The 60,948-nt window shown below is 41.6% G+C and overlaps 4 protein-coding genes and 1 long non-coding RNA gene across 11 annotated transcripts; 2 read left to right on the top strand and 3 right to left on the bottom strand.

Annotated features, from left to right (window-relative positions):
• Window positions 1–3,355: 3,355 nt before the first annotated feature.
• Window positions 3,356–17,678, bottom strand: rad51 (RAD51 recombinase). Of its 2 annotated transcripts, XM_052052207.1 has the most exons (11): window positions 17,501–17,678; window positions 16,110–16,195; window positions 15,670–15,755; window positions 14,991–15,128; window positions 13,590–13,707; window positions 10,817–10,908; window positions 8,235–8,329; window positions 6,815–6,928; window positions 5,842–5,971; window positions 5,351–5,472; window positions 3,356–4,200 (listed from the first exon to the last, which is right to left on the bottom strand). In XM_052052207.1, exons 3-11 carry the CDS (start codon window positions 15,751–15,753, stop codon window positions 4,077–4,079), a joined length of 1,017 nt encoding a protein of 338 aa, XP_051908167.1. In that variant the 5' UTR covers window positions 15,754–15,755; window positions 16,110–16,195; window positions 17,501–17,678; the 3' UTR covers window positions 3,356–4,076. The 2 variants fall into 2 exon arrangements, with proteins under 2 accessions (XP_051908167.1, XP_051908166.1); XM_052052206.1 differs by lacking the exon at window positions 16,110–16,195 and having other exon boundaries at window positions 17,501–17,677.
• An 868-nt stretch (window positions 17,679–18,546) lies between these two features.
• Window positions 18,547–20,207, top strand: smim8 (small integral membrane protein 8). The gene is made up of 2 exons (XM_052052225.1): window positions 18,547–18,979; window positions 19,893–20,207. Exons 1-2 carry the CDS (start codon window positions 18,854–18,856, stop codon window positions 20,049–20,051), a joined length of 285 nt encoding a protein of 94 aa, XP_051908185.1. The 5' UTR covers window positions 18,547–18,853; the 3' UTR covers window positions 20,052–20,207.
• Window positions 20,208–22,198: 1,991 nt separating this feature from the next.
• ube2j1 (ubiquitin-conjugating enzyme E2, J1) lies at window positions 22,199–34,455 on the bottom strand. 4 transcript variants are annotated; one of them, XR_007960016.1, is made up of 9 exons: window positions 34,085–34,455; window positions 30,912–30,985; window positions 30,085–30,216; window positions 29,496–29,580; window positions 28,807–28,912; window positions 26,985–27,114; window positions 24,817–24,951; window positions 22,778–23,688; window positions 22,199–22,747 (listed from the first exon to the last, which is right to left on the bottom strand). XR_007960016.1 is itself a non-coding variant. In XM_052052208.1 (8 exons), the coding sequence occupies exons 1-8, from the start codon at window positions 34,113–34,115 to the stop codon at window positions 23,410–23,412; spliced, it is 972 nt and encodes a 323-aa protein (XP_051908168.1). In that variant the 5' UTR covers window positions 34,116–34,455; the 3' UTR covers window positions 22,199–23,409. The 4 variants fall into 4 exon arrangements, 3 of the variants coding, with proteins under 3 accessions (XP_051908168.1, XP_051908170.1, XP_051908169.1); XM_052052208.1 differs by having other exon boundaries at window positions 22,199–23,688; XM_052052210.1 differs by having other exon boundaries at window positions 22,199–23,688; window positions 24,823–24,951; window positions 34,085–34,454.
• LOC127591930 (uncharacterized) lies at window positions 23,556–25,031 on the top strand. The gene is made up of 2 exons (XR_007960024.1): window positions 23,556–23,704; window positions 24,836–25,031. It is a non-coding gene; the product is annotated as an uncharacterized LOC127591930 (long non-coding RNA).
• Window positions 34,456–35,117: 662 nt separating the features above from the next.
• Window positions 35,118–50,642, bottom strand: cfap206 (cilia and flagella associated protein 206). 3 transcript variants are annotated; one of them, XM_052052157.1, is made up of 11 exons: window positions 49,857–50,639; window positions 48,887–48,977; window positions 47,635–47,823; window positions 44,465–44,629; window positions 44,183–44,391; window positions 41,594–41,713; window positions 40,507–40,705; window positions 40,277–40,417; window positions 38,495–38,670; window positions 38,215–38,349; window positions 35,118–35,379 (listed from the first exon to the last, which is right to left on the bottom strand). In XM_052052157.1, the coding sequence occupies exons 1-11, from the start codon at window positions 49,953–49,955 to the stop codon at window positions 35,158–35,160; spliced, it is 1,746 nt and encodes a 581-aa protein (XP_051908117.1). In that variant the 5' UTR covers window positions 49,956–50,639; the 3' UTR covers window positions 35,118–35,157. The 3 variants fall into 3 exon arrangements, with proteins under 3 accessions (XP_051908117.1, XP_051908116.1, XP_051908118.1); XM_052052156.1 differs by lacking the exon at window positions 49,857–50,639 and adding an exon at window positions 49,253–49,406; XM_052052158.1 differs by lacking the exon at window positions 48,887–48,977 and having other exon boundaries at window positions 49,857–50,642.
• Window positions 50,643–60,948: the final 10,306 nt, after the last annotated feature.

The raw sequence follows: 60,948 nt of genomic DNA, 5'->3' as shown, positions 1-60,948 counted from the left end.
CCCAACCAGGCACGGGAAGAACATGCAAACTCCACACAGGAAGACCGGGATTGAACCCATGACCTCTGCACTGTGAGGCGTGCGTGCTAACGGATACGCTAACCAGTCGCCCACCGTGCCACATGTAAGCAGACTCCTCACATTGTGAAGAATTCCCCGGATCCATATTTTCCACAGGAGGACATTCCCAGCGGGTGGACCAAGTGCACCTCTCGGCATGGAAAGTACCATGCGGTGACACTGGAATTAAGATTTTAAAAATCTAAATGAAATGACACCCTGAGGAGTTTCATTTCATCTTTTAAAAATAACAAACAAACAAAAACATCAGTCAAATAAAACATGAATTTATAAAAACCTCATGGACGTCCGTCCCGGAACTACACCCATTTTTGGGAAGGAAGACGAGAAGTATAAAAAAAAGAAAAAAGGACGGATTAAGATAGGACGGAAGTTCCCGTCTGCCCTTTAAACGTCCTTAACCTGAAAAAGAATGTGGTGTAGGGGACGGGGGGCTAAAATAACAAGGCCAGAGTGTAGCTGGAGCTCTATTTTACTCTCAACAGAATTTATTTAGCAACACTTCCATCTAGTGTACAGTCACAGAACACATAACAGCGGACACCCATTTCACTTACGATCAACGGTGAAGAAAGTAGTGATGGGAATTCCGGCTCCTTTTAGAGAGCCGGCTCTTTTGGATCGGCTCCCTAAAAAGAGCCGGCTCTTGGGCTCCCAAATGGCTCCTCAGTTTTTTTTGTTGACTAAATTAATTTAATACCAAAAATAACGTAAAGTTATGTGTAAAACGAAGTACTAATGCAAAAAAAGACATTATATCAAATATGTATTATTTATATTACTTTATTTATATTCTTCTGAACATACTCGCCATGGAGTGCTACAAAAATAAAAACAAAGTACAAAGACCCATCTCAAAACAAGGTCGTCAAAAAGTTCCAATCTCTGAATGTGTATATTTATAAGCTTTTAACTATTTACAGTAAAATATAAGTAAGCTTTGAATACCACACAACAAATTATAAATTAAAATTTGTAAAACAAAAAGAAAAAAAGCAGCATCCAGGTAAAGGTTTTAGCTTGTTGTTAGCGAAGATTGGCATGAAGAAAAACCAAGTGCCTCAGCTTTGAGGGGCTGATCCTGTTTCTCCTCTCTGTTAATATTTGCCCTGTTTTGGAGAAGATTCTCTCTGAGGGGACAGATGTTGCGACAACACACAGCCAACACAAAATGGATGAAAATCCCTTGCAATCATTTTACCCAGTTCCTCGTCAATTGTGTTCTGTTTTGCTGGTTTTATAGCTTTTTGCATAAAGTGGCTCATAGAGCTCTGGGTTGTACATCTCGGCAGTTGTGACATTGCAGCAGCAGCAACAGTTGCAGACACACTAGCACCTTCATTAATAGCTGGTTCCCTTGCTTGTCTTTTCTCTTCAAATTGTACTGATGGGTGGACATTTCTGATGTGCCTGTGCAGGTTATTTGTGGAGCCTGATCTATGGGATATTTTAACCTTGCGCAGTCTACACGCTGCCTTTGAACTATCAATTAAATTGAAATGAGTCCATATTTCACTGCGTTTCCTATCCATTTTCTCACCTTTCCACTTTCCACCGTGTTGTTGTTTTTTTTCACTAACTAGCTCTCTCGTCCCCTCGTCTGTCTTGTTCGCGTGCTGCTCAGTGTGCTGCTGTGTGTGTCTCTTCTCTAACCCCTGCCCCTTCTCTAAACTGCAGCTCGCGCGCGCGTGTGTGTGTAAGCCTCCCCTTCCGGCTCCCAATGAGGTGGGAGCCGACTCGTTCGCGAACGACACATCACTAGATGAAAGCTGTTGTATGATCCTCGGTACCCGCCCACCGTGCGGATGGCTAGGATTTATAAAAGTAAAGTTTTAATCATTGTTTTATTTTGTCATAGTAACTATTCTTGTGTTGCGAAACTGTCATGTTTCTTATCACAAAGACATTAAAAATATAAAGAAACAGTCATGCTATTGTAAATTGAGGGGTTCGTGGTTTCTAGTGGATAGCTCTTCTTCACGAACGACAAAAGGAGAGATGGAATCCTTCAATGCAGTTTATTAAAAAGGGGGGGGGGGGGATAGACGCACGTTCGAGAACACAACTCACGTAACTAAAATCACTTCCTGCTTCTCTTCCTTTAACAGCCAATCAGAACCTATCAACATAAAAACATGTCTAAGCAATTGTTAAACAACAGAAGATAATTTAGGTATGCTTAACATGAAATAATATGATGCTCAAACATAAAATGATAATAATATAACAAGCTTACACTATTTTTGTTTCATTGCATGTCGATGTGAGCATTAAGGGAAGATAAACCACATCAATTTGGGTGAGTACAATTGCGGTTTTGGCGCATTTGGCAAGGTTTAGATTCCTGCGGCACTGGTTTAGACTGTGATGTCGCAACACTACAGCAAGTGAGAAAGGACATATTACCCTTTCGGGTCATGAGAAACTGCTCAACTGCTCTGTCATGTCTGTGTTCCGACTCCATGGTATCCCAATGGACATTCTGTCAGGCTGGGGGCCTCAAGTGTGGAAAATGTTTTGCGGAGCCATAGCCAGCCTCCCTTCATGATGAGACCCGCAATAAATGGTCAAAGTGAGAGGGTTCAACCAAGACCTGGAGACGACACTCCGTTGCGTCTCTCTCCATCAACCAGCATCATGGCCCTGTCAGCTTCTATGGATTGAATACGCCCACAACTCCTTTGTCTCGTCCTCCACAGGTCGGTCACGGTTCAAGCTGTGTGCGGTTACCAATCCACTATGCTTTCCTCTGAAGAAAACCAAGTGGACATTCCATGCATACAACTACAGCTGAAGAAGGCCCATCGTGTCTGGAGGGAGATCTGTACAGCATTGTCACACACCGCAGAACGAAATCAACAAATCACTGCTCGCCGATGACATCCTACACCCGATTACCGTCCTGGGCATCAGGTATGGCTCTCCATGTGGGATCTGCATCTGGCGAGCAGCTCACGCAAGTTAGGGCATTCATCGGGCTGTTTGAGGTGGGGGCGATTGTGAACCCGGTTGATGTCAAACTCCGCCTCCCACCTACTCTCAAGGTCCATACATGTGTCGCTGCGCAAGCCCATGGAGTTCAGTTCCCTGTGTGTCAATGTATGCTTCAAACTATTGTAGAACTACTGGGTGTCCACCCTCGGTTGCACGACTGGAACTGTAGGAAGTGGGAATGGTGTGGTGTCCTGTGTGTAGAGGTTGTGGAAATGAGGCTTGGATCTTGTGTTGTAACATTAGCCAACCATGCTTCTTATAAGAAGGGAAGCACAAAAGATTTGGGAGGTGGTGACTTTGACAACAGCACTTGACAAGAATAAAATCTTTATTCAAAAAAAGAAAAAAATAGCTGTGTCAAACGGAATTCTTCAACCAAACCCAGCAATGGCTCAGCAGACTCCGGAGCAGACCCCGCGTCTCCAAAAAACAAAACAAAACAAAAAAAAAAACACCACACAAACACCTATCAATATTTAGTAATATGAACTGATCACTACTTGGACCGTATTTTAACATATGAACACATGGGTTACAAATCTCACTCTGACGCACTCACAGACAAATATGCATGAGATTTACTGTCATCCACATAAGTTGACAAAAGTCTGCATTTCTGCAAAAATCATAATGAGATCACTTTTTAGAACCGTGCTTTGAAAAAATGTTGAGTCATCCAAAGCAACATTTACCACAGTGGACATCACACAACAGATACTTCCCAAACACAGAAAGAAAATCCCACTTTTTATTGTTTATTTGTATTTATACTTACTGCAACTTAAATTAATTCTCTCTCTCTATGTGTAATATTATATATCGATATGCTCTTCCATATTCCAATTACCTTGCTGCTTAACAAACCTCGCTGGCTGCCCACCGACAGCACCTTCACTCTGACTTTCGCAGATTCTAGATTTCCTGGCAGTCCAGTTCACAGACGTTTTTCGGGTTTTGATCAGACTAGTTAGAAACCTCTTTCTGTTTGCTGCACCGCCGCCTCAGTCTTTAGCATCTCCCACCCCGTCGGCATTAATGGCAAATATGGCTTCCGCCTCTGGCAGGCAAGGTGAGTCGTAGATTTTACAGATTCTTGTTTCTCCTCGGCCTTTTCTCAGATAAAGTCTGCAAGGAAAATACATTTGGAGCTTGGGGGACAATCGGATGCATGATGGAACTGTGAAAACGGGGACGTTTCTGTAACCTTTCAAGTTTCCTAATAGCTTGTCTTTTTCAAGTCATAAGAAGCCACATACAGGGATACCTGTACTTATGAATGTCTCTAAATACAACATTTTCAAGTAAAAAAACCCTTCCAACAGGAAAATATTGCCTCTTGTTTTGAAAGAAATTTATAAATCCGAAAGGTAAAAATACAGTATGGGCTGCGACTTGGAGCGCCGACTTTCCCGTTGGCTAAGAGTGTGTGTCTATGTGTGTAGATAGATGTATGTCTGCACCGTCCTCGTCATTCGGGCCATGAGGCATTCCGAAAGTTTTAGGTACATGTGAAACCCAGAAAAAAAAAAAGTGTTCACCAGTCGGGCGATCGCTCACTATGTTGATGTTTGCCTTAGACATTTTTGAAGGACTGTTAAAAGCCGACTTTAGCTTTAAAAAATGAAATAAAAGTGCTCTGTATATTTTTTACAAGTGCATGGATAGTTCACCACACTCAATACAAGACAAAAAAAAAATTTCCATTTGGAAGTTTGACGTAAAACAGAAACTCGACTCCCGCGAGGAAAATGATGGACATGGGCCGCCGCCAATCGCAAAAACCCATAAATAAATGACGGTCATTATAATATCATATATATTACCTGAAAAAAAAAACCGATTATAATTTATTTAGTAATAGCCTCAAAGTCTTGAATAAGGTCGTTTTCCAAAAATGGTTGCTGGCTGCCAAATGAAATAATAAAAAATACTAGTAATATCCAACATTTCAACGGAGACATGAGCTTCTTTTTTTTTTCACGGAATTAAGATTAGCAACAAATGATGGATTTAGTTTTGACAGAATTGTCGCTGCATGTACATGTGTACATCAGGTGCATTTTTTCCAAAATCAAATCTGTAAGCCATTTATTTGGAACGGAACTGTTGAAAGGACACGTTTAAAATAACAAGAAAACTGTTTTGGGATTATAGTTTGTGGTATAATTACGGCTCAAACGAATAATAATAATGACCATTCCAAACCATGGCAAGTGTAACTGAACGGCAGTACGTGCAAAGAATCACTAAAGATGAAATGAACACTGCCACCTACCGCGTAGTGGACGCATGAGCCAAAATGTTGCCGCCAATTGGCTTCTTTGGATCAGCAGAGAACATGGCAGCCCCATCGACCTGTGCAACCACCTGGTTGGTTATTACCACTGCCACGCCAAACTGTTGTGGGCACATGTTGAGGAAAAGATGACCAAGGGAATACGCCATGATTCTATTTTGACAATATAGCTTCTTTAAGGGTGGCAGGGATGGGTAATTGACGGCCCGATCAACCCCAAAAACCCGATCGCATAAAGCCCAATACAGCCTAGCTTGCATTTGAAAGAAATCGTAATTGCACTATTCCAACTGCATTAAAAAAAATAAAATAAAATATGTGTTTCATGTGGGCAAAAACATCAGAATTGAGCTGCAATGTGAACATAGCCCAAAACTGCATCTTAAAAAACAAAAACAAAAAACGAGGAGAGGAAATTCACAATTTTCAAGGCACCGTAAACAAAGGCTATCAACAACCACCCACCATACCTCGTCAGCAAGCCTGAGCAGCATGCGTAGAAAGCGTCCCAAGTGCGCTTGTCTGGCTGACAGTTCACCTCGGCCTGAGTAGTCTGTTCGATACAGAGCTGTGGCACTGTCGACTATTAACAGAGCATACCTATGAACACACACGCACGCATGCAACCAGATAAATGCAAGACCTCGCATTCCATATACACTGCAAGGAGCACCAAAAGGCCAATATTTGTTTGTTGTTGTTTTTTTCTAATTTTCGGTATGGAGATGGAATAAAGTAAATGGCCCAAAGAAATTTACAGTACAACAGCTGACTCTGATATTATATACTTTGGACACCAGCTCAAATATCAATACCGAATTTTCGCCAGGTTGGATGAGTGTGTAAAGCTTTGTGAGTTTTCGTGAATGGTCTTGGAAAGATGCAATTCATTGTGCAAAAAAATTGTGCAAAAAAAGTAACAGCAGTAATAATAATAATAAGTTCTACAGCACAGGCGTCAAAGTCAAGGCCCGGGGGCCAGATCTGGCCCACCACATCATTTTATGTGGCCCGCGAAAGCAAATCAAGCATGTCAAGTTTGATGAAGCCTGCGCAAGTCTGAACCAAAATTTCAAATTGTCATGTGTAATCCACAATAACAGTCATTATTCTTGACTTCTTATTTTTAAACTAGCTATTCATCAATTTGTTGTGTGCTGTGCATGTAATATGTGAAGGTGATTAAACATTTATATGGTTTCCAAAATTCATAACGGCCCTCCAAGGCAAACCGTAACTACAATGTGGCCCACGACCAAAATGAGTTTGACATCCGTGTTCTACAGAAACGTTAGGAACCTTGTGATGGTCATTGCTCGGGCGCTAATAAAAGGTCCAAAATCTATTTTGAACAATGACTTGAAATGTTGTACAGGCGGGCAAAAAAAAAAAAGTCAAAGGAAAAAGTAAATTAAATCACAATTGTTTTTAATTCAAACTGACCTGGATTCAGCCATCATGGCAGATGCCTGATACAGCAGCTGAGTCTGATGATCCGTGTTAAAAGCTCGAGCGTAGGCCACATTGTCCAGAACATCACTGCCCACTAGCCCATATCTAGTGACACAAAAAAAAAAACATAACTTGGCAAATGCATCCTTTTGATTTGATGAGGGTTTTTTTAACATATTCGGTTGTGAATTATTCATTTTTTTTTGTGAGTTCTTGCTCCATGGCTTGCTGCGCCATTGATTTCAAGTCATGAAAACAAAGGGAACACATGCCGTATTTTTCGCCCTCTAAGGCGCTTCGGAGTACAGTGGTACCTCTACTTACAAACGCCTCTTTATATGAAATTTTCAAGTTTGAAATGCGTCAACAGGAAAATATTGCCCCTCGTTCCGAAAGAAATTTCAAGATACGAAAGGTAAAAATACAGTCTGGTCTGCTACTCGCAGCTCCGAAAATCCTGAACGTAACTTACTTATAGCTGCTCTGCCACTGGCTATTACCGAGCATCTTCCTGGCATCCCATTGGCTAAGAGGGACCTCTACCTGTATGTGTGTAGATAAATAGATAGATATTTGTCTATGGAGCATCCTCATCATTCGCCCCTCGGGCCATGAGGCGTTCCGATGTTTTTACGATTAAATGTGAATCACCCAGAAAATGTGTTCACCAGTCGCACGATCACTATGCTGATGTTTGCCTTCGACATTTTCAAAGGATTGTTAAAAGCACACAAAGGAAAATGTCCTTGGATCAATTCTTTACAAAACGTTAGGCAGAAACCACTTCTGAGGGAGAACATGAACTAAAGAGGGCAAAAAACAATGACGCAGTTAGAAGTTAAATGACCATAATTTTTATTCTTTACTCTTTTGCTTTTGACATTATGCACAAGTGTCATTTATTGTGCAATAATCTAATTCTAACATATATTTTTTTACATAATTTGATGCATTTTTATGCTTTAGAAAACATTTGTCTAAATTTTGAGGAGGCTTGGAACGGATTACGGCATTTACATGGAAAACGCGCCTCTACTTACAAAATTTTCAAGTTAAGAAATTTCTTCCAGAACCAATTCATTTCGTAAGTAGCGGTACCACTCATTGTATAAGGCGCACCTTCAATGAATGGCCTATATTAAAACTGTCGTGGCCGTTGGCTTGACTTTGTCTTCACGACAGTCAGACAAAATAAATGGTTACCCGAGGTAGAAAAAAATTTATCAAGTCAAGTCAAATTTATTTACACAGCCCTTAACCACAAAAAAAAGTTTCAAAATGTCCACAATTTACAAATAATGGCATACTCTGATTATTTAATGACTTATTTCCCTTTGAATAAACACACTCAAATAACTGAAGGGCTTGTTTCACCCCGAGTTGCCATTGTGGAAAACATTTCCCAACTCACCTTTCGGCGACAGCCAAGAGCCTCTCTGGTCTGAAGGTTCCCTCTGTGTCGATGTACATGGCTTTCCCTTCCCCACCCCCTTGATCCATGGGCAGCTGTGGGATGGACAAAGGAAACGACTTTTTGTACATGTTTCGTTGACTTGTTCCTAGATTGCTTTATTTTAATTTATTTTGAAATGTTGAGGGCCCACATGGCAACGCTTATTGCTCCAGAAATTAATGAAAAAAATTTTTGGGGCTGCCCTTTAGGAACAGTTTCAGTTCATAACCCGAATGGACAAAATTTCTAGGCATATCCTAGGCGTTGAGAGGGTACGGTTTGGTGGCCTCAGTAATTCATCTCCCGTGTGTGCAATGACGGTGAGGCCACTTTTATCCTGTCTCAATGAAATCAAGACCTGGATGGCACTACATTTCTTGAATTTCAATGAGAAGAACACAGAAGTATTTAGTCCCAGTGGCCCTTGTACATCCCATCCTGCGGATTTGGGCCCCCTGGCTCCTCATCTTACGGCAACAGGAACAAACTTTGCTCTTAAACTGGACAGTGATTTGAAATTGAACTGGCAAATTGGTTCCATTGATAAATGCAGCTTCTTTAATCTTAGGCAACTGGCTAAAAATCAAGCCTCTCCTTTCTCAAGAGCATTTTGAAATAATCTCATGCCGATGTCACATCCTGGCTGGATTACTGTAATACACTTTTTGCTTTGGAGTCGGCCAATCCTCCATTAAGCATCTCCAGTTGGTCCAGAACGCTGCTCTAGCATCCCTTCACTGGCTCCCTATACATTTTAGAGTTATTTTGAAGATCTTATTTGTTTTCAAATCTTTAAATGGCCTCGCCCCAGTTTACATATCTGAGCTCCTCCGCACTTGCCCGTTGCCCCGGATCTGCGGACCAGACACTATCTGAGATACCAAGAACTAAGCGGAGGCTGAGAAGGTATCCAGACTCTTCCGTTGCTAGTCCCTCTCTTTGGAATGACCTCCCACTGAACATTCGGCAAGCCCCTTCGCTGCCCATCTTGAAAACTCGTCTTAAAACTCATTTTTATTCTTTGGCTTTTGGCTCAGCATGAGACTTGATTTTTCGTTTTACAGATTTTGTGCTTTCTCCCGTCCTTGGTATTCTTTATTGTTTGAATTGTTTTTGCTTCCATGTACAGCACTTTGTATACAGCGGTGGTTGTGCTCTATAAATGCAGTTGAGTTGAATACATTCACATCTTGGGAGTAGTTTTACCACCGTGAACCCAGTTTAAGATATCTCAAAAGGGGTGTTCACACGGCAATATTTGCTCCGGTGCTATGCCGGTGCTGCGCCAGTGGAGCGGTCACATGTGCAAATTTGCTCCGTGGTAGCCCCGGAAAACAGCTTATTCCAGAGCAAATTTGACCCACCTCAGGGAGGTGGTTTAAAAAATTGCTCCAGAACAAATGCTCGTTTGTGGAGCAACACCGATGTAAATTTGCACGTGTGAACTCCCCAATTTGCTCCGGAGCAAATGCTCGTTTGCGGGAGGGAGTAGCCTCACTACGCAAGGGAAGAGTTGATTACGTACGGCGAGAATGCGTTGCTTTCATGCTCTGTTGGACTTCCGTCATGTGTTTGTTTATTAACGACACAAGGCATGGATGGTAACAGTAGCAAGCACCTCTTGGATTATACCATTTCAACTAGAACTAGATCTCAACTAGGGGGTTGGGGGGGGGGGGGTGAATAGTCCCCAAACGTCATCTTTCCTTTTGTAGGAGACTGGGCTGTCTCGGAGTTGTTTGTGTAGTTTGTTCCTTTATTGTGTGTTCACAACCCCCCGGCCCTCCATAGAATTTATTTTGTGATTTCCTCTCTTGAGTTTCTGTTTGGCGCATTACATTACGTTTGCTTTTCTGAGGGTCATTGAAGTGATTTACATTTTCCGGGGCGGTCACTCTCGAGCTGAAGGCACGGAGACTGAGAAGGAGAAGGACGTGCCTGTACAGTAGGTGCTTGAGTTGTGTAAAAGTTTTAAAAAAGAACCAACACGACAGCTCATTTGTTTTCTGTCGTTTTGATCCGCTGCAGAAGCTGCCGTGTGAACGCAAGTGGAGCTGCACCGGTGCTAACACACTCAGCGGCTTTGTACGTGTGACCGCTCCACAAAATTTGCTCCGGTGTAAAATATATCGCAACAAAATCGGTGTAGCACCGGAGTAAAGGTGTGCCATGTGAACACCCCTATAATCAGCACAACAAGTGTACAAGTGATTAGCACATCTGCCTCACAGGTCTGAAATTCTGGATTTGAAATTTTACACAATGTTCCAGTGTGAGGTTTGCATGTTCTGACAATTCTTGTGTGGGTTTGAATGCTTCTTGGTCTTATATGTGCCCTGCGATTATGCTGGCAAATAGCCCAAAGTTAACGGGGATGGGCTCCAGCTCACCCATGACGAGGTTCAGCGGAGGGATGGACTCAAATCAAGTTGGACATAATGGACACATGAACAATGGATATTAAAGCACTTGAGTTGAAGTGTCAGAGAAAATGGTGTCAATACCTGCTCATATATCATATTGAAATAATTGGATGGTACCTGGCATGTGACAGCAAGCGTATGGCACAGCTGGGTCTTCCCTGTTCGAAACTCTCCAAACATCTCTGTGATGGAACCAGTCTCGATCCCACCTCCAGAAGAAATAAAAAGTAGTGTCACTATTATTTTTTTTCAATTGTAATATGGAATGCAGATGCTCCTAGGACTAGGTAATTATGGGAAAAAAAAATTAAATATACAATTTGTTTATTTTTGTTGTGCTTAGTTTTACAGTCAAGTCCAACCGGGGCGTCAGTAAATAGCTTAAATTAAATAACATGCTAACTTTCGCCCCGGCGCTAACAATTTTTTAGTTGGAAACACCAACACTGGAAGAAGAAATAATGATACCAAAGCGAAAAACGACATCAGTCGAAAGCAGTGAAATAATTGCTGATATCTAACCAACTTTGAATTTGTTTTATTTCTATTAGTTCCACAAAATACGACAAGTACACTTATTAAAATGCCTTTGATGGAGTAGAAAATGCATTTTTTAACATGTTTACTTGAGAATGCAAGCCTAGTGACATTATTAGGTATTGTAAGTGATTAGACCGGGTGACTAGATCGCCCGAGTGGCTCCCTGGAGCTTTTTCAAGAATGTTTGAAAAAGGAAAAAGATGGGGGAGGTAAATTCTGAATATATTTTTGTTATAATGTAGTTTCTGTAGGGGGACAAACCTAACACAAACATCCTCAACGTTTTCCAATGCTGTAAAAATGTGTGGAATAAATATGGAATTTCAAAATTTCTTTCAACGAGATTTGCGTCATACCCTGCGACATGAGTTTTTTTTTAGCAGGACGTGATGCCAGGCAGGTGGCTGTTATTTAAATTTTTTTTGAAAAAATCACTGAGGGTACCGGCAAAAAATATGAAGGGCCGAGAGAAGCATTTTTCAACGGTACACATGAACTACGATAGTTAACCCGCTGCAAAAGTGCCTCGTTCATCTTAGGGGCCATTAGGCGTAGAAAAAAAAAGTAGTGTGTTTACGGCAACCTGACTGACTGAGAATTTCTACGTCGAAAAAAAACTTTACGGTCGGCATTTTTTTTTTTCAAACAACCCTCTACATTTTTGTGTAGAGGGTTTACATCGGTGCAAACTCTCGCGATATTCAAGTTGAGCGCGTGCGTCGTTTGCCCTGTCGTCTGTCAACAACATTGAAATATGGCGGCGGCCGCGATCTGCGACGACAGTTTAAACCACGTTTTCTGTGTTACAGTTGCATGCTCGCACCGTAATGTTAAGAAAATACCATCCATTGATGTATCGAAAAAAATCAGCGAACTATTTGATGAACACCGGAAACACTTTTTTTCCATGCCTTATGCCTGTTTTCATACATTTTTATGCTTTATAAAACATTTATGTTTGAATTTTGGGGGGGCTTAGAACGGATTACATGCAAACAGCGTCTCTACTTGCAAAATTTTCTAGTTAAGAAATTTCATCCAGAACCAATTAATTTCGGAATTAGAGTTACCACTGTACTATATTTTTTGACAGATTAAAACCGTTTTACCTTGAGGTCATTTTATCTGTCTGGGAATGTTTTCATTTTCAAAATAAAATCCAGGTTTTAAAAGGGCATTTACATGGAACGGATTAGGGCATTTACATGCAAAACGCGACTCTACTTGCAAAATTTTCTAGTTAAGAAATTTCATCCAGAACAAATTAATTTTGTAAGTAGAGTTACCACTGTACTGTATTTTTTGACAGATTAAAACCGTTTTACCTAGAGGTCATCTTACCTATATGGGCAATTTTTCATTTTCAAAATTTTGAAATAAAATCCAGGTTTTAAAAGGGCAGCTTTATCTCACTTGGTTGCCCACTGTGTGATCAAAAGGCTTGAGGTTAAAATCCTGGCTGAGGCTGAATCAATTTGGTTTTTAATAATTCAATTATATTTCATACTCATCTTTTCACATAATTATATTTTTTTTCCAAAAGGATTCCACAACTTGGGAATATTTCGAGTGTTCCATTAACCTATAGTGCATGCTTCAGGTATGTGGAAGGAAACTGGAGTACCCAGAGAAAACCCAAAGAGAACAAGCAAACTCCACACAAGAAGGCCGGTTGCCTGGAATCGAACCTTCTATCTCTGTACTATTAGGTGGACGTGCTAAACAGTCGATTACCATAGTGCGTAACCATTACAGTTTCAACTCATTGCTAAAATTCAAGCTTTCCATGTACACATCTACAAATAAAATCGACAAATAAAACAAGTTTGCCAAGGTTGTTTACCAGTACACTGGCTATCCTCACTTAAAAGTAAACAACATTTTCACAAAAAGCAACATCTGCTGTTGTGATCTCTCTCTTGCGGGGTCAAGTTCCTCTTTTGGGGTTTTAAGGTGCTCCATGGCCCGCGGGAAAAAAAAAAAAGATTTAAAGAAAAATTAAATACAGCTTGAGCTGTGACTGTCTCTATTACATTTTATGCATTTTACGCACATTCAGTACTGGTAAAAGAAAAAAAAAAGTCTCGACTTAGTTTTGGTACTGGAACGGATTAACTCGATTTTGATTCATTTAATGACCTCGATTTATGAAGGTTTTAAGTTATAAACATGATCACTGAACCAGTTAGGTTTGTAACATGTGGTTTCACTGTATATGAATAAAAGTCATATAAAATTAATGGTAAAAAGAAACAAGTTTAAAGACCATTATCACCGATTTGGATTGAAATCCAAGGAACTGATGGATATGTGGACTTGGATAAAACTTTGCAGATAAATATCTACAAACCATGTAGGAGTTTGTCCAGTTCCTTAGAGCCTGTTGAGATTTGGATGATTTCTGCTCTTCTCTGGTGAAACTCAGTAGCTGTGGTAAAGCCCATAGGCACAAGCTTGGCAGATTCAGTCTGAAAAGACCAAACCATTGAAGAGTTAGCAGAATGACTCATAGTGTGAAAGTGGGTTAGTAGCTTCATATGAGAATTTGCAACACAATCTGTCAATTTATAAAATCACAACAAAGGTCTCAGCTGCAGAATCCATTGATTGGCTGTCATTTCTTTGTAATCAGTAAAGGATTGCAAATTAAAAAATACAGGTGGCCGACACTGCCTGTTGCGATCCTTCCACGTGATGGCAACAGAGGAAGGGTCTAACAAAATTGTGGGAGTTGGAAGAACTTCAATTAATTCAGGCAAGTTCAATATCTCGAAAATAATTGGTGTGAATAAAATTACATCACGTAATCTTTAAAACACATCAGGGCGGCTCGGTGGTTGACTGGTTAACACGTGGGCCTCACAGTGTAGAGGTGTGGGGTTCGATTCCGGCTGTGGCCTTTCTGTTTGGAGTTTGCGTATTCTCCCTGTGCCTGTGTGGGTTTTCTACGGGTAATGTGGTTTCTTCCCATATTCCAAAAACATGCGTGGCGCGTTAATGGAACACTCTAAATTGTCCCTAGCTGTGAGTGTGAGCGTGGATGGTTGTTCGTCTATGTGTGCCCTGCGACTGGCTGGTAACCGGTGCAGGGTGTAGACAGCTGGGATAGGCTCCAGCACGGCCCGCAACCCTTGTGGTCCTTGTGGACCCTTGGATAAGCGGATTCGAAAATGAATGGATGGATTTACGCCCACACCCACACACTCAGGATGAGTCATTCTAATTGTGGTGATTAAGTGACATTTAAAGATAGGACAAATAAGTACCGTATTTTCTGCACTTATAAGGCACTTCAGAGTATAAGGCTTACCTTCATTGAATAGCCTATTTTCAAACCGTGTTCATATCTAGGACGCACCGCATTATAAAGCGCAGAGAATAGAAGCTACAATAGTGGCTGCGGTTGCGCTATGCATCCACTAGGTGGAAATACGCCAAAGGTAATACAATAAAATACAATTCCGCTTTATTTATTTAGAGCTTTCACAACCGCTGCAGCTGTAACAAAGCACTTTAGAGAACATTTAAAATACTATGTCCAAGAAATCAGACTATTGATCCATGTGGAAGGCGCATCGGATTATTTATTAGTTAGTTATTAAGGTGCACAGTTAGCTTTTGAGAAAATTGAATGCTTTTAGGTGCGCCTTATAGTACGTAAAACATGGTAATAAGACAAAAAAAAATTCTCAGCAAGATTGAACAGGAAAAAAAATATATACTGTATATGATTCAACAAATGGAAACTTACTATAATTTTATCAGCTTTGGTTTCACTGATGCCTTTTATGTTAAGCAACTCCTTCTTTGGAGCGTAGGCCACCGCCTCAATGGTGTGGAAACCTGCATCCTCCAGTTTCTTGATGTCGCTGGCCCCTATTCCACATTGCTGCAGAGAAAATTCCGACGCACACGCACACACACACACACACACACACAAAACACACACACACCCGCTCGAATTTCCAAGCTGTTTATGAAGCAATAAATGTTGGGGGTATTTTTTTAAATATTGTTTGGTGATTAAAAACAGATTAACAACAGTTAATTAATATACATCAGAGTTGTTTTTGCCAGCCATTTTAGATTTAGTCTTAGTCTTTTGGTGCAAAAATGCTTATTAGTTTCACTCACATTTCAGTTTTAGTCAAATTTAGTTGTACAATGAACATACACATGCCCAAAATATGAGCAAAAAATGAACCAGTCGAGGATTTTTTTCAGGTTCTTCCAATAAAAAAACAAACAAACAAACAAAACCCTGAATGATCTAAATTCTAAAACCTAATGTGAACGGAACCGTCCTTAAAGTCATAGCTACCATCTCTACTACCTTCACATAGATTCCATTCATGCAACATTTTGGTCCCGCATAGCCACTTAGCCCTTAGCATACAACAAAAGTCAAACAAAATCTCATGATTACATACCTCGAGTCTGCATAGAGGCTGTGGTCCAAGGTTTTCCTCCTCTTCGAGCTCGGTTTCAACCGTGCCTTCAGATGTCATCGCCATCCCTAAATGTGGAGAATGGTGATGTTGCCTTTTTTAGGAAAATGGTTGCTAGATTGGTCAGAAGGGACCAAATTGGCAACACTCCCATATTTGTATATTTTAGTTTTCCAATAGTAACTTTGCACAATGTATATTGGTCGTGAAATTTAATGTTCACCTGAACGCTTTAAAGACATCCTCGAAATAGGGAATTGAACTGTTTCATCATCATCGGTGCGTGCAACCTTTTGGATGCTATGAGTTATTATTGTCTTATTGAGCTTGCCTAATCCAAATATGGTGAATCATTGCTCTGTTTGAAGGTGAAGCAATGACTCTCACAAACACAAAAGGAAAAAAGTTGACCAGAGACTAACTTTTTATAGGTTTCCTGCTGGGCAGAAGAAAGTCGGGAAAACAAATTGCAGAGCTCAAAAAGAGAGGTCTGATGACTTGGTTTCAGCTGTGAGGAAAAAAAATTCACCTTTGACAATATTGTACTTTAAGTAGTGGTGAAATGGGTCCTCGAGTAAATTTGGTTCCTCCGTTCTAAATAAAATGATGAAGGCATTTTTTTCGGCCTCGAGGACCCGCTTACTTAAGTGTACGCTGGCCAATTGGTCGATGTTTTTACGTTACCGAACAACAAACGAAGCAAAAACCACAACAATGGAGAGTGTGCCTGCTCGGACAAAAGGAACGAGATGACGAGATGATGGATTTAATTGTGTTGCGAAATCAATCAAGAAAGCGGCCGCGTATGTGGAATGTATCTAGCTGTTTGTGATCAAAAGATTAAATCTACCAAAACCCGACTGTTTCTGAATTTGTTCTCATCACTTTGTTCCAGGTAAAATATTTCCCCCTCAAATACGATCGCTCTTTATTCTAGATTCATTGTTGATCTTTCTAGTTGTTCCTTTTCATTTTAGAGTCAAAGAGCACAGCGCAACGCGGTGATTTAATTTGGTGCTCATGTGGTTGTAATGTGTCAAATGACCAACGAAGATTCACCGGGTGCCAACTGGGGCCGCTATTTTCGGGCAGACTTCTCCATTGCAACATACTGTTAAACTCCACTAAAACGACTTTAGAGATATAAACCAATCGATACATTTACATACACCTGACTACATCATTCGGCTGACTGCCAATATGGTCGACTGCATGGGAGTGTGGGATATGTTACTATTTTTTTAAGCACAAATGTAGGAGCATCTTGTTTTGAGTTACAAAAGGGGGGCATTTCCTACTTTAAGTCTTTAAAAATGTCACAACCTTCGGTTTTTTCCAAACTCTTATCCGTGACATTGACGTTGTTGAGAATTTATTGTTTGAATTTTTGTCACGTATCTCCACTATAACGGGTCAGAGTAACTTCACAAGGGACCTAGCCAGCTCTGACGTCAAAAAAGTGCGTCCGTTTGTCGACCAATTTAGTAGAGACCATTTTTGTCATAAATACCGGTATAAGAATGTGGAAAAAACGACCCTAGTCGACTAATTCAAGGAAATGTTGTCCAAGTCACGACAACAATGCGTGTACTTGAACTTAAGTCGTGATTAAAACTAGGACATTTGCTCGACTCCATTATTTGAGTTGTGTAGTCGTAAAATTAAAAATGCTAACGTTTTGGATTACGGAAAACAGCGGTTCCACGGGCACTTTAAATCTACAGTGTCATTCGTCTACGGATGCAACACATCCCCGTACCTACATTTTGCAATGTAAACACAGGCCATCCCATACAAGAGAAAACGATGTTACCTTCAAAGAAGTAGGCTGTAGGACTCAATCGAAGGCAGATATTATGAAATCTTAAATCGCATTAATACGCTGAAACACAATGAGTTGTCACTCGTACAACAGTTTTGTTCAGCACGCCGAAAACATCGTCAAACTTGAAAACACCAGTTTCCTTTTTCCCGCTCGAGAACGTGTCAACTCACCGCATTTGGATTTTGATTGGACGAAGTATTAATCACAGATATTAATAAAGTAGAACACACGCAGAGCGCTGGAAGTCGATGTCGACATCGCGGCCATATTGAATGTGTCCAAGTTACAACGGGATGCGTTGGCGTAACGCATCGCAGCAATTTTGTGGTACTCTTTGGAAAGTCCAATCGCCTAATCTCCCAACTTCATGCCACTTTCCCTTAACCGTTGTTGTGAAAACGTCATGGGGTCAATGAGAAATGTTAAGTGCTTCCTTTGCGCAACAGCTCGGCCATCTTTGACTCAGGTCGTGCCTTGACCACATATAAATCTGTGGCCTTTTCAAGCTGCAAATGCCGTACTCCCCCTTTTCGAATTTTGCTAGGTAAATTAGGCGGTGGGTAACAGAAGATCATGAAGTTAATTCATCAATAAATGAATGCGGTTTTTTTCTGTGACAATCAAATGGCCCTTATATTCACATGTGTCTCGTGTGCATCGCGCGGCGCCACTGTTAACACTCAGCCTAAGACTTGTGTCGTGGCGTATACAACGACGGCCCCTAAATTAACAATTGAATAGTATTTCCGGATGGCGATATGTTAATATCAGTAGCAATAATGTAATCGCACGACAAACTGCTTTGCTCGGAAAGCCGAAATGACAACTCTGATTCCTCTATTGTAGTCTTTTAATATAGTGTCATTTTAAAGACAATAAAAATTCGGCAGACGCATGGGCATCTCGTAAGAACCCAATTGGATAGGTAATCTTTTTACGACATCCGCCGCTGTTTGCGAATTCATTATTTAGGTATATTGTCTGACTGTTATTGCCGTAGTTTGCGATGATTTGACCGACCTACTGCGCATGTGCGCCTTAATCAGCGAGCACGGGAGTCACAGAAATAAAGACCCAGTGTCTAAATTCCCACGCCACATCTACGGTCCTCAACCCTGCACTTCATAAAAACCTTCGTGGTTTCAGTGTAGGTCAACCATTGTCGAGTGACGTCAGACTGAACTCTGTCGCGTTGCTTTTTTTCCGGTCTCGCAACTCGGACCTCCCAGTTGTTCAAGAGCACCTTCTTGGTCGCCGAAAGTAAATCGGACTTCCTTCCCATCTGTGGAAGAAGAAAAACAACGACGAGGAAGTACCTACGGGATTTAGTAACACGCAGACATGGCACCAAAGGAAGCCAGTGAAGGAAAGAAGAATGTCGAAACAGACTACAGGACGCCCGGTTTGAGGCGTGCACAGACTACCACACTGTTCAGAGCTGTCAACCCCGAACTCTTCATCAAGCCCGTAAGAGACGTGTTACACCGGACTGTACTTCCATTTGCAGTTTTGTATTTCCTACCGAAAAAGCGCTTTCCGCAAGGGCACTAGGGGGGTCTTAGCACTCCTCTGACGTTAATGCTGTCAAACTAGTATCCCCATACAAAAACGAAGTCAAACAAACCGCCAAAGAGATTGTTGGAGCTGTGCATTACGGTAATCCGTTGACAGCGAGCGGTGTTCGCCACCTTCAAAATAAAAGATGTCAATCAGTGCATTCACGTTACTGTGTGCGCGAAAAGCTCTGATCACAAGCTGCAATTGCATACTGCTGAACTTCCGGTGACGTAATCACGCGCCACCGTAAATTTAGATTTACCTGCTTTATTTTTTAAATATTTTTTTAGTGAAAATGAGACTGATAAGATGGTTAGTGTGCAGTGTATATTAACACAAAAAATATATTACTAACACGTATAAAGACGCACAAATGGTTGTTTGTTTTTTTTCTTCTCGACACTCCTCGGATCTACTTGGTGCCTGTCTTAGATCTACCGGAAGATCAGGATCTACCTAATGGGCACCCCTGGTTTAAGGTGTTGATGTGGGCATGGGTAGATATCTGCACATTAATTTGTAGTGACTATTGGTTTTACTTTTCTGACAATCAGCGAAGGTTTTGGTTTTCTTCACAGTGAGCTTCTATGGGGAGGAAATGACTGAAGGGTACCTTCAAAATCAAAAATATTGTGGCGATTGTTTTTACATTTTCAGAAAGTGATGTGGACATTTATAAAGAGTGCAGCTTTTATTCGGGTGCGCGCAATAGTACAGTACAAAATAGTAGATTGGAAGTTCAGTACTTTCTTCATATTTTCATTTTGTATTTTAGAATTTTGTTATAATTGAATGCTCTGCTCATCCACCCCTTCTTCCCCAGAATAAACCAGTGATGGCATTTGGACTGATTACCATCACCTTGTGTGTCGGTTATCTGGGGTACCTCCATGCTACAAAAGAAAACAACCAGCAGCTTTATGAGGCCATCGACAGCGAAGGAGAGAAACTCATGAGGAGGAGCAGTTCCAAGTGGGGATAATAGCAGCCCGTGGTTGTGTGAGAACAATATAAACTAAAAATTAAAATTAAAAAAAAAAAAAAGACTGGACTGATGCGTTTAAATGCCCCATCGAAATTGGAACCATATTGTACCATGGTTATGATGTATAAAGAAAATAAATTATTCTTTGGATTATTTTATGGCTCATTCGCAAATATTTTTAGAAATGATTTTCATCGATTCACTGGATAAAATGTTATTTTGGATTAAAGTACAAAACCATTTCGCCCCAATTACTCTTTCGTAACTATTTTGTGTTTTTAGTGATAAAAACAACTAAACAATTAAGCAACATCATGAGAGGGATTGACATTGTACTCACTAAGCTTTTTGGAACTGATTCAGCCACTAGTTTCGTTATCTATTCTCAAAGTAAAATATTTGTGGAAATTAAACACAAAGGATATAAAGGGCTGCAGAAATCAGAATAACTCTTGAGAGACTGAAATCAGAAGTTTTGGACAAGTTTTACTTTTTAAAAAAATGGCTGTCAATCGTTCAAATAGTTGTCGTTTAGTTGGATAATCGATGATTGGCGCAAGTTCCTCAGCTGTCACCATCCTGCCGGTAAACTCTGCAGTGGAAACACTAAGATTGACAGCAGGCATGTCCAGCTTTGGGCCTGATGGGCCACTTGTCTTGCCTCTTTTCCATCTTTCCCTGGTGCAACATACTTAATTCAAATGACCAGGATCGTAATCTTTCTGCAGAGCCTGCAAGCTTGCTAATGAGCTGATTCAATGTTGACAGTTGGTAATTGCAGTGGTAGGCACATAACATGAAAGAAGGCACTCACTCTCGGTCCCCAAGGCTGGAATACAAAAAAATAAATAAAAACACCATCCAAGCAATAATTTACCAGATTTAGAACAACATAAATTAGCCAAAAGACAAAAAAGATTGAAACAAATTCACCGAACCCAGGTTAAGTACCACTGGACTAGAGCCTTCACAACTGCGGCAGTTGTAAAAGAAAAAAAAAAAGAGATATGAGAACTGATCACAAACATGGACAATAAATGAAAGACAAAAGTTATGAAGAAAATTGAACAAAAAGGCGCACAAACCTTGTGGGCTCACATTCACAAGGGGCTAAATGCCCTTGTAAGTCTTGGTTGTCTCCTTCCTTCGTTTAGTCAATGCTTTTTGTATGGTGACCTTTTGGCGAAAGACGTGTGCATTACGGTGCCACAAATTCTAATGAATCACTGTGACAGTAAACGTTGCTGTAACTTGACCCAGATGATCACAATTTCTACAAATTTCACTTATTTCATGGAAAGTCTAGGCCTGAAGACATCTAGGAACATATTTTTTTGTGGTCGCCGTAGTGCCACCCACTGGCTACAGGAAATGTTTTCTTAGTTTTTCAACTCAAGGGATAACAAGATCTACTACATATTCGATCAAGAGTGTTTAGGCCTTCATGTTGTTAAAACACTAAATTTTCATAAAACACTGTTCCCATGCTAACACGCCACTCACCAAGAAAAACACTACTTTTAAGAGTCTAAACATGCGCAAAAACTCATGAAACTTTGCAAAGACATCAGGCCTATCAACGGCATCAATATTTTATGAGGTTATCCTGCAATTTTTTTAAAACAACACACCTAAAAAATCTATAGCAATGGAGCACTAGTTGTGTTACCATGATCAAGAACATTTCCTAGGCCTATGTTAACAGCCCAAGATCTACAAAAAGTATTTTGGAGCTGTATGACAAAGCCAACAGGAAGTCTGCCATTTTAAATGTTCTTTCACATTTGGACCCATTTTTGGCCTTTTTCTGGCCTCAGTATTTTTTTTAACTCACCCTGGAGACTTATGTCAGTGAGGTTGGTTGATTGAGAGGCTCCCATTACTCTATACACGGATACTGGCATAAAACATGTATTGATTACATTGTTTTCAGTGGAAAAAAAACTGAAGTTGTACCAAAGGCATCGTAAGATGGCTGCCCTCTGGCTTCAGCCAATTACCAGTCAAGTCATATAGGCGTCTGTGAAATCAGACATGCACACAGCGGTCAAACCAGTAGGTAGGTCACACAAAAAAAACACCCGTATATTGAAATAAAACTGATCATTGAATAGATATTTTGTGACTCAAATAAAGCAAACCCCAATTTGTTACTTTTTATTATAGCACAAGGGTTATTTTAAGCATAATTAAGTCTCAATACAATTTTGTATTAATGTGGTCGCACACTATCCACTGTCCTCATAAATAATGGAAAGCATGAATAAAATATGAACATTTCTAGTCACCTGGCCTCCGTAACACATGAAAGGGTGTCATTGAAGGGGATTTTAACCCACGCCCATGTTTGGACTTGCTGAATGGAATGACTGATCTGTCAATGATGAGCATCAGTGCATCAATGCATGCTTGAAACTACAGGGGAACAAGTGCGTGTGCCCTCTCGGTGTTGCTACCGAGACTGTTAGGGAAGTGGGAATGGTGCGGTGTGCTTTTGAAGATCAAAACCGTGAAGAAAAAATGAAGGAATGAGTGTGGAAATATATCATGTGTGCTGAGAGAAGTGGGTAATTGCTCAGCGCGTAGCATAGAAGGAACGTCGCTGATCGCCTATTTTTCAAATAGGCTACCTGGTGCTCCCAGGCACCACATTGGTGACCGACCCCTGCTGTAAAATAATAAAATAAACAAGCCTGAGAAAGAACTTTGATGGCAAAAAAAACATATTTGTAGATGTACAATTACGAAACATGCTGTGAGCGATGCCGACTCGAGTTGAAATGACATCCGATGCATTTCAAAAGCTATGATAATCAACTCGAAAGCGATGCAACAATGTCGTCTACTACCATTCCTTCATCATTAGTTTTGCAGAAAGCTTTTCGCAGCCAAGCTCGGCGAGACCCTCTTCCACGTCTGCCCGTTGAAAAGACCCACATTCATCAGTGGCAGAAAACAGATAGCAGTTGACAACTATAAACGTCAACACCAGTGAATTAGTTACCGGTAATTAAAAAGGGGCTTGGCGGCGTAGTGTCACGAGCGCAAATTAATCTGCTGTCAGATGATTCCACACCCACTCAAAAATGCACGATCATCTAGGGGCAGAATGAAAATTCACATTGATTAAAAAAAAAATAAATTAAAAAGGAACAAACAGATGCTGCAAGTGAGGAGGACACACCCACACCTTCTGCAGGAAAGCGCATCAAGCTGACGGGGCGTCGTGCTAATAAGAAAAGAGAACGTTAAATGTTCCGGTGACTGTCAAACCTCTGGTGCAACTGCAGCTGCTCGTGGTGCTAAAAGTAGAATGGCGAGGCGGACTTAGGATCAAATTAGTAGCGAGGAAAGATCACAGCTCATAATCAAACTTGTGCTCTTGGGCCAGATAAATCCTTCGGAAAATAAGTCCAGCCAGGACCAAAATAAGCACCACCATGAGCATGGCAGAGCCTGCGTAGCTTCCATCATGGGGCTCGTGAACCGCTGGAATGAAGGGCCTGTTTGGGGCTTCTCTGTTGTCTCTTTGGGCGTGTTGAACACGACGCTGCTGCGGAATGGGCGGACGACCAACGTTCGGAGGCAAAGTCACTTGCGGCCTCTCCAATGTGGTGGCTGTTGAAACTTCTGCCTGTAGTGGAGGATATGTAGTGCATGTGATTCATTTTTAGAGCACTTTTTGATCCCATTTTCTTACTTCCTGATGATGAAAGATAAACAAGGCCCTGACGGAACCGACGCGCTAACCAGTTGACCACTGGGCTGCCTGAACACCATCTCTTTTATTTCAATTTTTTTTTTCTTTCCGAAATATCTGTGATCCTCTAGATCATGGGTGCCCATTAAGTCGATCGTGAACAACCGGTAGCTCGTGCACTGGTCCCAAGTCGATCGCAATGGGGAGTAGAGGAAAAAACAAACATTTGTGTATCTCTGGGCATGTTCGTAATATACTTTTTGTGTGAATGCCCACAGCACCCTAATGATCCTACCAGTCTCACTTTCATAAAAAGTATTTAAAAAATCAAATAAAATGAATCAGGTCACCTTTAACCTACGGTGGTGCGTGACCTGCGTAACTGGAAGTTGTTAGCGCTCAGCAGCCTGCAGCTTACGATCAGAGCTCTTGTTATGATTCTCATTCAGTTTGTTTCATGTACAGTTAATCGAGGGCACTGGCAAAGAATGGGAATCGGAAGTGCCAAGAGAAACGTTAGCCACACGTTAGCCACGATAGTTAACATGCTGCAAAAGTGCATCGCCCGTGTCAGGTCTCCCACAAAGGTAGGCAGGAAATTCTTTTCACAAACTCATCAATTCTTGTGTCGAGTTTATTTTTCTATTTCGTTCATCATAGGGGACGTCATGACTATTACTCATCATGACATGCGTGTGCAAGTGTGAGCATATCAATCTCGGGAGGTTGGTTGATCGAAAAGTAGATCTTAGGTGAAAAAGGTTTGGGTACCCCTGCTCTAAATTATGTTGTTGCCCCATCCCCAACCCCTGATTTCCAAACACATGAAACTGGAATGATCGGGCCCAATTTCCAATCACGTGATCGGGACATACGTATTACAAAATATTTCAAAATAATTTTAACACTGGGCAGTATTTTAAGGAAATGTCCAATAATGAGTATGTTATAATAATGACCTTGAGTGGGTCATGTTTATTTTACAGTCAAGGAATTCAAGAAATTATTTTTGCCTCAGGGAATTCATTCGCAGCCCAAATGTACTGACAGAAGATTTCAAACACCTACCTGCTCAGTCGAGGGATCGACAGCTTCGCAGCCTGAAGAATTCGAGTCCCCTTCCTGGGTAAGAGGGGAAACCTTGTTGTTGGCATCTTCATTCTCTTTTCTCATTTGACTTGATGAACTTGATTCTGCCTGCATTTACACAGAGAACAAACTTTTTTTTTAAAAAGCTTGACTGTGTCCACAGCTTGGGCATATCAAACATAGAATTGCTTTCTACTCTATAGGGGAAAACTGACACGGTTAAGGCTGATTATTTCATGGGAACAGTAATTTGGATGAATTGTAGAAACCTAAACTGAAAGCCAGTTGTATAGTGTTTTCATTTAAAATATCAGATGTATTAGTTTTTGTTTGCACTCAGGAGCATTAACTTTGAATTCTGCATTGGAAAAAAAAAACATTTTACAATGTAATGGTACAAACCATAAATATGGCAATTTAGCTTCATTAGTGGAGTATACAATTCAACTCCTCAGAAATGAAGAATTTATTAAAGTATTACTTAATTTTAGTTCATGATATATACCATTATTGTGAAGGGATGCAATTGATTAGGAACTTTGGGTCATATCGCCCCGCCGCTGACATGCTACGGAGAAACGGTCCAAAAACACAATCGCACCAGCTTTGAGATGGAACCAAGCACTTTGCTGGTTTAGTTTGGACCTCTCAGAGATGATGCGACATGTAATTTATGGCAATGCAAGTTTTGTCACGTTATATGTGGAGTCCCACAGGGATCGGCACTTAGCCGGTACATGTTTAGCAGCTACATCCTTCTGCTTGGTGACATTAACAGTAACGTTAACAGGAAATGTAATTTATGGCAATGCAAGTTTTGTCATGTCATATGTGGAGTCCCACAGGGATTGGCACTTAGCCGGTACATGTTTAGCATCTACATCCTTCTGCTTGGTGACATTAACAGTAACGTTAACAGGAAATATATCATAAATCATGCTGATGACACCTGATTATATATGCTGTTTGAAATTTCGCTTGTATGATTTGTTTCCTTTGCCGAGTTGCAGATTCAACTTCAGAAAGAGGACATATTTAATTCTGACATGTTTTGGGGAAACCCATTAGTAGGTGTCGCATAATACACGCTATGCAGGACCCAATTCAGGAGAACACTGTTTGACCGGAGATTTTGTTACTTTAAGTGGCAAAATTGGATGGGATGAATCATGGCCTTTATGAAACTGAGAAGGGGACACGTCTCCCACCCGCTGACCTCGGTGCTATCTGTGCCCATGTTGTTAAGATCATGAAAATAGGTACATATCAGACAAAGGTAACCAAAGTAACCATACTGTAGAATGACATTTTAAAATTTAGGTTTTTTTTTTTTAATTAATTGGAGAAAAAAATATCCAAAGCTACTTGTCTCCGTGTGAAAAAGTAATTGCCCCCAAAACCTAATCAATTGTTGGGTCACGCTCAGCAAAAAATAAATAATAAATTAAAGCGCTGTTGCGTGTTTTTAATGAATAGCATTGAGTCTTTCACATCAATGTTGAGATTATTTTGGACCACTCTTCCTCAAAGAGTTGTTTAAATTCAGCAACAGGTGGAGGGTTTTCAAACATGAGCAATCTTGCGAAAGTGCTTCATAAAGAAAGATGCATTATACGGTACATTTCAATAGTATTCAAGTCTCTACACCACCACTCTGGAATAGTAACTGTATATAATTGATCGCTCTCTGCTTTTAGATGTTTAATCAACTAATAGTGTGACAATCAAGGACTTCATTTACGTACAAAACATGCAATCAAAGTAATTCCGCATTCTGAGGACAGCAGCTTGTTCCTGTTCGTAGCCTTGAAGCTAAGATACCAGCCTTGTTTCCTCGCCCCTTTAGAAGTTTTGGTATTGGGACAGTCCCTAAGACAATAAAAGTGTGAAGACGAGTGAAGTGTTTCCAAAGCTTCTCGGAGAATGTAATGGTTAACACTCGTTCACTCTCCTTGTGCACAAGTAAAAGACAATTCTGCTTGACTCCCAGACTCTGTTGGGTTTTAAAGTTTGTTTTAAGGGTTTGATTGCCTGATAGACCTGACATACTCAAAATATTCCTTTTGGGGAAACACCAGACACATTACAGAACAGCATTAGAACATTATTCGCTTTTCTGTATGATCCAATTTATTTTGTACCTTGAAGTCGATTTGTTGAACTAGCCCATTTGCCAAGTGGTCCTCTGGAGTAAGGATGCTGTCAGGAGTTAGAGGCAGGAGTGCTGAGCGCAACGAACAGCTACATATCTCACAGCAAAAATCTTGGGATCTGGAAGACAATACGTTTAATATAACCAGGGATGCACATTAAGTGGTTCAAGTAAATCATGCATTGTAGATCAAAGAGAGAGAGCAGCAGGCGTGTGTAAAATCTGTCAATAAGACACACAAGCAACTCCTGGAAAAACGGGCTGTAGACCCACAGCATCATCTGTCCCTAATGCACTACCACGATGAGGACCGCATTTACACGATGATGGGATGGTTGCCAGTCGGGCATTTTATTATTAAAGTAATGATGAGAAGTCAATAGTCACTAAGCTCCTACAGCATGCCTCCATGCATTATGAGGAGCATTCTTGTCTCTATATCAGTGGCTTGTATGTCTCCCAGTGGCCGGGGAATTCGGTCAGCGGGATATTACTGGCAAGGCATCATTGTTAATGGCCTGGATCTTATTCTTGTGTCTAATGTAGTTAATAGAAATGAGCTGTGATAGGGTGCAAGTATGAAGGGACCTAAAAATATAGCATCCATGTGAAAATGTCAGGAAGGTCACAGATATTTTGAATTTTTTTTTAAATTAGGGTTGTCCGTGGCCAAAACTGGCCACCACTGGTAGATAACATGGGATCAGACTTTACAATTGCCAAGGCAGAGTTCTGAAAGGCTTTTAAGTCAGCAACATTTTGGCAGCTAACACGGTACTATTCTATTTTAATTTAATTCACATAACTTGTGGTGCATTACTGAGTGGACTGACGCTAACTTCACGGCTTCGGTCAAGACCCAAGGCATGTGACCATACAGTAAGGGGTAGGAATGTAGATTGGCAGGTCATTCGAGCGCTACGCCATTTAACATTTTAACATTTAACATTTCTTGGGACTTTTATAGTGCTATTCATCCATTCTATTCTGTACTACTTTGCATTATTCCAGGCAAAGATTACATACATACAATTTTATCCTGAAAAAGCCTTTTGGATTAAAGTATCTTCAGCAACAAATTACACCAGTCACCTCGATTCAACTCGCAGTTCGTTATACTGTATTGACCCGAATATAAGACAGTGTTTTTTGCATTGAAATAAGACTGAAAAAGTCGGGGCCGTCTTATATTCGGGGTCTAGACAATGTACCCATTCATGACGCTAGATGGTGCCAGATATCATTGAAGCGAATGCTGAACTTGACTCCCCAGGCCAAAGTGAACCCCTGCCACGAAGAATAAAAATTAAAATTGTGGTAGCACGAAGAAGAAAAATAAAAAATTGCGGTAAGAAGGAAAAGAGAAGAAAATAATCGAAGAGATAACAGAAAATGGAGAGACGTAGTGACAATCCGGAGAAAAGTGGGTCGAAGAGCGGCCAGGTTAACCGGCAGCTGAGGAGAAGTTATGATGTAATTAACATTTCAATAACCAGAAGCCATTCATTTACGAATGTGATTGCACTTTAGATTTGAATGAGGCAAAATAACTTGCTTTTTTTCTCTCAAATATATTGTTATAATCATTTATTTCAGATGTACTGTAATTATTTTCTGTATAAAAATTAATTTGGTGTTCAAAAAGTCTTTTTTCAAACTTGAGTCTTGAAAAAGAGGCGGTCGTCTTATAATCAGGGCCGTTTTATATTTGGGCCAATCCGGTAATCATTGAAACTGAGAATCTACAAAGGCATCAAATTTATACTCTGGAAGTGAACAAATAATGAAAAGCATTCAAGTAAAAATCTTACTTTTTGGCAAGCACCCTCCGCTCTTCAGGAGTATAATCGAGAGATCCAATTGCGCCCTCTCCCTTTGTTGGCATGAATCCAATGATGGCAATCAGTGCAGTTCGTACTGAAATACAGAAACAATGCAAAGAATACATGTAAAAAAACATGAAAAGTAAAAGCATTGAGAATTAAACAAATTTATTGTACAAGGGAAAAAAAGCGACAGTAATCCCTCGCTATTTCACGGGTATCACGTTTTTTTCCCAAACATATTCATAAAAATAAATAAATAAATAAAATTTACGTCCGCAAAAAGTCCGCAAACGGCCCGTGAGAGGCAGCGAAGGTCAGCAAAACAACAGCGAGTCACATAGAACAACATATACAGTGCTACATGTATCCGTGTACTGTATTTTGTTATTCATACACTCACCTAAGCTAATTTATACATGTTTAAATCTATTCGTATGCAGCATTAAGTAATGTTAATTACTACAAAATTTTACTTTTACAAGCAGGCATACCATTAAATTTGGCCTTATAAATATGTTTTATACTCATACTCATGTACATATACCTATAAAAGTGTTGAAAGTCAGTAGTGAATGTTTAAGATAGCCCACTTCTAGTTACAACATTCCCATTAGTAGTGACCTCATTGCAACGTTATTTAAACACACGACGAAATAGGCAGTGGTGAAACCTACTGCTCCATGAAGGCTGCCATGTCTCTGGATGGTGGCCCGATATACTCAGACAGATCTTCTTCCCAACTTCGAATCTTCCATTTGGCTGGACATGGGCGGTGGAGAATATGAATCGGAGGAAAGTAGATGGATGGTGCCGGGGTGAGGGGAGGTGTGGGTTGGGGATAAGGAGAAGACAAATGTGTAAATCATATTGCCAAATGGTTGTGTCTCTGAAAAGCATGACAGTGAAAAGTAACAAATTGGACCACTTGGGATTCAACTGCTGCAGGTTCCGTACAACATGAAAATAAAATAACTAGAGGTGTCAAATTATCGTGTTAATTGCAATTAATTAATTACAGAACTTTTACCGCATTATTTTTTTTAATCACGTTACTCTAGATTTTAATTTCTGACAGCACGAAAAATAACATCCTCAAATTAGAAAAAAGTAGGAGTTTTATCATATGAAAACGTGCACTTTGATCACACAAGTAGAATACAACTAAAACTGATTGGAGGTTAACTCGCACGTAGTCAATTTCCACATTTACTGTCGATCATGTGAACCAGGCACAAGGCATTAATCTCTGCAAGTCTGTCTTACTGTAAGGAGAATAATGCTGGGAGGCTTCATTGGATACTCTGGCGGAAGCACGATCCTGCCATGGTAAACCCCTCCGTCGAAATCTGAATCCGGGGGTCCACGGACTGAGAAATGCCATTCAAATAGGTTATCCTACAAGGGTACGGAAAGACAAAAAAGGCGAACTTTACAGTACGCAGTGATCACACTGACGACATTTCTTGTGGAATAAAACAAAATTATTGATATTAGGTACCGATAAAAGTAATCCATAATTGATAATACACATGTACACAATGTACAGCTAGAAAATGTTAAGAAACATAATTTCTTGGACGTAACTGCTCAGTCACTGGCTTTTTCTTACCATTGTGGGTATGTGCTTGTTTTATTACCAAGTTGGCAGATATCATTTCTATTACCATTGTTGGTATGTAACTATTGCTGAAATTTACTGTATTTTAAATACAGCAGACAATGAATTTGATTCTAACCATATGTAATATATATCAATTTTCTCAATCAGTTATCTATATTTGGAGTGCCTGTACAGGTGTAAGAAACCATTCGGGATGCGTAAGGTAGTATGTATGGCTTGTAATATAAATGTGAGATGGTGGTGGGATTTAATAAGTTTTCATCTTCCCACTCCTTGTTGGAACAGCACATATAGAGCAATTGCAAATGGTGACATGGTGATGGTCGTTTGATTTCTCAGAAAAAAAAATGATGTATGTGCTGGCCTGCTCAAAAACAAATGTAAATAAATCTATCAATAAAGAGCTTATTGTTAATGGCGGACGTTCTCATTTCTGCAGACCGCTACATCTGCAATGCGGTAAACTTACTTCCAGTGGCTGGGCATGGTAGTGCTCTGTGGGATCTCTCAATTCAGCAGCCTCTTTCATCAGCCTCTTCACCGCTAGCCCAATAAAAGATAAACAGACATGGATGTCAGTTTAGGTTAGCAGATGTGAAATTCTACATCTGCGCTTGCACTTAAATTCTACAGTAGAATTAATTGCAAACGTAGATGTGTGATTCGAAGAAAACGTGGTCCAACAGTGTGACATGAGACCCCAAAAATGAAAATGTTCAAAATCAGGTAAAATTGATATATTTTTTTAATCAAACCTTCCAGCATTGTGCTGCAGTGCTGTAAAATAATATTTGCCCACTTCCTGATTTATATGTTCTTTGCATATTTGTCATAAACAAAGGTTTCAGTTCATCAAAACAATTTTAATATCACAAATAGACTACGGTAATCAAATACAAGATGCAGTTTCTGAATGCCGATTTAATTTATTGAGGCACAAAAAAATCCCCAAATAACTGTACTCATGTGTAAAAGTATTTGAAACAAATTTAAACAATTAAAGTGGAAAAAAATCGTATTTGCACCATTATTCGAGTGTCGGTAAAGAACTTAGAATTTAGAATTTAATGAGACATTTGCTGTATCATAGCATGCTGGTCCATGCGAACATAACGTTGTACATCTTATTTTGACACGCTCAACCCAATTTTGTTGCGAGGGCAAACCCCCCCCCACACACAAATAAAAAGTCTTTATTGTCACACTATGGTGCAGTAACACATTTCTATGGTGCAGTAACACATTTGATCTTATTAAAAAAAAAGACATTCAAAGAAACAATGTGATAAGCATATTCTACTAAATGAGGATAAATGTGTCTGTAGCTAATATTTTGCAGATACAGCAAGCAAGTTATACACTGACTTCAGTCATATTCCTGTGGTAGAAAGGAAACACTTTTTTTATCGCGCCTTAACCTGATGACCTAAAGCAACAAAAGTGAAGGAATGGTGCCATGAAGATTAGGAGATTTGACTTTCGGAAGAGACCCCCTGGTTCAAGTTCAGACCGGAAGTTGCGCCTCCAATAGATCCCATGCAAATCTCAAGGTCACTTGGTCAATTATGGCTAAGAGACCCTGTTTGGCTACCAACCTTTCCTGTGATTTCGACCATTTCAGCAATTGGGATATTTTTTTCATTTTTTTTCACAGACCGCCCTCTCCTGGAACACGACACTTAGGTTTTTACCAGCGTTTTGCACGATGTGTGCAGCAAGTGGGACATGTGTACAATGCCGTAACATGAGAGTGACACAGATGGGATTTTTGTGCTCATTTGCTCAGCTCAACATTGCCAGTAAAACACAAATGGGCTGAATAAATGTTATTTTGCTCACATGATGCGAGTAAAGTGATGCGAGGGTACATAACACTCAGCGAATAAATTGCCACTGTACCATGCCACAGTAATATTGAAATGTGGAAACGTTTCTTGATTTAAAAACTGACAGTGACGAGAATTTTTATTTCTGTCGGGCTGATCGCATGTCGTGTCTCTCATTCGTTTTGCTGCACGGTAGAGCTTGATTACTTAGCCTCTTTGTCTTCCCTATCGGTTTCAAGATATTGACAAAATAAATGTGAATGTGAATACATGTGTTCAAGATATTTACAATTTTCGTCCATCTTTTTCATTCGTTTGGATCTTTTTCTATCAGGAAATTGTGATGAATAAACAGGTGTACAATGCTTTACAATTGTGTTTTGACACATACGTTCAATCGACTAAATCACAGGTGTCAAAGTCAAGGCCCGGGGGCCAAATCTGCCCCCCCCTCCCACATAATTTTATGAGGTCCATGGGAGCAAATCATGCGTGCCAACTATTATGACTCTTGCTGAAATCGGTACCGAAATGTCAAATGGTCAAGGGTCATAATTAACATTGAGATTTTGCAACGGCCCTCCGAGGGAAGCCGTAACTCCAAAGTGGCCTGCGACAAAAAAATGAGTTTGACCACCCTGGTCTAAATAATGATAATAATAATAATGCATCAGATTTATGTAGCACTTTAGTGGAATCCATTAGATCAGTTATACAGAGCACAAAGTGCACCTGCCGTTTTGTCACATGAGGCGTAAAGCCTTTTAACAATGCCTGTAAGCTTTAAGGCGTGCAGGAAGGGATGCACTGGTGTACTGTCATCCAAAACCGCTTGTTGTTTGGAAGCCTTCTTGTCGCCTCAATTCTCACGCATGCGCAAAGGAGATCTACAAGCGGCATATAGTACTGTATTCTCAAAAAGGCTAAGGGTTGTTCGTGTTGCACTGGAAGGAAGTGAGGGTGGGAAGTTGGACTTTTCTAACTTCCGACTCAGAAAAGTACACCAAAACGCCCCTTCGAACTGCGAGGTCGTAGTTGCGAAGTCGGGAAAACAGGACCCCGAGTTCACCGACTGACTTCATTGTCACTTGACAAATGGCGACCCCATGGAGTATACTGTAGTATACAGTATATATATCGCGACTCTGTTAAGGATAAACAGTGTTGAAAATGGATGGATTAACATATTTGGCCTTGTTTATTACAAACATTTTTAATAACCAAGTAACGCCACGTGATTTGTTCTGACTGCATGAAGACCCGCTGTTAATTGCATGCAGTCATTTGGGAACGGATGAAGAAACTGATTTCAAGATGATATTTATTTATTTGTATAAATTCAGGAAATTATTAACGGTCGCTGGAGGTCAAAATGTGTTGTGATGAACCAGAACATAACACAATTTATCGGAATCTTTGTTTACATTCTCCTCGAACGCTTTGAGGTCGGAACTGGGACAGCCCGAGTGGGATAAATCCGACTTCCTGTTTTCCTCTATTGAAGCATCGGAATTAGGATAAACCCTTGATGACGTGTCCTACCTTATCCAAACCTACATTCGCATCTTCATATAACACTACTCAAATACTACTGTGATCGTAGAAATCCATTTCTCAAAATAATGGAAACCGTTAGAATGGGAAAGGAGGCAACTTGCGAGGGCAAGACATGTCGCTTGAAAGACACTCATTCCCTCACTGATGTAACAATTTTTAGAGAGAATAGACATACAGTTAATTATATTGTTTGAAATGTCAACCGTGTGGTTAAAGTGGAATAACGCACTTCGTAAACGTGAAATAGAATGGAACTTACCTGGACTCTTGAGGTTATATTTACTCTCCATAATCTTCAAGCACTTGAAAGATGATATACAGTAGCAATTGTGTTGTAAATTCGCTATTTTAACGATCAGTCACCGTAAGTATGGGTTATCTGATTTTAGCTCTTTGGTTAGCATTGGTGAGGATTCACTGGCAGCTGAAAGCCTGGTCGGATCGATCCTTTTCGACATGCACTCAGGGCCACACCGAATACGGATTATGTCCACCTCGAGACGTCACAAAGAGATATGGTCTCTTTTTTTATACCGAATTTTAAAATACTAAAAAGTCCGTCGTCGTTCCCGTGACGTCAAACACGGAAATTAAAAGTATGTGAAGTCCACAAGATTGACACGGTATAGTACTTAGACAGGCATACTAGACCCCACCTTTAGCAGGACTGACTGAATACTCAATACGTCATCGTATCCGCCATGTTGGATGTGGCCATCTCTCATAAAACAATGCAAGCAAATGGACTGAATTTAAAAACTAAAGTGACAAAACATGTTAGTCGGGAGAAAGTCCCTCCAGCATGTCCTGCGTCATGCTGAGGACTCTTCCTGGTGGGACGTGCCTGGAACACCTCATTACAGGAGGCGTCCAGGGGGCATTATGATCTGATGCCCAAGTCACCTCATCTGGATCTCTCAATGTGGAGTAGCATTGGCTCTTCCGTTAGTCCCTTCCAGATGACTGAGCCTCTCACCCTTATCGCTAAGCATGAGGACGAACACTCTGCGAATAAAACCGAGCTCACAGCATTTTCAATAAATACGACCATACAAATAACAAGAGGAATATGTAAAACTCTTATCCTGCACAACACAACAGTTCTAGACACATTACAGTACTCCCAAATTAATTAGCGGAACAGGAATAAATAAATAACGGGGCTGTGGGGGGAGGGTTAGGTGGAGATCAGTAAATACAAGGTGGAGGCTTTGGCCACAATATCGTGTTGTGATACCACATTTTGTGTGCGTGTTTGTGTGAGTGCGTACACAATAAAGTCAACCAGGCACCAAAATGCAAAGCATTCTTTATTCATTTCGTAAGACACGATTATTCATGAATAGATCTGGTCAGGTTTATTTTTTCTATTCGTCCATCTCTGCATCCTCTCAGGCCGGCAAGGAATATCTGAGGTCTGGGAACACCTGTCTCACCATCTCTCTTAGTTTGACAACCCACCTCCTTGGGAAGCCAAGTTTGAGTGGCATTTTCCCGTCTCATGTGGCTCAAGTGAGTCTGAGTTGAATGTGTGATAGTTGTCCGAAGATCAGTCTAGAATTTTCAAATATATAATAGCTGTATCAGTCACAAAATGCCCTTAGTAGCATATAACACAGAACAACAATGATTAAAGATCTCAACTTTGTGGCCTGGGGGCCATTTGTGGCCCGCATAATGTTATTTTGCAGCCATTTTACTTGACATCAAAGTTAAATGTTAAGCCCCTTTTTTACCACTGTACACGTGTATCACCAAAATGGCATTGCTTAGCCCTGAGTGGTTGCTTATCCATTATACTTTTTGGAGCTGTGCACTTTTAATGGAACCACTGCTCAGAACCTCCTCCAAGGTACAGTCTAAAATGCAAGCTGAGGTACGAAACAGGCCGAGACACACTCATGTACAAAGTTTACAATAACCTGCTCTGCCCCAATACTGAGAAGCTGTTCGAAATTCGAGAGTTGCTATGGCTTCATAGGTACAATTCTCTTTAAAAAAGAATCCAAAACAAGAACAAACAATATGCAAAGCTGTGTTTCTGTAAGAGATGTTCATTTCTGACATGTTGAGTCGGGTGTGTCTTAACCTCCATGGCAGAGGCTCTGTCGAACGCTTGAGATTGATTCACCGAACCCCTCGGGTTCGATCGAACCCAGGGTAAGAACCACTGATCTCAACGTTCATGACCGTGTTTCACAGCGCTTTTGTTCACGTATTTTATTTTCTATGTAACTATGGCCATCGAGGACTATGAAGCATCCCATGGCTGGCTTTAAAAGTTCATTGCATGACATCAGTTGAGCAACGCGTTCTTGGGTGGCGATCGATGGGAGGTCGAGTGAGAGACAGTGAGATGGTGGAAAGAAAAGCCACCGGGTCCAGGGGGTATTTGTTATTGTTAGATTCAGACGCAGCAAGAACGTTGCATTGCTAAAATGGCTACAAAACGGACCTTTGGATGTCAAGCAGTTAAGACAAGAAGCGCTCTGATGCTGAAAGAGAGGGGAAAAGTGATCAAAATGAAAGACGGAGGAAGCAAAATAAAATACATTATCCACCAAATTAATGTAAGTGAAAGTGAACGCTGATCATAAATTTTGCAATTTCTTTCCCTTTATATTCTTTCTACACTGACTATATGAAGTGTCAAATAAGTGTGTGCTCATACTTAAGCACTATTGGAATAAAAAATAGAGTACACATGTGTTTGTCAGAATCAGAATCAGAATCAGAATCATCTTTATTGGCCAAGTATGTAGAACACACAAGGAATTTGTCTCCGGTATAACACGCTGCACTAGTATCATCGTAAACAACAAAATCATTGAACCATTTTAGAGTATACCAGTAGTTTTGTAATACCATTTTGTGGTACAAGAAGAGTGACTATGTCAGTGAAGTTTGTGTGTGTGTGTTTACATCTGAGATCAAATGTGCTACAGTGAAAACCCCCCTGTTGTGAAAAATTTCTTGCTGCAAACATGATTTCGTTGTAGAGGAGTTTCACTGTACAAGTTTTTGTTAAAGCTTGATCATTGTCTACGTTTGTGGGACCCACTTTGTTCCATCGCAATCCAGAACCTGACAGCAAGTAGATTTATTTGTTGAATCTTTTCCTTTTCTGTTCTTGTTGGAATATTACAATGAAGAACCTATTATTGTATTAATATGAAACAAGTCAAAATGCATAAAGAACCAAGGGTATGACCGGATAAGTTGTTTACTTCTTCCGACTCCACTTTGAACAAACAAGAACAAACAAGTAAACAGTGCTTAATGATGACCATTTGTTTCCTTTTCTTTTAAATCTTTTTACTTCCGACCAAATATATTCTGTTAACTGTTTATATGTTCAATAAATAAACAAGACACAGTGGAAGGCTAACAAAACTAGCTACTCGGATATTGTGATACTCATTGGCTCCAATGACACTAGGATGAGTCAATCACAGATCACAAAGCGGAACATAGTTTGGACTTGTGATCTTGCCAGAAAGATGAGTCAGCATTGTGTAGTTGTCTCTGGGCACTTGCCTGTGAGGCAATGATGAGAGGTTTAGCAGGTTGTTCTCACTTAACCGGCTGGGTAGTTTTTGTAGTGAGCGGAGACTGCAATTTGTGAATAACTGGCCCTCTTTATGGGTTCGGCCCAACCTACTGAGGTTGGACGGCCTTCATTCAAAACTGAGAAGGCGCCATCACTCTTTCTAGAAGCATAGATGACGGTTTGAGCCTTCCATGACAGCCCATATTAGAGCAGACCTGCTTACAGGCGATGAGCCTTTCAGAACATGTGTGGAGTCTGTAAGGCAAGCGCTAACTAGCGCTATGTTAAAGTCTTACAAATCACATCGCTTTCTATGAAGATTAGAGTGTCAGACATACTGATTCTTACTTACTTACTGCTGCATTGAATACTGACATGTTTTCGACTGAGTTTAGGCATTCTCCGTTGCTCGGTCTTATTGATGACACAGTGCACGCTTCCAATAAGTCAGCGAGAACCAACAAATAACTATTAGAACCCTACGTTCGTAACCTCCCAACACGCATTTTGAGTACCCAGAGAAAACTCAAGCAGGCATGGGAAGAACATCCAAATTCCACACAGGAATGCCTTGGAGCCCAGATTGGAACCCACAACCACTGTACTTTTGAGGCGGATATGCTGACTTCTACTGTGTCACTGGGATGGAGTAATACTGTCAATATTGCACTGATGGATATAGTATCAGGGGGCAACGCATAACTGTGGTTACTACACGTATTTGCTTGACACTTCTCCCACTTGATGTTGAAAACAAATGTTGCTGGCTGTCAAACCAGACCAAAATTCAGTTTCTGTAGCCAAAAACTTGAAAACAATGAATCAATACTTTGACTGACCAGTTTGATAGCTGACCTCCGGAGTTCCCACTCATTCCATTCATATGACTTCACAATGTTGGTCACCAGCGCGTGGACGTCTGTCTGAGTGCAATTCTCAGCCTTAGACACAAGTACGGTCTTTCCTGCTTGCATCTGTAAAACAGCCAAACCGTTATTCTGCCAGTGTTTGGTCAGAGGACTCACTAGGTGATGTTGGCGGTAAAATTGAGGGGGTGGCAACGCTCATCGCAGAAACAATTTACAGAGTGCAGTGGCTAACCTACAATTGTCATCTTACACAGGATTGAGTTTGATGAAGTTTGAGAAGTTGAATAAGTTCAGGTGAACTCTTGGCTTTTTCTGCCACCAGTGCAATGAAGTAATCAGGGCTGTGGGCAAATTTCAAAGCATCTTCTTTGGAGTTGAAGACATACAGTTTCTCCTTGTGCTTGAGCACACCAATGAATGGATTTCCTGCAATGGGAATGTCACATGAGAATCTTATATTTAGTTAAAATTAGGGTATAAAGCATGCGACATTTGGACATGATTTAAAAAAAATAATTCATAGGTTTTCAGAGCGTCAATGTAAACACCATAGATAATATCTTGTGACTGAATTTGATACAGTCAGAGTGGCCCTTTGATTATTAAAAAAAATAATAAAATCTAACACTTGGGATGCGGTTACTTTTATTTTGGTTTTACAAGTTACATAAATCTGATGCATTATTATATCCAAATCATTCTTCAAAAACGCTGATAAACATTAATTTTAACTTTTCCACAATAAATCGAGAGGAATGGGGCAAAACTCCAAAAATATGGAAAGTTACGGGTGCCCAAATGTGACTACGCAGGTCGATTGTAGTTTTAATAATAATAATTCATTCATTCATTCATCTTCCGAGCCGCTTGATCCTCATTAGGGTCGCGGGGGGTGCTGGAGCCTATCCCAGCTGTCTTCGGGCAGTAGGCGGGGGACACCCTGAATTGGTTGCCAGCCAATCGCAGGGCACACAGAGACGAACAACCATTCGCACTCACACTCACACCTAGGGACAATTTTTGAGTGTTCAAACAGCCTGCCACGCATGTTTTTGGAATGTGGGAGGAAACCGGAGCACCCGGAGAAAACCCATGCAGGCCCGGGGAGAACATGCAAGCTCCACACAGGGAGGCCGGAGCTGGAATCGAACCCGGTACCTCTGCACTGTGAAGCCAACGCGCTAACCACTGGACTACCGGGCCGCCCTAATAATAATACATTTAATTTTTGAAAGCGCTTTTCATCATACTCATTACACAACAAGTAAGACAAACTAACGCTTCACAATAAAAAAAACGGGATTCAAAATGGATGCTTGCAAACATTACTCGTAAACATTACGAGCCCCGAATCTGCCGAAGACAAGTACTGACCCCCAATGAATTTTTTACGGATTTGGAACAATTTAAAATAGGTCCATTTTGACTGGAAAAAAAGTGGAATTCCACCAAAAAGCGGAAAAATTCATCCCTGGATTATTAGCAGTCGAGATTTAGTGGAGTTAAGAATGAGAGTTTGTTTAAGCTGTAGTATGACCAATCACCACTAGACGGCAGAAATTCCTGAGTTGCACTTACACTGCCTTCGACCACAATGTGAGTAGGCCAAATAATTTTTGGTGGATTTTGGAATGATATCCATCTATGCATTGACTGATCCACTAAAACTCACAAGGGCTGTGGAGCGTGAAGGAAGGCACAACTAAGCTGTTTTTGTTGTTTGTTTTTTCAAACCAGCTGTCTTTGGGCAGTAAGGGAACACATAAGATGAACAACCATTCATGCTCAAAATGACAGCTAGGGACTGTTTTCACTTTGGGAAAACGTTTACTTTGTCAAATTTAGGAATGGATTCATGATTATTTTGCTTTATTGAATGTATTTTGTTATAATTACTTCATAAAAAACGATTTCACTTGGGATTTCCTAGAATTACTTCACACTTGACTTTTAAATGCTGTGTAGCTAGCTGACCTTATCACACGCGCATTGCCAATCTGTTCAGATGTCATTGGTACCAAAGGGCCATTACCTGGAAGAATAAGTCCATTTTTGTGAACAAGCGTGTAGGCACAGAATCCATTATATTGCAATGGCAGCTCAGTAAGATTGTCAGTCGTTTCAGGCTGGAGCCACTCGTGCTGCTTCGTATGTGCTGGATCAATGCGCTCACCTGTATAAAGAAATAGTACAGCTCGCACTCGATATTCTGGTAAAATTATTTGCCATTCCATTAACTTTTGTGTATGATGTCAGCCATACTTAAGTGTTCGTTTATTCTTTCTTTGTCTGTTTTGACTTCTACTCCCACCAGTAGGTCGTCCAAAGGATATTTGGAAAAAATCTTGGCATGAGAGGTACGGAAGAACTTCAATCTGAGTGCAATGTTGTTCAAGATGTTCAGCAGCTCTGCCTGATCCTGAAGTTCCGACCACAGTTTTGACAAGGCCTTGAACAATGGCTGAAACAGGATGATGAATTAAAAAAAAAAAAAAACAAACAAAGAAAAAAAACGTGAGAACATGGAACATGGGCCCGGTGGTCCAGTGGTTAGCACGTCGACCTCACAGTGCAGAGTTACCGAGTTCAATTCCAGCTCCGGCCTCCCTTTATGGAGTTTGCATGTACTCCCCGGGCCTGTGTGGGTTTTCTCCGGGTACTCCGGTTTCCTCCCACATTCCAAAAACATGCATGGCAGGCTGATTGAACACTCTAAATTGTCCATAGGTGTGATTGTTCATCTCTGTGTGCCCTGCGATTGGCTGGCAATTGGTTCAGGGTGTCCCCGTCTACTGTCCCCGAAGACGGCTGAGATAGGCTCCATCAACCCCCGCGACGCTTGTGAGGATAAAGCGGATCGGAAAATGGATGGTCATGGAACATCGTCATTCAGTAGTAATGTCTGCAACGCATGAACTAAGTCTATTATCACCATCCATCCAGCCATTATCTGAATCGCGTATCCTCACAGAGGTCACGGCGTATTGGCTCCTATCCTAGCCCAACTTTGGGCATGAGTCAGGTTACACCCTGAATTGGTTGCCAGCCAATCGCAGGGCACACATAGACAAATGACGATTCACACCCACAATGATATCTAGGGATAATTTCGAGTGTTCAATTAACCTACCGTGCATGTTTTGGGAATGAGGGAGAGAACGGGAGTACCCAGAGAAAACCTGCACATGCACGGGAAGAGCTTGCAAACTCCACACAGTAAGGCCAAGGCCAGATTCTAACCTACAACCTATGTACTGTGCTAACCAGTCGACCTCCTTGCTGCCTATCAATCATTCATTCATTCAAATAAATGTGGAAATGTTCTCATAGTTTTCAGAAAATTACTTACAAAAACCTTTGAGGTAGCGACAGCTGCCTTGGGCTGCACCGATGTTTTGAGCAGGTATATCTGGGAGAAAATGTCCTTCTGAATGATTTCAATTCTTTTTGCACACAAACGTGAATCAGCCTGAAAATGAATGCCATAACAACTGTTTATGGTATTAATGAAGATGAACAAAACAAACTCCAGGTTCAACTTTGACTAGAATGCTGGGTCAAATTTGACTTTGCTGTTGGGTCAAAAGCAACTTTGCTGTTGGGTTAATTCAGTGTGACCCCCATAATTAATTTCAATGATTGAATTCATTATTAATCCCATGTAATCAATACATTTTGTTTTATGCCATGAGCACAGCATATCTTACCCAACATCTTTTAATCCAACATTTAGTTAAACTGACCCGACCTCTGACCAACAGTTGAGTTTCAAATTTGACGGAGCATTTTTAAGCGTGTGAATTGCCCCAAAACCTGCGCTACTCATAGGAAAGCCATAGTCTCGTGACGTTTGAGACACCACACTTGAGGCAGTTTCTCGAGGAATTGAAAAGTTATTGTCCGCCCATTCATTCACAAAGGCTCAGTTTTATGAGTCAACTTCTGTTCTTTTGTTTCTGTCTTCCTTGCAAATCCCACAATTTTCCTCTGGTAAACAAACTGAACGTTTTGGTCACGTGATCTCAACAGGTCTAATACAATCTCTGATAGTGTACCAGAAGAGAGAAAAAAAAATCGGGTTGATTTTGCTTCTTAACCCTTTCAGGGACAGCAGTTACTACAGTGGACAGCTTAACCGTGCTATCAGGTTACTGGGTGCATAAAAGGGTTAATTCATAGTCCACAAATGTAATATTACTGTATCTTCCGGATTATAATTTTCTTTTCAAAGTTTGGCCAGGGGTGCGACTTATGTGTGAAATGATTATCACATAATATTAGAGGTCCCGAAACCCCGGGCCGCGGACTGGTACCTGTCCGCGCGCCATGTGTTGCCAGGCCGCACATAAAGAATATTCCTTCCATTTTATTCATTTCGAAATATGATGTTTTATTTTGAAAAAATACCGGATTTTCTGTTACATCCGTCGACAACATCCCATTGACGCAGGTGAAGGTGCACTTAGTCATGTGATAGGTTACAGATTAAATGAAACCCAAGAGCTAGCAAAATGAGTAAAAAAAAAAAACCAAACGTCTTTGGAAAGTTTCTTTCGCCAGGAGACAGAAGAGGAGCCTACGACTTCCAAGAAATAGAAGGCTACATTTAATAGACAGTATCAGGAGTCCTTCTTCAAATACGAATTTATCTGAGTGGGAGATTCCCACGCAACAAGCTCACTCTGCATAATATGCGATGATGGTAAGTCGTATTTTTCATGAATTTTTTATTTTCGATGTATCTTATTTTGAAGGCACGTTTAACCGTTACCATAGCGATCATAGAATGTTGCGGCCAGATGGGACGTTCCTCGTGTCATGATTCGTGTTTATTCTTATGTTTTGAACATACCACAGTTTTCACGCAGATCATATCATATTCTTTTGTTGCCCTTACAGGCCGGTCCTTGAAAATACTGCCTGACATTAAACCGGTCCCTGGGGCAATAAAGGTTCGGGACCCCTGCATTATATCATTTCACATTATTTTCACATTAAACCACAAGAGGATGCTGTGGTCTGTGTTGATACTTTCTACATCGGCGGCAACTGATCAAAACTGACGATGACTATGACGTAAGTGACGGAGAATAAGTGCCGCATCTTCGACGCCTGAAGTTGGCACAGTTCTTTAAAAGTGACACCAAGGATGAGGATTTCATTGGATTTCGTGATTTGGTGTGACACTGATGGTTTGGTAAACTTGTTCGCATGTTTTTTATGCTATCGTTATCTGAATAACTTTTAACATGTTCTGTGAAAATACGAGGCACGTTCTCAGTTTGTTGTTTATGTATGTCTTTGTCTGTTCTTGGTGTTGGATTTTATCAAATAAATGTACCCCCAAAATGCAACTTGTCTTCTTTATACTGCATTTTATGGCTGGTGCATGTACTGAGGAGCGACTTAAGAGTCTGGAAAATATGGCACTCAGAATGACGTGTTTAGACTCGTGGGGACACAAAGAACATATTTTGGACTCCATTTAACGGCAATTGACGGTCCGTATTACCCCCCCCCCCCCTACCCAGTGTTTTCCTTTCTGAACTCTGACTGTAAATTTCCCCATTGCGGGACAAATAAAGGATATCTTTTGTGACCTTGACTCTGACCGGAACTGATCACCATCAGAATGAATGGTTAAAAAAAACAAATAAATAATTAAATAAAAATTCTGATAAGTATCATTTTTAGTGTGTATGTGGGGATGGGGGTCGGTGGCGGGGGTAGGAAATGGACATGGTCCTTCATGCCTGGAAAAAAAATAGGAAATAGAAAAAAAAGTCGACTCACTGACGCATTTAATTGTAGAAGGGAGTATAAAGAGGCCTGATTAAGTGCACCTTTTACCCATTCACAAATGCAACACAGCTGGAATGCCACAAGAGAATGTAGCAACATGCACAATCAAGCACCAATGACAAAAAAATCTTCTCACCAGTAAAATTTGTAGAAAATGTTCACACTGCCTGACATTGTAGAGCGCTTTTGTTAGTTGAACCAGTGACACATCACATTCTCCCGGCTGACTGCCATGATACTTTTCTAACAGCGCTGTGTATTTCCACGCCAAACTCTGGGAGATACTCAGCTCATTCTCTATGGCTTCGCTGGTAACCGAAAGCGCTTCACAAAGAACTGCAGGCACTGCAAAGCGAGTGATGAAAAAGTCTTTTTGAGACCCAATTGCAATGTGTGAACTGAAGATACTGTGTCATACTTAGTTCGGAAAACTTCATGTCCTGTTCTTTCTTGCTGGCTTTGTTGAAGAGTCGAATCCCTGTGACAGTCATTGTGAGCTCTGAGAGCTGTTGCTCCTTATCTCTCTTTGTGAGCACCATAAAGGCCCCCAGTTCACTTGATGGAAAAACACTCTGCAAGGCAGCTGATACAAGCCATAAAGTGAGTTGACAACCGTAAATACAGTGGTACCTCTACTTACGAAATTAATTGGTTCCAGAAGAAATTTCTTAAATAGAAAAGTTTGTAAGTAGAGATACGTTTTCCATTCCAATTCTGACAAATGTTTTATAAAGCATAAAATGCATCAAATATGTAACAAATAGATGTTTCAAATTAGATTATTGTGCAATGTAAACAACAAAGAATAGAGTAAAGAATAAAAATTATGGTCATTTAATTTTTAACTGCATCATTATCTTTTTTTTTTGGCCTCTTTAGTTCATGTTCTCTCTCAGAAGTGTTTTTTGCCTGGTGTTTTCTAAAGAACTGAGCAAACGACATCAGCTTTTGTCGGCTTTTAACAAACCTTCGAAAATGTCCAAGGCAAAAATTAGCAGAGTGAGCGATTGCCCGACTGGTGAACACTTTTTCTGGGGATTCACATTTACATAAAACTATCGGAAGGCCTCATGGCCCAAGGGGCGAATGACGAAGACGCTGCATAGACACACCTATACATATAGACTCGTACGGTAGAGGCCCCTCTTAGCCAATGGGATGCCAGGATGATGCTCGGGAATAGCCAATGGCAGAGTAGCTGTAAATGTGTTGCGTTCAGGAAACACGGAGCTGTGAACGGCAACCCATACTGTACTCTTACGTTTCGTATCTTGAAATGTCTTCACAACTAGAGGCAATATTTTCCTGTTGAGGCGTTTCGTAACTTGAAAATGACGTATGATGAGACGTTCGTAAGTAGAGGTACCACTATACAGAGTATTGGAAAAGTGAGGCCTGAGGTTCTTCCTTGGTGAAATAAATTATTGTTTGATTGATCGAATTGCCTCTGCTATTTTTGGGGGAATCCACATTTCAGCATACACAAACAAAACGGTTACAATGAATGGTTCCTCTCTGATAATAATAAATCTAGTCGCTAACGATGTCTGGCTGAACAGCTACAATCGATAGTGCTGCCCTGCGGAGGGCATGAGCAAATTGGTGTTCAGTGTTTTGCCCCAAGGATCATTCGACAGCTGACAGAGTCGGGATTTTTTCAACCGTTTCGACCAGTCGTCTGTCCCTTCCCCCAACCACAAACTGCAACCTCTCTCACTGAGGACTTCTTCTCCTCCCCCTCCTCTTTCGACCAGCTCTCATCAACCCAGTATGTCACCTGGTTCCTGCCTGTCCGTCACAACAGAGCAGGTAAGGAACCAACTGAGGAAGATGAATGTGAGGAAGGCAGCAGGTCCGGACAAGATCAGTTCCCGGCTCCTCAGGACCTGCTCTGACCAGCAGTGTAACATTGTCCAGCACATCTTCAACCTGAGCCTTAAGCTGGGCAGAGCTCCACAGCTGTGGAAAACTTTGTGCCTGTTCCCAGTGCCCAAGACCCCCCACCCTAAGGAGCTGAACAGCTACAGACCGGTGGCGCTGACGTCTCACCTGATGAAGATGCTGGAGAGACTCATCCTCGCCCACCTTCGACAGCTGGTGAGCCCGTCACTGGACCCGCTGCAGTTTGCCTATCAGCCTGGCATCGGCGTGGAAGACGCCATTATCTCCCTCCTCCACTCAGTGCTGTCACACTTGGAGAAGGCTGGGAGCACTGTGAGAATCATGTTCTTTGATTTCTACAGTGCCTTCAACACCATCCAGCCCAATTTGCCGGGAGGCAAACTGCAGAATGCCGGAGTGGACCACCATCTCACAGCATGGATCATAGACTACCTCACAAATCGGCCGCAGTACGTGAGATTGCAGAGCTGTGAGTCGGACCGGCTTCTCTGCAGCACTGGAGCGCCGCAGGAGACTGTTCGGGCTCCATTCCTGTTCATCCTCTACACCTCGGACTTCAGACACGACACTCCAAACTGCCACCTTCAGAAGTTCTCCGATGACTCTGCGATTGTTGGCCTCATTACAGAAGGGGACGATCGGGAGTACAGGGGACTGACAAAGGACTTTGTGGACTGGTGCCAGCAGAATCTCCTCCAGATCAACCCTAGGAAAACTAAGGAGTTGGTTGTGGATTTCTGCAGGAAAAAGTCCTCACCAGCACCGATGAACATCCAGGGTATGGACATAGAGAGGGTGACCTCCTACAAGTACCTTGGTCTTCTTCTGAACGACAAACTGGACTGGTCTACAAACACGGACACCCTGATTAGGAAAGGACAGAGCCGACTCTTCCTACTCAGGAAACTGAGGTCTTTTGGGGTTCAGGGGTCACTCCTTAAGACGTTCTATAACTCGGTGGTGGCCTCAGCCATCCATTATGGCATTGTCTGCTGGTCAGGCAGCATCTCAGCCCGGGACAGAAAGAGACTGGAGCGTCTGGTCAGGAAGGCCAGTTCTGTCCTGGGTTGCTCCCTTGACACTCTGGAGGAGGTGGGCAACAGAAGGATGCTAACTAAGCTAAAAGCTATGATGGCCAGTCCCTCCCACCCCCTCCAGCCCGCCCTGACAGCACTTGGTAGCTCCTTCAGCCAGAGACTGTTACACCCGCGCTGCAAGAAGGAGAGATACCGACGCTCGTTCCTACCGACTGCTGTCAGGCTGATGAATAAAAAATAACAATCATAATAATAATTATGTGAAAGAAAATTGTAAATAGTACTGAGATTTATCCATTGTGTTCATATTGTATTTAATTGAAAGATGTTTGTTGTTGTTTTTTTTTTCTTTCTCCTTTCTTCTTTCTACATACATTCTTGCTGCTGGAGGCTGTAAATTTCCCCAGTGTGGGACGAATAAAGGATATCTTATCTTATCTTATCTTATCTTATTCAAACTGTAATCCCTTCGCTCCCTAGACGACGTGCTCAATGAAATGAGCAGACAGTACATGAAATAAGCATACATGGGTCACTTGTCGGCAAATTCGTTCACAAGTGCATGGTGGGCTCTTGTGACCTTAGCCACAAACTCCCTGTTGTGTTTCCTATCACCTTTGCTGATTCAGTACTTTTGCCATTGGGTTACCTGTAGCCTCTTGCACAGAGCTGACATCTGAAGGTGAGCCCATGCCAGAGCCCAGCAGGATGAATGTGATGATTTTACGGTAAAGGGCATCCAACTGGTCTTTCGTTTTCACCCTGCTCTCGGTGATCTCCCTGCTCACTTGGGTTAATCTTGTCTCCAACATCCAGTTGATTTCCCTGAGGAACCCTCCTGGATATTAAAAATAAATAAATAAATAAAATACTCTCATGGTTGGGAAATTATAGTCATTTTTGGTCACCTCACGGTCTGTCCTTGAAAGGCGCTTGTAAAAAAAAAAAAAGTATTATTATTACTATCATTTGACAACAATAAATGTGAATGTATTGTAAATGCCTGGGCTTAAGTCTTTCCTCAAAGTGTCATCAGCGCTTTCGTGAAAGTTGCCATCTTTGGTCAACAACCACCTGGCAACCAGACTGATTCCGCCAACGGCGAGAGGGAACGCGGCAATTTTAAATTATCCTGCGGGCCTGATTGAACCTCCTTATGGGACGGTTCCGGCCCGCGGGCCGTATGTTTGACACTACCGCTTTGCATAACTATCTCGCGGGCCGGATTAAACTCCTTTGTGTGCCGTACGTTTGACACCCCTGATCTAGAGCATTTAATCAACCTACCATGCATGTTTTTTGGAATGTGACAGGAAACCTGAGTACCCGGAGAAAACCCACGCAGGCACAGGGAGAAATTGCAAACTCTACACAGGAAGCCTTGAATCGAACCCACGGCCGACTGTGAGGTGGACATGCTCACTAGTCGACCATCGTGCCACTAAGCAGAATGCACTTCAGTTCAAATTTTGATGAAATAACAAAGGCTGAAAATATGTTAGCAGAAATCTCAGTTACTGTAAATGGGGTGGTGTGTGTAGAACTGAGCAAAGCAATTTAGATAATAAATTTTGGAATAAGGCTGTAACACAAGCTCTTTGACTACAATCTGGATTCGCCGTATAACATTGTAAAAAAAGTTACAATTGAAGATCATTGGACATTTTTAATACTGAGATAATTGATCTGCTCAATTATAGTGAGTGATAATTAACACATGGATTTGTCGAGAAAGATTTGGTGTTTTTCTCTGTTTGACAGTATTGTTTATTGACCATGTTATGGATTTAGATTAGTTCTGTCTACATTTTAGTGTTTCTTAAACTTGCTCCAATTCTAATAATATTATTATTACATATATAAATGAATATTCATGTAGCATAGAAAACATGTTCACTCACGTCTAGAAGTGTAATTGATGTCAAAATACACTTGCATCTTGATTGTGTCAAGGGAAGGACTGCATGTGGCTGGAAGTGTCTCCACGCGCAGCTGTCAGGAATATTACCAAAGGAAGAACATCAATTTGCCGCTCATTGAGATAGTGCTTAAAGAGTTTTGAGGTGCAGTGTCCATACATTGTGAAACCAAACACGAATGAACCACTGTGCTGGAATTTAGACAAATCTATGGAGTTTATGACTTACTTGTCCCTAAACAGCCGCGCATCGCTTCGCACAGACTCAGTCACAGCCCATTGTAACAATGAAGAAATTTACCTCGGCTGCTGTTCTCTTCAACATATTTGCATTGTACGGGAATGTTACCTTTATGGAAAGTTCACTGTCATCTTTAGATGTTAGTACGATCTTTTTTGCACTCTTGTAGGCTTGTGGAATTCTCGAGTTTTGTTTACTTTGTACACACAGCATTTTGGCATTTTGGGTGAATTCTTGCTCGTCGTCGGCAAGTGAAACGACTCATTACTACCCCCTGGTGGTATTGCTCTTCAGTGCAGTCGTCACAGAGACCTCCAACAGCGAACGTAAACGGAGTACGTCATTACGGAATAGAGTGGATAACAAACGTTTACCTGCACCGTTAACTGAATTTAACCTTGTGGTTGTCACCTCCGTAATTTGGTGACTTTTGAGAACCTGAAAAAAACTCACCATCAATTATTTCTGGCAATGAGACTCCCCCCACAACTGCAGTTAAAGTAGGAAGGTGAAGTGGTGTGCTACTTTCGCTAAGGTTAAGTAAAAAATGTGACTGGCAAACGGGGTGAAATGTAAATTTTCCAGAGGGCTCTCCACAATAGTACATGTATTAACATGATTTACGCTTGGCTTTAATTTAATTTTTATTTAAATGAATGACGAGGTGGAGAAGAACCTGCAGACTAAGCATGCACTAACTGTGTTTTCTTACCTTTAAAGCGATCATGTCTTCCGACAAGGCATCTTCTGTTGTACATTCGTGTGCTAATTCCAAAAGTATGGGTTCGACCACCCTTTCGGCCAAAGACATATTTCAAATCGTGAAAACAGTCGCTTGCTGAACCTCAACGACTGATTTGTTGTTTGCCAAGATGTTGCCACAGCAACAACGGCCTGAGTGAAAATTCTGTCCAGTAGAGTTCGCTACAGGTTATCTTTTTGAGATGTGACATTAAACGGGTACAGTAAAATTATTATCCGTCAAATTTCCTAACCGCGTATCCTCTTCCCGGTTAATTCTCGGTTATTCAGAAGTGGCAAAACCCACCCACACCCTCATTAAGTACTAGAGTCCAACTAATAATTCGAACGCAGACACTCAAACTTAAAACTGATTCAACTCTTTAACTTCAAAAATACATACAGAAATAGAATTAGGCACAAAATGTCCATTCGTCCATCCACTTCCGCCCAAATTGCAAAAATATACATGGCAGGGTAATGGAACACTCGAAATTTTACAGTGACTTCAGGGCACATAACTATTCATGCTCACACTCACACCTTGGGACAATTTAGTCTAAATTCATTGGCCGCCCAATAATAAAAATAATGATGATAATAATAAATCTTCCATGTGCCAGATTTCCAAGTAGAGTGCTTCAATACTCCGCACACCCTCGGTATTGATCATTATTGTAGGTGTTAAAACGACATTTTTGGTCAAGAACAGAGACTTTCGAAAACCGAGGTTTGACTGAGTCATACCACGGTTATCGACCATAATCCGTCACGAAGGCTGTTCGAAAAACGATTTTTTTCGAAAACTAAAACGCTCTTTTAAAAAAATCCTTATTGAACACGTTTGCTCGCAATGGAAGCGTTACTTCCTCGTCTACCCGAGGAAGCGTCACTTCCTCCTGTAAGGAAGGCAAGAGGATTCAAGTGGCGCATTCAAGTGAGCTCAGTTTGGTCGAGAACCGATTTTCGGTCGTAATCTGAGGCATGAAAACCTCGAAATTTGACTGTCCTGTACTTCCAACGAAGAAATATTCTAACATACTGTATCTATTTTTTAAACAAGAGAAATCTAAGATACACATAAAATAATAATGACAATTATTTTAACTCAGTTATTAAACATGATAATACCATATTTCATATAATATGCAGATACACCGTATATTATAGCACGTCGGCTTCACAGCGCGGAGGTAACGGGTTCGATTCCAGCTCCGGCCTCCCTGTGTGGAGTTTGCATGTTCTCCCCGGGCTTGCGTGGGTTTTCTCCGGGTGCTCCGGTTTCCTCCCACATTCCAAAAAACATGCATGGCAGGCTGATTGGACGCTCTAAATTGTCCCTAGGTGTGAGTGTGGGTTTGGATGGTTGTTCGTCTCTGTGTGCCCTGCGATTGGCTGGCAACTGATTCAGGGTGTCCCCCGCCTACTGCCCGAAGACGGCTGGGATAGGCTCCAGCACCCCCCGCGACCCTAGTGAGGATCAAGCGGTTCGGTAAAATGGATGGATGGATGGATGGATAATATAATATTCATTCATTCATTCATTCATTCATCTATCTAAATACATTTCAAGAAACGAAAGATTAAAAATACAGTATGGGTTGCCATTCACAGCTCCGAGCTTCCTAAACGCAACATACTTATAGCTGCTCTGTCATTGGCTATTTTACCTAGCTGTAGTACCTAGCATCTTCCTGGAGTCCCATTGGCTAAGAGTGTGTCTGTGTTGATAATATCTACTGATATAAATGTGGCTAGTAGCGTCATTCGCTCTTCGGGTCAGCAGGGGTTCCGAAAGTTTTTCGTAAATGAGAATCACCCAGAAAAAAAGTGTTCACCAGTCGGGCGATCGCTCACTATGTTATTGTTTGCCATGGACATTTTCGACGGTTTGTTAAAAGCCGACAAAAGCAAAGCGTCCTTGGATCAGTTCTTTACAAAACGTCTAGCAAAAACCACTTCTGGCAGAGAGCATGAACTAAAGAGGGCAAAAAACGACCATCATATTTATTCTGTACTCTATTCTTTGTTTTTCACATGATGCACAACTCTCATTTAGTGTGCAATAATCTAATTATAACATGTATTTGTTCCATATTTTGATGCATTTTTATGTTTTAGAAAACGTTTATGACTGAGTTTTGAGGGGGCTTGGAAAGGATTAGGGCATTTACATGGAAAATCCGTCTCCACTTACAAAATTTTCTAGTTAAGACATTTCTTCCAGAACCAATTAATTTCGGAAGGAGATGTACCACTGTCTTACTCACAGAAAAAAATAAGTTAAATAACGTGCACTATCATATTTATCCTCTAGATGGCGCGATTTAACCACACACTGACACCAACATTTTGCCTTCATCAGCAGCCAACAGATTTCAACACACGCCTGATGCCTCATTTACGATAATCATTGCGCATATGCAAGTTTAAACCAAGCATTGAATTTATGCCCAGCTCCGTGCCAGGGGCTGGAAAAATCTTTATTTGTCATTAAATATGTGTCTTTCATACCATTAAAATTATCATACTGGTCGGTGAGCTTCATTGACCAGTAGAAGGTATGACTTTCACTTTCTCTAAAATTTGAGATTCACTCCGCTGTTATGCCATCCAGTCGTTAATTTTAAGTGACCCCTCATATTGTGCCAACATGTCTGATTACATTAAAATAAAGTGGCCCACTTTTCAAATTTCCACCATGTTCTGTTGAATTGAACCTATAGCTATGCTGAATCAGAGACGGGTCGACAATAAAAAAACAATGACTCCTAAATGACGATAAATGTGACAGTTTATCAAGCATTGAATTTATGCCCAGCTCCGTGCCAGGGGCTGGAAAAATCTTTATTTGTCATTAAATATGTGTCTTTCATACCATTAAAATTATCATACTGGTCGGTGAGCTTCATTGACCAGTAGAAGGTATGACTTTCACTTTCTCTAAAATTTGAGATTCACTCCGCTGTTATGCCATCCAGTCGTTAATTTTAAGTGACCCCTCATATTGTGCCAACATGTCTGATTACATTAAAATAAAGTGGCCCACTTTTCAAATTTCCACCATGTTCTGTTGAATTGAACCTATAGCTTTGCTGAATCAGAGACGGGTCGACAATAAAAAAACAATGACTCCTAAATGACGATAAATGTGACAGTTTATCAAATTGTCGATGATTACGACCAATGTCTGGTTGATTGGTGCACATTGTGTCAACACACACATTGAAAGCTTACATGTCTCCAAGACATCATCTCTACTGTAAGCTTATGTTACATTATTAATTATCATTTTATGTTTGAGCATCATATTATTTAATGTTAAGCATACTTAAATTATATTATGTTGTTTAATAATTGCTTAGACATGTATTTTTATGTTGATAGGTTCTGATTGGCTGTTAAATTAGAGAAGCAGGAAGTGATTTTAGTTACGAGAGTTGTGTTCTCGTTCGTTAGTTCGTTCGTTCGGAGGTGTAGACATTGAAAGAATAAAAGCTGCCTTCAAAGGACTCCATCTCTCCTTTTGCCCATTCTTAAAGTAGAGCTATCCACTACAAACTACGAACCTATCAACTTACACTACCATGGTTCAGTTCAGAATTCAAATGCACACACCGTGGACGTCTTTTAAAAAATGGCCAGTGAGTCTTTGTTTGGAATTAACAATTAAAATGATCCAATGGCAACATAATGAGCTGGCTGGCTTCTGTCCACAATGCCCAAGAGAATAAAACACCCACATACCCCCCCAACATACACACACACACACACACACACACACACACACACACACACACACACACACACACACACACACACACACACACACACACACACACACGCACACACACACATTGCGTGTATTGGTTAATGACGACCCGGATCACAGTTAAAGCAGAATCAGAACCAAAAAGTAATGGAAGAGGAAGAACGATGTATTTATTTAAATGGGAGGAGGGGGGGGGGGCAGACAAAATGTAGAATTTGAGTTCTTTTAAGTATTAACTTCACGAATCATTCTAACTGCAGTTCTCCAAGGCGACCTTAAGGTTTCCTTTTTTCTGCATTCCACCTCAAGTGGGCGACATGATGCATGGAGTAGTTCGCGTATCCTCATATAGTGCTGAGGTTGGGGGTTTGAATCCAGGCCCCTACCTTCTTATGTGGAGTTTGCCTGTTCTTTCTGTTTGTGGAGATTTTGGGGGTCTTTTGGCTTCTTCCCACATTCTGAAATCATGCATGTTAGGTATAGACTATAAATTGGCCTTAGCAGTGAATTTGTGTGTGAATGTTTGTTTTTATGTGCCCTACGATTGGCTGGGGACCATATCAGGGTGTATCCCACGGCTGAAGAGCCGGTATAGGCTTCAACTAGTCCATGTGAGGATAAGCCATACAGAAAAAGGATGGATGGATGGATGGATGGATGGGTGCTAGTCTCTCTGGGAAAAAGGCAAAAACCTACACAGTGCAGAGAGTTGGGTCAAAATAACACAATTTGGGGCAAACACTGACCGATGTCCTCCTTGGGTGAATTTTTACCAAATGTTCTGGCTTGTTTTATTTAAAACAAATAAACAAAAAAAGCCATTGAGTCAAATTGGGTTGTGTCAACTGATTAAAAAAATAATAATTATCTCAATAATAATAACTCTTTTTCTTATTATTATTATTTGTAGTAGTACTAGTCCAATAGTATTAGTAGTAGTAGTATTGTAAATATCTCAATGACAAAACTGATACAGCTTCCATATCCCAACATAATTCATGAATTTAGAAACCAAATCATTTATATTTGACCCCAACACTAACTTAACAGTGAAGATAGACTGGATGAGTCATTCATTCATTTTCCAAACCGCTTTATCCTCACTGGGGTTGCGGGGGGGGAGTCTATCTCAGCTGTCTTCGGGCAGTAGGCGGTGGACACCCTGAACCGGTTGCCAGCCAATCGCAGGGCACACAGAAACAAACAACCATCCCCGCTCACACTCACACCTATGGACAATATGGAGTGTTCAATAAGCCTGTCATGCATGTTTTTGGAATGCGGCAGGAAACTGGAGGACCCGGAGAAAACTCACGCAAGCATGGGGAGAACATGCAAACTCCACACAGAAAGGCCGGAGCTGGAATTGAACTCTGCACTGTGAAGTCGATGTGCTAACCATTCCACTACCGGGCCGCCCTGGATGAGTCATTATATCCGTAATTCTCTTTGAGATTTCTCAATTACTCCAAGCGATTTTCCAATTTGTTGATCCTCACGAAGGTTACGGGCATGCTGAAGCCTATCGCAGCTGTCTTCGGGAAATAGGCGGGAGACACCCTGAAATGGTTGCCAGCCAATACTAGGGCACACTTAGACGAACAACCACTCATGCTCAGAGTCATATCAAGGGACAATTTAGAGTGTTCCATTCACCTGCCATGCATGTTTTTGGAATGTGGGAGGAAACCGGAGTACCCGGACAAAACGCACACAGGCACGGGGTTGACCAAATACAATTGAGTAACCCCAAAAAGCAGCAGCCCTCAGCAGTGCCCTCTCCATATACCAAACAGAAGCAGCAAAGCTGGGCCTCCAAGTAAGCTGGCAGAAAACCAAACTTATGTATATCGGTGACTGACCCAACCCATCCCCCCCTGATCTTTGGCACAGACGAAGTGCAATTTGTCAACTCCATCATCTACCTGGGCTCCACTATTACCAGCAGCGGCGATCTCAAGCCAGAGATTGACCGCAGACGCGCCCTCGCGGCCGCGGCAATGCAGTCACTGTGGCGGCCCCTCTGGCGCCACCACTCAGTGTCCCAAAAGACCAAGCAGCAGGTCACTAAGAACCATCTTGAACATCAGCTGGCACCTCCATGTTTCCAACTCAGACCTCCGAAAACATACCCTTCAGCCCCCTGCATCCCGACTGGCCGCTCAGAGGCGCATCCGTTGGCTTGGTCATCTCCACCGATTACCCCCGGAACACCCAACTCGTGCCATCTTCTCATTAGATCCACCGACAGCCGGCTGGAAAAGGCCACGCGGCAGACCCCACACCAGATGGCTTGATGTCATCAGAGAGGATCTCAAACACCAGGGCCTTACCCTGGAGGATGCAGCGGACCTGGCCCATGACCGTGGTCATTGCCGGACCCTGGTGAAGCTGATCGGCTCGACGCACTGCGACGACCCAGCCGAATGAGACTGGGCCCCCGCGTCGCAAGAGCATTATTATTATTATTATTATTAACCCCAAAAAACAATATTATCTGTGAACAAGCAAATATTTACTGTTCTGCATGCTATGGTATGAGCCTCCACTGAAGAAAATACTGGTAGAATTGTGATTAAAACCCTGGAGTACCCAAGACCCTTTTTTTCTTTGGAAAATTATGAAGTATACATTAAATGACTGCTCTATGTTCACTTAACACCAAAATGTATGTTTTGTCAAATATTAAATGCTTTAATCCTAATTTAGGATTTGGGCCAAATTTGAGCCTTTGGGATTTCAGGGCATGGTCCACACCTACTGGCTAAAGAAACTCACAGCACTCCATGAGCGCCTAGCAGCACAAATGAACCAGCTGCTGAGGGAAGGGACTCATGTGAGTCAATTAACGGAGGCCCAGAGAGGTGTGATGAAAAGGCCGATACCCGAGAGGTACACCCAGATGACCATACCTGAAGCACTCGAAACTGCCAAACAAAGGCTCCAAGCCTTGTCCAGCCGCCTAAAGCGGCACACGAAAGAGAATGAGGCCAGACAAATAAACAGGCTGTTCGCAACACAACCGGCGAAAGTGTACACTCACTGGCAGGGTCCTAACAACAGAGCTGACCCACCAAGACTGGAAACTGAAAGGTACTGGAAATGCATATGGGAGAAGGGGGTTGCACATAACATCAGTGCACAATGGCTGGTGACCCTGAGAGAAGCACAGCAATACAAGAGAAAATTGACACAAGAGTGCCAGGGTGTGGATGTATATAATCCCGATACAAACCAAAAGTTGTAAAAATATCACTGTTAAGGGTAAAGTATGAGCCTTAATGGAGACTTCTTCTTACTTTTTTCTTTTCTGATTGATATAAAAATGATTTAGTAGATATAAACACATAACGGTTGTAGGACTAGATAAGTTTTTTACTTCATCCTACTCCCTTGAATATAATAACTGTTGAATGAAGACTGATTTCTTTCTTTTTACTTTTTTATCTACCCTATTTTCTGTCAAATTATTACTGTATATGTTTTATGTTCAATAAACAAACAAACAAACCTCCCTGAACAGAACCCAGTTACCATAACAGATACAGGAAAGAGTCAGATATGAAGAACTGGACGGCACCAGGCCCGGACATGGTCCGCACCTACTGGCTAAAGAAACTCACAACACTCCATGAGCGCCTAGCAGCACAAATGAACCAGCTGCTGAGGGATGGGACTCACCCAGGATGGCTAACCGAAGGGCGAACGATCCTGATCATGAAGGATCCATCAAAGGGTGCAGTCCCATCCAACTATCGGCCAATAACCTGTCTCTCCACAACATGGAAGCTCATGTCAGGCATCATTGCGGCTAAGATAAGTGGACAATGGATCAATACATGAGCGAAGCACAGAAGGGCATTGGTAGAGATACCAGAAGAGCCAAACATCAGCTCCTGGTTGACAGAACAGTCGCACAAGACTGCAGGTCCCGACATACCAACCTGTGCACAGCCTGGATTGATTACAAGAAAGCCTATGACTCGATGCCACATACATGGATCACTGAATGCTTGGAGTTGTATAAGGTGAACAGGACCCTAAGAGCCTTCATTGCGAACTCGATGAGGATGTGGAAAACCACACTTGAAGCCAATGGCAAGCCACTTACCCAAGTGTCCATCAAATGTGGCATATATCAAGGTGATGCACTCTCCCCACTGCTGTTCGGCATAGGACTGAACCCCCTAAGCCAAGTAATCACCAAGACAGGCTATGGATACCGCCTCAGAAATGGAGCTACGATCAGTCACCTTCTCTACATGGATGACATAAAGCTGTACGCGAAGAGCGAAACGGACATAGACTCCCTGATCCACACAACCAGGATCTACAGCGACAACAGGATGTCATTCGGGCTTGAGAAATGTAGTCGGATGGTGACTAAGAGAGGAACGGTCGTCCACACTGAAGGGTCTCACTCCCTGGAGGAACAATAGCAGACATTGAGGACAGCTACAAGTACCTCGGTACACCACAAGCCAATGGCAACCTCGAACTGGCAACAAGGAAAGCGGCTACGGCCAAATACCTCCAGCGAGTGAGGCAAGTCCTAAGAAGCCAGCTCAATGGCAAGAATAAGACCCAGGCAATAAACAGCTATGCCCTGCCAGTGATCAGATACCCTGCAGGAATAATAAGGTAACCAAAGGAAGAGATTCAGACCACGGACGTTAAGACCCGAAAGCTCCTAACCATGCATGGAGGGTTCCATCCCAAATCCAGCACCCTGAGACTGTACGCAAGCCGAAAGGAAGGAGGCCGGGGACTAGTGAGTGTGAGAGCTACTGTCCAGGATGAGACATCCAAGCTCCATGAATACATCAAGCAGAAGGCCCCAATGGATGACATACTCAGAGAATGTCTCAAACAATGGGGAACAGAGGATGAGGCGCTGGAAGAGGGACCATCATGGGAGGACAATCCCCTACACGGGATGTACCACCGGACCATAACTGAAGTGGCTGATCTCAAGAAGTGGCTAGAGAGGGCTGACCTGAAGGACAGCACAGAGGCACTCATCCTGGCTGCTCAGGAGCAGGCCCTGAGCACCAGAGCCATTGAGGCCCAGATATACCACACGAGACAAGACCCAAGGTGTAGGTTGTGCAAAGAGGCACCTGAGATAATCCAACACATAACTGCAGGGAATAAGATGCTGACAGGGAAAGCCTACATGGAGCGCCATAACCAGGTGGCTGGCATAGTCTACCGAAACATCTGTGCGGAGTATGGACTGGAAACCCCAAAGTCAAAATAGGAAACACCTCCAAAGGTGGTGAAAAATGACGAGCAAGGATCCTGTAGGACTTCCAGATCCAGACTGACAAGATGGTAATGGCGAACCAACCAGATATTTTGATCATAGATAAAGGGCAGAGGAAATCCGTTGTCGTGGATGTAGCGGGCCCAAGTGATGGAAACATCAGAAAGAAGGAACACAAGAAACTCGAGAAATACAAAGGGCTCAGAGAGGAGCTGGAGAGATCCTGTAAGGTAAAGGTGACAGTGGTGCCTGTGGTGGTCGGAGCACTCGGGGCAGTTGCAACAGATCCCGGGAATCTCAGTCGGACATCTCAGTCCAGAAATGTGCAGTGCTGGGAACAGCAAGGATTCTGCGCAGAACCCTGAAGCTTCCTGGCCTCTGGTAGAGGGACGGACAACAATCGAGGGGTGAGACGAGGATTTTTTTATTATATAAATATATACACACAGAATATATCACACATCATAATAAAGAAATATGCAGTAAAATGACACAGATGGTTGTTTAGTTCATATGCAATCAGTCAATGCTCTGAAATTTAAGTGACACATGGAATTTCATTTCAGCTATCTCAGCATATGTTGTTGTATCTCACGGTATGATTCTGATATGACGCCCAAGTGTGTGTGAGTTTGTCTCTGCAGTTTTTGTTGAGTTTCCTTTTTTAACCATGTGAAATCATATTCAATTAGAGATGTAATTTTTCTTACCGCACTGTGCTAGATAAGGCTTTTTGAATAGGCAACGAGATTCTCCGGTGTCCATTGTTGCAGATTGCATATCGCTCCCGTGTTTTCTGTGAGGCCGACTGCTACAGGGTGATTAATGTGTTCATTTCCCATTATTAAAGACTAGAGCAGCGCTGCGGGCTACAGATATAGGCCCTCGTCATAAATCTTAGCCAAATGAACAGTCAAATAATCGCTCATCGGAAATGAAATCTGGGCTCATTAATACTGACACCCAGACTGGGGGAAGAGAACACACACAAACACACGCACGCACGTGCACAGACACACACACACACACACACACACACACACACACACACACACACAAAGACACACACACACACACCAGACGGGGGCATGAAGTCACACATTCGCATGAATACACACAAAAATAGATACACAAAATGTAGACTTGAGGGGGATTTGGTCTGGTCTGCCACCTTGGCGCACCACTCAACAATGACAGCCTCATCATTAGAGGCGCACACGTGCACACACGCACACACGAGCGCACACCCAGACAGACACACAAAGATAGGCTTCTGGTGTGTATAGCAGCTCCCTCTCAAGAAAGCAGTGACCCATTAGTACAAGACAAAGGGATCACAGGCCACGATTAGAGCCATAAATTATAACCTCAGTGCATCATTTGACATCAGGCACTTCACAGGATTTGGCATCATGGATTTTAATTAACGGTTTTATTGTTCAGACATACAAATATATGTATATTTATGTGTGTGTGTGTGTGTGTGTGTGTGTGTGCGTGTGTGTGTGTGTGTGTGTGTGTGTGTGTGTAATACTCAGTCAGTCCAGTTGATAACAATTCAAGCTGCTGATTGGTTTAGAACAGGGGTGCCCAACTAGTCAATCGTGATTGACCACCGGTAGCCCGTGCACTGGTGCCATGTCAATCGCGAGGGGTGTAGAGGGAAATGAAAAACATTTTTGTGTTCGGGCACACTGCACCCTCATATCAGTTTCACTTTCACTAAAAAGTATTCAAAAAATAAAAGCTTGTTACATTTAATCTTTTTCATGTACCCTGTAACCGGATAAGATGATGAGCTGTCCACTGTAGTAACGGTTGTCCCTGAATGACCTGCATCAATGGAAGTTGTTCGTGATCAGCAGTCTGCAATTGCAGCTTGCGATCAGAGCTGTTGCAAAAATTCTTTATTCTAACTTAAAATTTGGGCAGCCCGGTGCTTGACTGGTTAGTGCGTTGACCTCACAGCGCAGAGGCTGTGGGTTGGATCCCAGCTCCGGCTTTCCTGTGTGGAGTTTGCATATT

The sequence above is a fragment of the Hippocampus zosterae genome, chromosome 19 (assembly GCF_025434085.1).
Source record: "Hippocampus zosterae strain Florida chromosome 19, ASM2543408v3, whole genome shotgun sequence".
NCBI lineage: Eukaryota > Metazoa > Chordata > Actinopteri > Syngnathiformes > Syngnathidae > Hippocampus > Hippocampus zosterae.
The sequence above is the reverse complement of the archived record's forward strand: the minus strand, read 5'-3'. Positions and strand labels throughout refer to the sequence as shown.

Bases quoted from the DNA above. Each gene is read 5' to 3' on its own strand.
- cfap206 (XM_052052156.1), bottom strand. From the start codon at position 49,357: ATGCTGTGTGTACAAAGTAAACAAAACTCGAGAATTCCACAAGCCTAC. The intron at 47,824-48,886 runs GTGAGTGAACAT...TTTAATATCCAG, and splicing joins CATCAATTACACTTCTAGAC to GAGGGTTCCTCAGGGAAATC. The intron at 38,671-40,276 runs GTAATGGCCCTT...TTCCCATTGCAG, and splicing joins AAATGGACTTATTCTTCCAG to GAAATCCATTCATTGGTGTG.
- ube2j1 (XM_052052208.1), bottom strand. From the start codon at position 34,115: ATGGAGAGTAAATATAACCTCAAGAGTCCAG. The intron at 28,913-29,495 runs GTAGGTTTCACC...TCTGTATTTCAG, and splicing joins ATGGCAGCCTTCATGGAGCA to TACGAACTGCACTGATTGCC. The intron at 24,952-26,984 runs GTACAAAATAAA...GTGTAAATGCAG, and splicing joins TTCAACAAATCGACTTCAAG to GCAGAATCAAGTTCATCAAG.
- rad51 (XM_052052207.1), bottom strand. From the start codon at position 15,753: ATGGCGATGACATCTGAAGGCACGGTTGAAACCGAGCTCGAAGAGGAG. The intron at 15,129-15,669 runs GTATGTAATCAT...TTTTCTCTGCAG, and splicing joins AGCCTCTATGCAGACTCGAG to CAATGTGGAATAGGGGCCAG. The intron at 5,473-5,841 runs GTATGGTGGGTG...TGCCCACAACAG, and splicing joins TGCTCAGGCTTGCTGACGAG to TTTGGCGTGGCAGTGGTAAT.
- smim8 (XM_052052225.1), top strand. From the start codon at position 18,854: ATGGCACCAAAGGAAGCCAGTGAAGGAAAGAAGAATGTCGAAACAGAC. The intron at 18,980-19,892 runs GTAAGAGACGTG...CTTCTTCCCCAG, and splicing joins CCGAACTCTTCATCAAGCCC to AATAAACCAGTGATGGCATT.